Genomic DNA, 65,062 nt, shown 5'->3' on the forward strand with positions numbered 1-65,062 from the left:
TTTTAAAAGAATTTTTTAAAGGAAACAAAGTTTCCTTTTCATCAAACTTCTACGACTTACACATTCAAAATTTGTCTTTGCTAATCTTTCACATTCTGGCACAGTTTTTTACTTCAAGAGGAAATTGCTCTCTTTTTCCTTTGATAACAAAATTACACTCATAATCTTATTCTATATTCATATTTCTTTACTATTCCAGTTCTTAAGATAGTCTCAATGCCCCATATAAATTACAATGTTTTCTAGGTTTATACACTTATTTGAAGAGAATTGTCATTGTTACAGAGTAGATTTTTCTTCTTGAAAGATGACATGTTCATACATTTGATCATATCTTATTTTGTGTATCTTAAAAAAAGATTTTTCTAGTTTTCATCATATTGAATAAAATGAGATCCTAGCCATTTCTCTTTTTTTCCTGCCTTATTGAGATACAATTGACACTGAACATTGTGTTAAGTCTAAGGTGCCCAACATGTTGATATGATACATTTAAAAACTGCAAAATGGGGGCGCCTGGGTGGCGCAGTCGGTTAAGCGTCCGACTTCAGCCAGGTCACGATCTCGCGGTCCGTGAGTTCGAGCCCCGCGTCAGGCTCTGGGCTGATGGCTCGGAGCCTGGAGCCTGCTTCCGATTCTGTGTCTCCCTCTCTCTCTGCCCCTCGCCCGTTCATGCTCTGTCTCTCTCTGTCCCAAAAATAAATAAACGTTGAAAAAAAAAAATTAAAAAAAAAAAACAAACTGCAAAATGATTACCACCATCGTATCAGCTACCACTTCCATCTGGTCACATAGTTACCATTTCTTTTCTGTGGTGACAACACTGAGATCTTAGCACATAAATTACATCTTTTAAGTAATGTAAATACCTTCTATTTCCTCAAGTAAATCACTGCAGGCAGGTAACTGAGTATGGTTTGAAATATACAAACATTAAGTGGACCAGCAAAACAAACATTTAAAAACCTACGACCACACACATCCCATTTGCATTTCTTAAAATGGCAAAATTGAACGTATACATTCACGAACCCCAAAGGTTTATCTACTCTCAAACATGTAAAAATACAAGGCAAAGGTGAGTGTGTGTGTGTATACCATACTTAGTGATGAATGTTTTTGTGTTCTATCTTCCTTAGAAATTATCCAGACAGTAATTTAATATCACTCTAAATTCTTAAAGTGTAACGAAAACCTTGGAAATTATATTTAAGCTGATATATTATAGAGTAACCTAATCATTGATAATACAAATGATTCAGGAAATTCAGATTAACTACAGTCTCCATAATAAAACATAAAATGTGCTCCATCACTCTATTACATCAGCTCGTTTTATATTCTTCATGGTTTCACGGATTAATATCATTCTGATTATTTATTTGTTTGCTTATTTATGGTGAACATTTCCCCTCTAGATGCCAACAACTATAAAGAGACTTTGTCTTACGGTGCCTGGTACACTTATGAGACTTTCCATGAAGAGTTTTGAATAAACACATGAGTGAAATCTTTCCTCACAATCATTGTGACAGAAGGAATTGGTCTCATTTCACTGTTTTACAAGTGAGGAAACTGAGGCATTGATGATCATTTAGCTACTAAGTGACAGACTGAGAATTTTGGATTCCTGATTTCCAAACCAATATACCACATTATTTCCCAAAACTAAATAAATATATGTACTTGTACAAGTGAAAAACATATGAAAGAAGAAAATTCTTGTTTAAGTGCGATTCACAGAGAGGCATTCTGTGAGGCGTGTGAGCGCAGAGCCAGATGCGGGGCTCAAACTCATAAAACTGTGAGATCATGACCTGAGCCAAAATCCAGAGTCTGACACTTAATGCACTGAACCACCCAGGCGCTCCCCCCACCCCCCACCCCCCGGCCTGCTTTTTGAATTCTTGGTGGTTTTCCCTTTGGAGTACTTATAACTGAGGACCAAAGAAGTGAAATGTGAGTTTTCCCCTGATTTTTGCTGTAACAAAGCTTGCTACTGAAATTGGCTATCTTTTCCCTCCTACTACCCCAACACAGCAGCCCTTATTCTTCTCTTCCAAAGCCCCCTTGGCAAAATCAGCCCAGCTGAGACATCAGAGCTAATGCAGTATGTTTTCCATAGGGCATTCAATTTTCTCTTTCTGCTTGCTTTTTGGGGGCCAGGGAAGACCATTATGAAAGATAATGATAGAGATATTGATAGGGGTGCCTGGATGGCTCAGTCGGCTGAGCATCTGACACTTAAAAAAATTTTTTTTTTTTAATGTTTGTTTATTTTTGAAAGAGAGTGTGAGCCAAGGAGGAGCAGAGAGAGGGAGACACAGAATCTGACACAGGGTCCAGGCTCCGAGCTATCAGCACAGAGCCCGATGTGGGGCTCCAATTGACAAACAGTGAGACCATGATCTGAGCTGAAGTTGGACACTTAATGACTGAGCCACCCCGGTGCCCCCAGCAGCCTACTCTTGATTTCAGCTCAGGTCATGCTCCCAGGGTCGTGGGATCAAGCCCTGGGTTGGGCTCCACACCAAGAGCGGAGCCTGCTTAAGATTCTCTCTCTGTGTCTCTCTGTCCGCCTTTCTCCCCTGCTTGTGCACATGCTCTCCCCTCTCTAAAATAAAAAATAAAAAAATAAAAAATAAAAAGATACAGATAGAGTACTAACGGGAAAGTCAGACTGAGCCCGGCGAGTGCTCGCTTCAGTCCTGGGCTTCTGCACCCTCCAGACGCCAGTGCTCACACAGGGCACATGAAGTTACCAGGTGTCCACCCAAAAGAGTAGTCCCCTACCCCTTCCACTAACCAGAGAACATTTTGTGTTAAATTGAGATTGTCCTCCTTTAGCATTTTTGTTTGTTTTCTTTCCACTGAGAATTTTGTATTAAACTATTCAGAATTGTGTAGTACTTGTTTTGTGTTTGTTTGTTTTTGTTTTAAAGATTCCACACTTCTCTTTTGATTAAAACATGTTGTTGGCTGACAATTCCTGGGGTTTTTGGCACACCATTTCTCATGTCAACCCCCTTCATCCTCATTGTCTCCCCTCTAGACAACTGGCATCTGGTAGTGAGGATTTCGGTGTCATTTCTGCTGACCTCATCCCCGACCTACAGAAGACAGTCGGGGCTAAGTTCGGCACCCCCGCACCGTATCAGGTTCAGGCCTGAGGAAGGCAGAAGGGTTCTTACCATACCTATTGGGCAAAGGAAGAGACTGACCCACAACTGAGCTCCAAGACTCCTCGAGGTCACACTGATGGTCAAGGCCTGCGCTCCCGTGTTTCAGAGAGAGACGGAAGAGCGCTCGACTGCTGAATTTAAAGCCGGGTGCCAAGGTGGGACCGGGGTCCCTGTCCCTGGGTGCAGCACAAAGGCGGCGGGAGGTCGGAGAGCTGGCACTGTCCTGTGTGGAAGCTGGGCGGGGAGCTGGCAGGGCATGGAGTCCTCTCAGAGGCCATGAGCACCTTGGATGGGGCCGTTTCACTGTTGTCACAAAAATGACCAGGATGCTCAGAGGCGTGTCACAGCAGACAACCAACCAGCTCCACACCGGCGTCTAAGTCCGTCCTCACAGCAGGGCTGGGACGCAGGTGTTATTACCCCTCACTTGGCGAAGCCGCTTGTCACGGATCTAAAACTCCGCGCACCGCAGAGCAGGAGCTCTGAGTCCCCGCTCCTCCGTCCAAACCCATCGGCCAGAATTTCGCGTGGGTAGACTGCAGCGGGAAAGCATTCCAGAGGACGCGTTTCAGGTCGGCGCGACCCTCTCGGTTCACAGCAGGGAGAGCCGGGGCCCCGACGGGCGAGGCGATCGCGCCGGGCTGCGCGCCAGCGAGCGGCGGGGCTGGCGGGGAAGCAGCCTCCCCCGCGCCCCGTTTCTCCTCGGGCTCCGCGGGGGCGGGGCGGCGGCCGGGGGCCCGGGCTTTCCGGGGGCGGTCCCTGGCGGCCGTGCATTCCAGAGCCGCCGCGCGCAGCCCCGGGGCCCAGCCGCGCGTCCCGGCCGCTCCCGCGCGCTCCCGCCGCCGCGGGCTCCGAGGGCCCGGCACGTGCCGCGCCGAGACCCCGGGGCCCGGCCGCCGCCCCTGCGAGCCCGTCCCGGCCGCCCACCCTTCCGAAGACCCGGAGCGATCCGGCTGCGGCGGGGGCGGGGTGGGGGGGGGGGGTGGGCGCGGGCGTGCTCTCCAAGCAGCTCCGCGGATCCCGGGGTGAGTAGGGCCATCGGGTGTCGCGCGTGGGGCTCCCTTGTCGTGTGCTCCCTGCCCCAGCGCCCTCCCAACCGGCCTCCTTTCTTTGTGCCCTCTTTCCCCGCACTCCTCCCCCGTCATCACTTGTGCGTTCCCCTCTACTGCTTCTCTCGGCCCCTGAGTTCCAGCCACCGTGTCAGCGGATCGGGGGCCTCCGGGGGGGCCGCAGCTCGGGTGGGTGAGTCCGGCGGCGCGCCAGGCGGCTTCTCTCAAAGCCCCGCCTAGGAGGCGCCGGGAGATTGGAGTCGGGGGTGCTCCCCTGGTCCGTCACCAGCAATTTCACCATCCTGCCTCGAAGCCTTGCTTCTCCATCTGTGAAACGGAGAAAACATCCTTTGCGTACAGAAATCAAAGGAGAAAGGGGGGTGGGTGGGCAAAGTATCTGGGAGCGAAGCCTGCCTTCTAAGCTCCCTGCTCCTTCTCCTCCTGCCTCGGTCTTGGGACTTGGTTGTCCGGTTGTCCGCTCTCTTGCACCCCTTCTGTCCCCCCCCCCCCCGCCCCGCCCCAAATTCCTTGAGGGTAGAGACTGTCTCTCCATGCCTCATCTCTGAGGCATCCTCAGTACTTGGCCCAGGGCCTGGCAAATAGGCGCTCAAGCCTGTTTACTGAGTGGGAGAATGGGAGGTGTAAACCATAGAAACCTGTACAACTGTGGAAGATTGTGATTCTGAGTGACCAGGCTGGACTCCCGTTCCCGCAGCTCCACCGTTTCTTGGCTCCTGGGGCCTCAGGAGTCTCCCATTTCTCTATAGATTCCTCAGAGCTCTAGGCTGTAGTAGGGAAAGCTGCTCAGTCATTCAGGTGTCAGAGATTCCTTGAACACCCGTTATGGTCTGCGGTACCACCGCAGTGGGTAAATGGGAAGGCTTGCAAATGCCCGAATGGGGCGGGAGGGTGGGGGTGGGGGTGGGGGTAGGAAGGACAGTTCTCTGGAAGTCAGAAGACGCTCTGCCTTACTTGATGATGCATTCTCCCCATCTGAACCTCACCCTTCCCATCTGTAAAATGAAGAAGTGGGGCATGGAACAGATGGGCGCCTACGGTTGAGCGTGATACGCTCTTGGGGTTAGTTATGCAGGTCACCCGGCAGTCCCGTGAGCACGCGCAGGACGGCCCAGCTGAGATTCGGGACATCACGTACTTCTGCAGTAACAACCGAAAAAGTTGAGGAGAAGCACTTTTCCATGCTACCAGGGACCTCCTGTTTTCAGCTGCCCTGGGGTATGAGTCGTGCGGCTCTATCAAAGCTTCCCAAGAGTGACTTCTCAGGGCGTCAGAACCGTGGGCTCCACGGCAGGAAAGGTCTGGGGAGTCCCCGTCTCTTGCTAGCCTAAGAGTCACTGAGCTGCGGTGACGTGTTTGAGACATAAGCCAAATTAGAGACTTTGGGAGCCTAGTGTGGTTGGGTCACATATCAGGCCCAGGGGTGACAGACCAGGGGGATAGAGAGGCAGTCACAGTCGCAGTTGCTTTCCTAGCTGTATTCTGATCCTTCTATGAAAAAGTGTGCTTCTGTTTCCTCTTTGTGGTTTAAATTTTTTTTTTTTAACGTTTATTTATTTTTGGGACAGAGAGAGACAGAGCATGAACGGGGGAGGGGCAGAGAGAGAGGGAGACACAGAATCGGAAGCAGGCTCCAGGCTCTGAGCCATCAGCCCAGAGCCCGAGGCGGGCTTGAACTCACCGACCGCTAGGTCGTGACCTGAGTCGAAGTCGGATGCTTAACCGACTGAGCCACCCAGGCGCCCCTCCTCTTTGTGGTTTAAAATGTCCAGGGGCGCCTGGGTGGCTCAGCCGGTTAAGTGTCCCACTCGATTTCGGCTCGAGTCATGATCTTAAGGTTTGTGGGACTGACCCCTGCTCTGTCAGTGCAGAGTCTGCTTGGGGTTCTCTCTCTCCTCTGTGTCTCTGCCCCTCCCCCACTCACTCACACGCTCTCCCCCCCCTCAAAAATAAATAAGCGTTTAAAAAATATGTACAAATAAAGGAAATGTCTCGAAAGAGAGAGGATCTTTATCTTGATTGGTTTATCAAAGATAGACACACGTACTTGTGCTCACAGTTTATAGGAGTAAATGTTGGTATTACCACATCCTGCAGACATCCGCCCTGATGGGCCAGGCAAGCCGAATGATGTAATAATAATCATACTTGACATTTATTGAGTGCTGACTGTGAGCCAGGCGTTATTGTAAGCATTTTATTTGTGTTAATGCATTTAGTCTTTGACCATGATCCTATGAGGTAGGGACCACAATTATATTTGCTTTGTAGTTGAGACTGAGGTCCAGAGAGAATAAGCAACTCACCCAGGATCACAGAAGTAAGTGGTGCAGCTGTGGTTTGGACCCAGGCAGTTTGGTTCCGCGGTCTAAGCTTTGAACCTCATTGCAGTGGGGGTGGGAGGTGGGGATTTGCATTCAGATCTTGCTTCTGTCATTAACTTGCAGGGTGACCTCAGGGATGTTAAGGAAGAAGCTGACAGCCACTGCACCAGTCAGTCACCAGGGCCCCTAGTATCCTTCCATGTCATTTGGGAAACACGATGGTGTACGTCTAGGAGAAAAGGCCAAGAGGTAGCCAGGAGGCAGAACAGACCAGAACTATAACCGGCTAGCATACTGGACACCAGCAAACCAGATTCAGCAGCTACACTGTGTACTTTACATGGCTTCGTTGTAAATAGATCTAGTTTCCTTATTTTGTTGATTTGGCCTCCGACTGGCAGATTGGGCATGTGAATTGCTGGTGACCGACTACATAGGATCGGAGAACATAAGATGGAAGAGGAAGAAGGAAAGACAGGGAAAATGAAACTGGGATCCCCAAATTGGTTTCAAGCAGTGGTGGCACATATCTGGCATACCTGTCACTCCTCCGAATCCCCTGTCCCAGGCACACATTGAGAATCAAGACTTTGCACCAAATCCCTGTAGGGCTAGAGAATCCCCAGCTCAGTGCTGTGGACAGCTTCTACCAATTGATCGTGAAGCTTTCTTCTTGCTCTCCCAGATTTTCCGCTTCATTCCTCTGGGGGAACGGCCAAGGAAGTAACCAATGGCAAAACAAGATACTTTTTTTCTTGGAGATACTTTTTTTTTCTTTTAACTTTTTTAAAGATTCATCTTCCCCACCCTTTGCTCCTTTCTATTTTTCCTATTATGGTCTTCAACCCAAGAGCATCCTGGCTCTGTGGCAGAGCTCTGGAGGAGGTAGGATGTCAGGAGAGCGGAGTGAGACTTTGAGAGCTGGCCAGACCCTTGGCGATTACCTTGACCACCCTTTCCGGTTGACTGACAGGAAAAGGAGGCCCAGCTTGAAGGAGGAACTTAGGACCACACAATGAGTCCGTTTTCTAACACTGTAACAAATAACCACAAATTTAGTGGCTTTAAAAAATCGAATGTATTGTATTACAGTTCTACAGGTCAGAAGCTGGTATGGGTCTTTCTAGAAGAAAATCAAGGCATCATTAGGCTGCGTCTCTTTGTATTTAGGGGAGGATCGGTTCCCTGCTTATTTGAGTTATTGGCAGAATTCAGTTCCTGTGGGTGTAGGACCAAGGTCACTGTTGCCTTGCTGGCTGTCAGCTAGGGGCCATTCCTGCTTCCACAGGCCCCTGCACTCCTTGGCTCATAGCCTGTTTCCACGATCTTCAGAGTAAGCAATGGTGAGTCAAGTGCTTCTCATGCCATATTTCTCTGACCTTTCTACTTTCTTCTTCTCTTTTAAGGACTCAAGTGATTAGACTGGGCCCACCTGGGTGGTCCATGATACTCTGTCCACCTCAAAGCCTTTTAACCACGTCTGCAAAGTCCCTTTGCTTCTGTTTTCATGACTGCCCTCTGAGTCATGTTTCCTTTTTCATATTCACGGTTCCAGGGACCAGGACATGGGCATCTTCAAGGGGCCATCATTCTGCCTGCTGTACACAGGGAAGCCCATTTTAGGAGAGTGCCTTGTTCCCAGCCACATAGCTTGGCAGGGGATTCAGACCACTCTGGTGCCCTTGCTGCTCTGTCACTACTCCCCCCGCCCCGCCAGCCCACTCCATGGAGAGTTTCCTTTGTCAGCCCGGCACAGAGCAGGCACTTAGTCACTGGCAGATAACCATGATGGATGGTGGAGGCTTAAGCAGGATGCTGTGGATTTGGCCTGGGCTTCTCTGCTGGCTCCCTCTTGGTTTCTAAGACTGTGATTGGCTGGGTCAGTTGGGTACGTGCAGTCTTGAATAGCCCTGGCTGCTTTCTGATCTCTTTGAAATATCCTGGTGTTTTTCCATTTTTCCAGCCCCAGAAGAGCAGATAAAAACTAAGGCAGGGAACAGGTCTTTACACTGTTAAGAATTTTGATGGAGAAAGAAGCCAGCTGGGTTACAGTGAGAACAGAGCACTCCTCAGGGGACCTCGGATCATTGGAGAACGTCTCTGATTTAATTCATTTCACATTTGTGATAGTTATGTGTTCTGCCCGTTCCTTCTTCTGGCCCCTCTCTTTGGAACAAAAGATGGATTGGGTTGGTAAATGCTTGAGGCTATTACAGAAAGGGAGGAGAGCTGTCTCTAAGGGTGAATGTGAGTGAGGCTGGGATGGGCTCACTGGAGTAGGCATGGGAAATCCTTTCCCCTTATCAGCTCTCTGTCCTCTTCTGAGAACAGAGAAAGAAAGGTTCATACTGTGGACAGCCACTCCCCTACCCCCCACACTCACCTCAATGCCCAGCTTTGGAGTGCAGGGAACCTGATCTTGAGTTTGAGCTCCCCAGCGCAAGCAAGTCAGCAGGCGGGAATCCTAGAGAACGTTATTCTGAAAGGTCGGTCCTCCTCTCTCCTCTGTCCGGTATGAACAGGGAAGGCTGGGAAAGAAAGAGGCCCCCATTATCTTAAGTGTACAGAGAGCCCAGAAAATGATCAAGTCGGAGGATGCATTTTATTTTGCATTCCAGAGATGAGATTCTGACTTTTAAGGTCATTGGGGGTGAGAATCCTTTATGGACAGCTGAGTTCTAACTAAGCTCAAATCTGGAGTTCTCCAGTCTGTCCGTATTCAGTCCTTCACCGATCTTAGATTTACTGGGCACTTACTGTGTGCCAGGGCCGGTGACAGGTACTGACGGTACAGCCATGCACAAGAGACGAGGCTTCTGCTCTCCTTGTGCCCTCATCTGAGTGAGCAAGGATGGCCCATAAAAGCAAACAAGCAGACAAACAAGCTAATTTTCGATTGTGAAAAGTGTACGAAGACAGTAAAACAAGGTGTGAGAGAATGGCTGCTGGGCAAGGGTGGATCCGGAATGGCTTTTCCAGAGAGGGGACATTTAAGTTGAGATCACGGACACTGCTTTCTCTGTCTGGCCTAAGTGCTCCATTCTTCTTGGACATCACACCAGCTCCTCCTGAGGGGAGGGCCTTAGGAAGGAGTCTCCTAAGCCGAGTGATGCTGGTAAGCCCCGCGTCTACTCTCTGGGAACTGTCAGCCTCAGTGTTCACGTTCGGCGCGATGCCTGAAGAGACGGCTCCAGAGTCAGTGACTCAGAGCTGGGTCTCGCTGCCGGCTCTCTGGCCTCCGTGCTCAGAGCTCTGACAGTGCTGGCCTAACGCCACACCTGCAGGAAGCCACCTGCCTCTATCTGCTTTCTCTCCCACTTTGGGATAATTAAGCTTGCCTGCCAGCAGGAAGTCATTTCTTTTATTGCCTCCTTCCTCAGTGAACTCCTTGGTGGTAAAACCGGTTGGATGACCACTGGCAATCCCTCAAAAGTGAACTGCCAGCTGCAGCTCAGATGTGCAGGGCACGCTTTTCCTGTGGAAGATCAAAGCCAGGACAGACGATCAAAAGCCATTTGCATACGAAATTATCACCGTGGTTTCTTAGATCAGCCTCAGAGCAGTCATGGTGCCCAAAGTAATGGTGGGGCCTCCGAACTCTCTTTTTAATTTAGGAGCTAATGCGGTGGGCCTTGCTCGGTTTAACACGTATGAACCCCCTTACTGTTTACCAGGCTTTGTCCGAAATACGTGCGTTATGTGCATTAGCTCATTCAGATCCCACGGCATCCCAGTGAAGTAGCGGCTACCATTATTTACGACTATTTCCATTTTACAAATGAAACGGAAGCTTGTAAAGGTTAAGCCTCTTGCCAAAACCACTAGGACTACGTATGCACTCAACACACCATGGATCTTATCGCTTCCAGGCTTCGTTGATGTATGTGTTCATTTCTCTTTATTTCTTCCTTTTGAACACTACTTCTCTTCAGAGCCCACATCAAAGTCCCCATTCTTTGTAAAGTTTTCTCTTTTACTCAGACAAAAACAAAGGAATGAAGATGGACATTTTTTTCAGCATCATTCGTTTCAGGACCATATACACATTGTCTCGCTTTATCCTTGTGAAAGCAGGCTGCAATATAGTGCTTCCAATGTCCCTATTTAAGAGAGGAGAAGACCGAAGCTTAGAGGTTTGAAATAACTTGTCCAAAGTCACCCTCTAATAAGGATGGAAAGCAGGATTCAAATCAAGATTGTCTCAACTCTCTACTTGCCTTTCCACTTCCTTCTTCTTCTCCATGAGCATGTGGTTTGTACTTTCAGTGTAGCAAGCCCTGCTCTGCCTTGTATGGCAATTAGTAATGATAAGTAATGTCTTTTTCCTGCAGAAGACAGTAAGCTTCTTATGGGCAAACATCTCCGTCTCTGCACCCACTCCTCGATGCCCAGTGTTAATCACAGCGTCAGCAATGTTTATTGAATTGCTACACCACCAGTTTCAAAGTTGGACTGGAGGAATCCATCAGGTTAATCAACCATGTGACAGGTTAATCAATAATGTGACAGGGCTCCTGGGTGGCTCAGTCAGTTCGGCGTCGGACTTCGGCTCAGGTCATGAACTCGCCGTCTGTGGGTTCGAGCTCCGCGTCGGGCTCTGTGCTGACAGATCGGAGACTGGAGCCTCCTTTGGATTCTGTGTCTCCCTCTCTCTGCCCCTCCCCCACTCATGCTCTGTCTCTATCTCTCTCAAAAATAAACATTAAAAAAAATCAGTGTGGATTAAGCATCTACCATCTTTGTTGATAAAGTGAAGACACATGCCAAGTCACAGATGCTAACAAATCCTAATTGAAGAGGGGGAGGCTCTTTGCTTAGGTCAGTGAGTCCCTACAGCCAGGAATAATCAGTCACGGAATGAACATTCGTGGAGTGCTTGTTGTGTGTCAGAACACTGCCAAGTACTATGTGTGGTTCTCTCATGGAATTCTAACCCTACAAGGCTGATACTGTTATTTGCCCATTTTTGTTTTGTTTTCAGCTGAGTGAATGGAAGCATTAGGAAGTTCAACTGATCCAGCGTAGGTCAGCTAGAAAGTGGTAGAGCCAACCCAAGCCAACTGGCTCAGAGAGAGCCTGGGCTCTTAACACGGCAGCGGCAGCGTGAGTGTAAAGGAAAGAACTGCTGTTTCTAAGTATTCCCTCCCTTCTGATGCGCTCCCATTGCCCTAGCAGAATCCGGAAGCTTGAGGCCCTGTTGACTTAAGAAATGTGTATTCAGTACGCATACCGCAGGGTAGAGAAGGGAATGGAGGAGAATGAGCTGTGATGGGTGAAATCAGTGCTGGGGCAGAGCTGGGTCCAGACACGTTGTGCAGTCCTTCATCCTGTATGCACGGAGCTTTTTCCCACTTTGGTGGGATCTCCCACGACAAGATTCCAGTGCCTCTCCCTCTCTTCCCTGATGCTCTCATGGTGAGGAATACATACGTTACAGCCTTAGCCATTACCTTCTTCACTGGCTTTATTTGCCTCTGGGTCTTGAATCAAAGGGATGGAATGCAAAGGGTGGAACTGCATTCACTGATGATTCTGACCGGACTTGTTTTTGGTTGGGGCGTGTGTGTGTGTGTGTGTGTGTGTGTGTGTGTGTGTGCGCCCTTGAAAACCATCTCACCTGCCTCACCTACTGTGATGTTGCCTAGGGCTCTGGGCCTCAAGGCCCCCAGTGGCTTTAACACAGTGAAAAGTTAGAATCAAGAAGCCTGGCTGGCTGTCATTCTTCCTATCAGTTTGTTTCCTACCACCCCGTCTCCAGCCTGACTCCCCACTGTCTCCCAGCCCCCATCTCAAACAGGATAGTGATGGCATTGAAAAGAGCATGCGGGGGCACCTGGCTGGCCCAGTCGGTTGAGCGTCTGGCTCTTGATATGGGATCGAGTCTGGCATTGGACTCCAAGCTGAGTGTGGAGCCTGAGATTCTCTCTCTCTCTGTCCCCTCCCCTTCCCCCCAGATTCCGCTTTCTCTCTCTCTCTTAAAAAAAAAAAAAGAGCAGGCAGATCAGGAGGCCTGAGTTCTCCCTTCGGTCCTGCCCTTAACTTGGTAGATGACCTTGGGCAAGTCATTTCCTCCATCTGTAAAATGGAAGGTACACTATGTGGTTAAAGCTGGTTACTGTCTAAATTTTGTGTAGATTTCTAGAATACCATTACTTTGTAGAGGTTTTTTCTCCACAGAACAAACCCAGTAGGATATAGAACTGCAGTATTAGATTTCTATTGCTGCCTTAACAAATTACCACAACTTTAGTGGCTTGAAAATACATTCACGCTCTCATAGTTTTCGTGGGTCAGGAGTCCAAACACAACTTTGCTGGGTCCTTGTAAAACTTCAGTCAAGATGTCAGCCAAGTTGCATTTGCTTCTGAAGGATCTATTATGAAAGATTCATCTTGCAAGCTCATTCAGGTTGTTGGCAGATTTGTGTCTTGTAACTCAAGGTTGCACTCAGACCAGTGAGTGTCTTTGACCTCAGGGAAGCTTCAGCCCTTTTTTAAAAGGACGTTCACCTGATTAAGCCAGGCCCACCCAGGATGATCTTTTTGATTACTTTTAAGTCAGGGGATCTGGAACCTTAACTACATCTGCAAAATCCCTTCACCTTGTTATGTGACCTAACCTGTTCCCAGGGGTAGCACCAGGGACTAGAGATTATGGGGGCCATCTTAGAATTCTTCTTACCACAATTGCTTTATGGAAATATCCTCTTTACGGTTATGACTAAAACATACTAGAGCCAGCTTTCTGTTTTCTAAGTCAGGTCAAGTGACCTAATATATGAAATCAGTTCTAAAAGTTACCTATTCTTACACTAAAACTATGCTACTATGAACTTGTTTTTTAAACACAGTATATTGTGCTTCCCTTTATTCTCATGTAATTATCCTTAAAGTTATTTTCTTCCAATACCACTAAATGAATATATAGTATTATATAATTTGGAATTATATATAAAATATAGTATAATGTATTCCTCTTTTGTATTTATTCAATATTTATTATTATATTATATTAAATATATTAATATATGAAAATTATTCCCAGAGGAAATAATTTAAATGTTAACTTTTTATATTTAAAAAAAAATTTTTTTTTAATTTTTTTTTTTAACATTTATTTATTTTTGAGACAGGGAGAGACAGAGCATGAACAGGGGAGGGTCAGAGAGAGGGAGACACAGAATCTGAAACGGGCTCCAGGCTCTGAGCTGTCAGCACAGAGCCCGACGCGGGGCTCGAACTCACGGACCGCGAGATCATGACCTGAGCCGAAGTCGGCCGCTTAACCCACTGAGCCACCCAGGCGCCCCTAAAAATTTTTTTTTTTTTAACGTTTATTTATTTTTGAGACAGAGAGAGACAGAGCATGAACAGGGGAGGGTCAGAGAGAGAGGGAGACACAGAATCTGAAACAGGCTCCAGGCTCTGAGCGGTCAGCACAGAGCCCGATGCGGGGCTCGAACTCACGGACCGTGAGATCATGACCTGAGCCGAAGTCGGACGCTTAACCGACCAAGCCACCCAGGCGCCCCTAACTTTTTATATTCAATTAGTTTTGGTACTCTTTATTTGAAACCATATATTATAGAAAACTATTAGTTTAAGAAATCTTCTATATCCTCAGCTGATTTTAAAAAACTCTTTGTTCTACCAGTATTTGAGAGAATTGTGTTCAACTCCCCCTTATAATTGTGGCTTCATCTGTTTGACCTTATAATTCTGAAATAGGTACATAAAAATTAAAAATCTTTTTAACTTCTGGTGTCTCTAGTTCTACTTTTCGTCTAGAAGTCTACTTCCTCTGACAGTAAGATAGCTCTACTAGCTCACACAATTCATGAGTAGATAGTATTTCTTTTGTACCCTTTAACCTTTAACCTTTCTAAATCCCATGTGTCTCTTATGAAGAATATATATTTATATACATTTTTAATTTTTATGTATACTCCAGTAGTTTTTGTTGGTTTAAGTTTAAATCTACTATCTTTCTGTGTACTTTCTATATGTCCCACGTATTCTGTTTTTTTCCTCCTTCCCTCATGTTCTCTGGAAGTTATACACTCTTGCTACTTTTTTTTTTTTTTTTAACGTTTATTTATTTTTGGGACAGAGAGAGACAGAGCATGAATGGGGGAGGGGCAGAGAGAGAGGGAGACACAGAATCGGAAACAGGCTCCAGGCTCTGAGCCATCAGCCCAGAGCCCGACGCGGGGCTCGAACCCACGGACCGTGAGATCGTGACCTGGCTGAAGTCGGACGCTTAACCTACTGCGCCACCCAGGCGCCCCTCTTGCTACTTTTAAATGGCTGCCCTGGTCTCTCCAAGGGGCACCTGGGTGGCTCAGTCGGTTAAGCTTCTGACTTTGGCTCAGGTCATGATCTCACGGTTTGTGAGTTCAAGCTCCACGTCGGGCTCTGTGCTGACAGCTCAGAGCCTGAAGCCTGCTTTGGATTCTGTGTCTCATTCCTCTCTGCCTTCCCCCACTTGTGCTCTGTCTCTGTCTCTCAAAAATAAATAAATGTAAATGGCTGCGCTAGGGATTACAATATACATCCTTGACTTAAGTCTAATGTTATCTGGTTCTTTTGCCCTCTCCCAGGCTATGCAAGGAAGTCAGAATACTTTAATTTTATTGTTATATATTTGCTATTGTTTTTTATTTTTTAATTTAAAAAATTTTTTTAATGTTTATTTATTTTTGAGAGAGAGGGAGACAGAGTGCAAGCTGGGGGAGGGCAGAAAGCAGGATCCAGGCTGTGAGCTGTCAGCACAGAGCCAGATGCGGGGCTCGAACCCACGAGCTGTGAGATCATGACATGAGCTGAAGTTGGATGCTTAACTGACTGAGCCACCCAGGAACCCTTGTATATTTGCTATTGTTATTGCACATTTCAATTCTGTCTTTTTATTGGGTGAAAATATCTTCTTTCATCTTAATTCTTGTCAGTTATTTTTGCTTGGTGTTTTAAAGATATCATCCTGCTGTTTTCTAGATTCCATGGTTTCTGTTGAAAAGGTAGATGTCAGTCTGATTGGTTTTCATATGAAGATAATCTGTCTTTTTTCTCTTTACCTGTGGTTTTCAGCAGATTTACTGTAATGTGCTTAACTATGAGTTTCTCTATTTATCCTGCTAGGATTTCGTAAGGTTTCCACAGTTTGTGAATTGCTGTCGTTCATCAGCTTTGGGAAATTTTGTTATTACAGAAGCATTTTGGGTTTTTTTCTTTCTGATCTATTCTCTAGTTCACTAATATTTTTTTCACCTGTGTCTCATCTGCTGTTAAGCCTATTTGTTGAATTTTTATTTCTATTATTGTATTTTTCACTTCTAGTATTTCTGCTCGGCTCTTTAAAAAAAATCTGTTGTGTTTTTTCTTATAATTTCCAGATCTCTGTCAAAATTCTCAGTCTCCTTGAACATAGTAAGCAAGGTTATTTAAAGGTGTATCTGACAGACAACTCCACTATCTGTAGCCCTTGTAGATCTTTTTCTATTGTCTGTTGTTTCTGATTGCTCTGTTCTTGTCATCTTGTCTTTTTTCATTTCTGCTTACATTTGGTTATGCATTAGGCATTATATTTAATTAAAAATTTTTTTGAAGCTTGTTGTGATGTTTTCTCCTCTAGAGAGGATGTAGGTTTGCTTCTGCCCAGCACCTGGAGGTATTCGCAATGTGAAATAACCTTAATTCAATTTCAGGGACTGTGATGATTCAAACCTGGGTTGCAGTCTCTAGAATTGGCATACTTCTGGTTCACTCTTAGCACCAAGAATGCTTTTTGAGGTCCAACCTCAAAATGCAGGATTTTTGTTCTCCCTATCTGGGCAGTCTTGGATCCCTGAGTCTGTCAGAAACACTGCTTAGTCTCTATCCTCCACTAGGGGAAATGCTGTTTCAAATGCCAGGCTCGCCTCCCTGGATTTCTATCTGTTCCCAAATCTTAGGCTGGTTAATTCCCCATTATTTGTTACTTCTTAGTGCCTTGAGACAGGTTTTCTTGGGGGGGGGGGCCCAATTTTTCCAGTTGTCCTCAGTTAGAGGTCAAAGTGATCTAGTTTGCCATTACTGGAAATGGAAATCCTGATCTTTTATAGTTTGCGTATCTCTAAGTCCAGAATGCCTTTAGCTGAAAGTAATGAGTGTAGACTTAGGAGAGAGAGCTGTAGATCTGGCATATTCCATGTTCTTATTCCTGGGTCTGTGTGGAGGCTTTGAAAGTGAATACAGGGTCAGGAGGCCTGCGTTTGAATGCCATTTACTTTTCTTTATGAGTCACTAGCCAGTTAACCTCTCTTGGCTTTCATTTCCTCATCTGTAAAATAATATATCCTGCACAGGATTGTTGTGACGGTGAAATAAGTTAAATGTGTGGGACAAGTCCCAACACAGTACTTAGTTAGCAGTTCGTATTTGTTAAGCAAATGCTGGCTTGTGTGAGCGTGTATTTGAGGAAATAAGAGGAAAGGTACTTAACTTCTCTGTGCTTCTTGGAATTAAATTTGGTCTTCTGAGTAAATAACAGTAATTCCTAAGAGAATACCTTTAAAAAAAAATTTTTTTTAATGTTTATTTTTGAGAGAGAGACAGAGCATGAGTGGGGGAGGAACAGAGAGAGAGGGAGACACAGAATCCAAAGCAGGCCCCAGGCTCTGAGATGTCAGCACAGAGCCCAATGCAGGGCTTGAACCCACGAACCGTGAGATCATGACCTGAGCCAAAGTCGGATGCTTAACCGACTGAGCCACCCAGGCACCGCTAAGAGAATATCTTGTATATAGCAAGTACGTGATGAATGAATGAGTGAGTGAGTGAATGAATGAATGAACAAACGAACATCCTGGACACAGTTACTTGTCTTGATGGTGCTCAGCCAAAACCAATATTGCCTCATCAGAGAGGAGAGAGCTGTTTGCTGGGGAGTGAGTCTCATGATTGAAAGGATAGACACGGCATAGATTAGTCACCTTGAATTTAGTTGTTCTAAAACTATGGACTTGCAGGAAATTTTGATCTATGAAACTTATATACATCTTGTTGGAACTAGAAAATCTGCCCTGTGTTGGAATTGGCTGCAACAATGATTCTTTTTTTTTTTTTTTCTTTTTCCCAAAAGACTTTCAGTTGCCTGTGCAAACTGGCCTCTCACAGGGCTGGCGGGGTAGGGCCCAGATGGCATCAGTGGCTGGTGATACCTGTGACTTCCTTGCTTGTCAGCTCAGGGTGGTGTTAACGCAGTTTCTTAGACAAACTTATACTGAACATATGTCAAAGTTTATTTATTCCTTTAATGAGATAGAGAGCAGATAAGGTATGCCAGTTTGAAATGACAGGAGTGTAGGCTTGACTGCTGTTTTACCTCCCGTGGCCATAAAAACATCACATTTTTATCTGTGATAAGGTTAAATTGGTGACATGAATGGTTTGGGCCATAGTCCGATATAACCCATTGATAAGAAACAACGAGTAATATATCTGCAAAGTAAATGATAAGCAGATTGATCTACGGTTATTAATTAGACATACCAAAAAACAGGGTTTTAGGCACTCACAAGGAGCCATGCACCCGGATGCCAGATAGAGGTCAAACAGAAGTCAGCCAGCAGAAGCTTGGAGTCCTGCTTTTTCTCAAGCAAATTCTTCCAGCATGCCATTAAAGATGCTGAACATATGGTTTGTGTAGTTCTTATTTGGGGGACAAAGTTTTTCTTTCGCAGTGGGGAGAGGTAGAAGCCACCCAAACCCCTGTTCTATGGGAAGAAATAGCCCATCGGGGACACGTGTTTGAAGACTGAGAAGGTTGAAACAGGGAAAGAGAGCTCCCTGTGTCCTCTGATGCCTGGCCAAGTTCATGGCCAGACTTAGAGGCCTGGAACAGCAGCTCTGGGAAGGCCCTTGGAGAATATCACAACCTGTGGTTTCCAGATTGTGTTTTGTGGAGCCCAAAGGGTCAAGGGGAAGCTGAACAGCTGGGCTGTAGCAAGTGAACATGCTGTGCTACTTTTTTGGGATACCAAAAAAGTACCTGGGAAAATTAGTTTTATGTGTTATGGTTTAATGTTGCTTTTAGTTTGAGTTGTATGTGTGAAGGGGATGGGCACCCTAATCTCCAGTGCTTAGGGCCTCTAAGGATATTTATTCAGCCTCGCTATCTGGGTGGGACCCCAAAACCCTTGTCTCGTCCCTCCTTGGCATTCTGGAGCAGCTCTGCTTTTGTCTGTTTTTGTGATCAGGGTTTTAAATCATGTCACGTGTGGAAGAGTAATATGGGTACAGTCTTGAGTACAGGTTACAGAAAAAGTTTCCTTTGTTTATCTACTTGTTCTATCCTGTTTTTTTGTGTGTTGTGTCTTGATCAGATTTATATCTTTGAATGATTATTCTGGAAGAGGGTGGGGTTGAAGGTGGGGAAAGACCCGTGGACCTCAGTTTTGCCATCTGTGAAATACTGCTGGCTGTAGCTTCCATGGTTCGTGGTTGTGAATGAGCCCTGAAGCTTAGATTCCTGTAAATGACAGGTTTTCCTTATGAGAAACAGCCAGGGAGATTATTCCTGGCATTTGGAGTCACAGAAACTGTTTGATGTTAATGGGTTTACCAGAAAGGGCTTTCGTGGGGTTCCTTTGGCTCAGGGCAAGCTAGCTGTTGATGTAATCAGGAGACCACAAAGAATGATTTCTGCCGCCTCCGTCCTTCTTTAACAGTGTGCGTCTCCTGTGATTCATGCTTCTGAGCCTTGGACTTGGGAGAAAGTAACCACGTTTCCAAGGCTGAGGCAGGGCCAGGCTGTGCCTCTTCCTCCTTGGCAAGCCCCAGCCTGATAATCCTGGTGTCCTGGGGAGCCTTGCCAGAGCCTTCTCCTTCATCCTGGACCTTACCCAGGTCTGGTAAGACTGGCTACAGAGCACCTAGGGATCAGTTCCCACATCACAGTGCTGGAGAGCATCATAGCAGCCTTAGAGATCGGTGGGTTCAGGGTTCCCAAACCTGGGTGCATATTGGGGAAAAAAAGCCCCCTCCTGTCCCCTCTTGAGTCTGATTCAGTAAGTCTATAATGGGACCCAGAAATTAGTGTTTTTTTATACTGTCCTAAGGTGGTTCTCACTTAGCTTGGTATAGGGCATTTGGTAACCACTGATCTAGGCTCATCCTTGAATTTTGTTGGACTTGAAAATTTTTAATACAGAGAACTATAAAGAAAAAAGTCCATTTCCCCCTCAATCCAGCGGACTTCAGAAAATCAAATGTAAGACATGCTCATGTTTACAATATTCAAACAGCATGAAAACATGAAGAATGAAAAGCAAAAGCTTCTCCTACTCCTAGTCCAGCCCCTCTGGTAGTCACTATTAGCACTTTCTTTGGATTCTGCTCATAAATGATTTTGCTTTTATGTATCACCACCTATATATCTACTTAATTCTACAAAATCTGAGCCAGGGGAATAATCCTATACACATTATTCTGTACTTTACTTTTTTTTTTCTACGTAAACTATTCAGAACTCACCATAGATCATCATTCTTTGTAATAATAACTATTAAATAAGTTAATATTTGTAGCACACTTGGAACAACGCTTGGGGAGTAGCAAGGACTACGTATTTGTTAGATGAATGAAAACCACTGCATGGTATTCTAGTATATGGATATATTCTATTTTACTGTTTATGGACACTTGTTGCATTAGTTGCTATAACAAACAATGCGGAAATGAACATCCTTGTGTGTATATCTTGGGGACTCTGCCTCGGATATGGCAATCAGTACCTTTCCTAGAGGGGCAACAGTGGGCATGAATCCAAAGGCGTTGGAAAGGAAAAGTTACTGATTAGGAGAAAGCAGGAAATTGGACTGGAATTGGAAATTTTGCCTGGGACCTAGAATCACAGAAATAAAAGATCTCAGATCTAGAAGGAACCATAGGAGAGTGTTTGTTCCAGCCTGTGCCCTCTGGGCAGGGAATGTGTGATATATGTGGTTCCCAAGTTGTAAGTGAGCCCTGGGGAGCCACGGTGAACTCATTGGAAAAGTGTGGGGGGGGGGGGCGACTGTGGGATCTTATAATTAATTTCAGATAGGAATATTGATATTTGACATCTCTCAGACTCTGTGAAAATGACTAGCTCAAGATAGTTTACAGTTTCACGTTAACCTTACTGCATTCCTTTTGGCGATGTTGTATTTTGTGAAGCTGAGTTTTTGGCTGTTGCCACGATACAGCAAGTACTGCACACACATGAATGTGGAATGGGACTGGTCATGGCATTGTTGACTCTGGCTCCAGAGTCTGAAAAGTTGTGCGTCTAACCATTGCCCACCTCCCATGAGTAAGCAGCTGGCTAAGGATGAAATAAAACTATTTTTTCCTTTCCATTTGTGTGTACAATGTTTTTCAAACAGCTACTAATTTGTTAGGATATAAATGCTTACTGAAGTGTTTGGACCTGACTACTAAACGTACTAAATGCAACTGCTAGGTATTTCTTTTGGCCTGGAGAGCTGTGAAATAATTACGTAAGGGTGCTGTGAATTGAAAAAGTTTGGGAAGAACTGATTTACATCTTATCCATCAGAACTCTTTTAGCTGTGAGAGAAGCCAAACTGACTCCGGCTTAAAGCAGGGAATTATTCGCTTCTGTGTAGGGGTGGGGCTGGGAACGGGGAGAGGGGGGCGTGTCCAGGGTTGCACATGGAGTCAGAGTGTGCTGGGCTCAGGTCCTGAAAGTTCCATTTCTCCTTCCATCTCTAAGACAGGCTCTCTACACGTGGGTGACACAGCCCACCCCGTCCTTTCCAGACTCACAACCTTTTGGTGTAGCAATCCCCAGCAGAAAGAATCATCTTTCCCAATAGCTTGCACATGAAAGCCCTGGGAGCTGGGCTGGGCCACTTGTCCACTTGAGGCTATGATTTGTGATGGCCAAACCCAGATCACGTATCTGCCCCTGTGCTCACGCGAGCACCCTAACTAAACCACACTGCATAGGTAGGTTCTCCACAGAAAAGATCAGGTTTTGGTAAGAGGAGAACAGGAGAAGGCATTTTAACAGATGGGACAGACCAGCGGTGTGACAGTTTATTAGTTAAACATGACTCTGGGGGGCACCTTTTGGGATGAGCACTGGGTGTTGTATGGAAACCAATTTGACAATAAATTTCCTATAAAAAAAAAAAAAGAAAATCCAAAAAAATAAAATAAAATAAACATGACTCTGGAGTCCCACCCATCCAGCTTCACTTCCTTGGGCAAATTAACCACATTGACATCTGTAAAGGTTTTAGAGTCATCATCTGTAAAGCGGAAATAACTGGCGATCAAGTCCAAGAAATAAAGGATGACTGTAATAGTCCCCGTCTCATGGAGCTGGTGGTTGAAGGGAGGACTCAGTGGGTTAATACACATAAAGTGCCCAGTGCTGGGCCTGGCACATAGGAAGCACTTGGTAAATGAGGCCATTATTATTGATCAGATTACCTTAACGAGCACACAGCTGGTAAGTGACCCAAGCTTCGGACTCCTGGAGAGGGTACAAAATAGTGATTTCCTCTTTCCTGTCTGTTGCAGAGTGAAGCAGCATGGATGCCGTCAGCCAGGTCCCCATGGAGGCTGTGCTCCCCAAGCACATCCTGGATATCTGGGTCATTGTCCTCATCATCCTGGCCACCATTGTCATCATGACCTCTTTGTTACTGTGCCCGGCCACTGCGGTCATTATCTATCGCATGCGGACTCATCCTGTCCTCAATGGGGCTGTGTGAGAACCTCCCAAGAGGGGCAGTGAGGGATGGGGATGGTGTCCCCTCCCCCAGCCTCTTTCCTTCTCAGAAAAGCGACGGGACGGGCTTTGCTGTGTGGACTCAGGAGCTTGATATGAGAGAGGAGATCCGAGTTCTTGTTTGGATTTTGCCACTGGCCAGCTGTGTGAGTTCAGTCAAGGGACCTAATTCTGTGGGTTCCCGATTCCTTTTAAATGGGGGGTCATGATCCCTGCCCTTCCTACCTCATGGGGTTGTAAGAACCGATGACTTGGTGGAGGTTACGGCTGTTTGCGATAGTGAGCAGCAAAGCCACCATGGATGTACAGGTGTCACTGCTGAATGCTGAGAAGCTTTGAAGAACCAAACAACCTAATTACTGATGGTGGCCTTCAAGGTGGTGAGGGAGACACTGGGGGCAGAGCAGCCTTTGCCAGTGCCCCTCAGGTCAAACCAAGCAAAGGCACCCTATCCGCATTCCAAGGGGCCAGCAGCGGCACTTTGGTTCACAGCATTTTCTTTGCTGTGCCCCTCTCTCACGTTATGTAATTTGGAGGGAACTGAGCACGGCAGGGGAAGGGAGATGGGTCGAACTTCCCAGGATGTCTGTGCCAGAATGTCGACAGTCAGGAGGGCTCTGCCATTTCTTGGCAATGCCAAGGGACCTGGGGTGACAGGCTTCTTTTTGCATTGGAGTCTCAGCGCTGCGATAGTCGAGCACTGCGGGAAAACACAGGGTGGTCAAGTTCCCTGGCCAGCTTTCATGATCTCCAGCCCCCACCCCCTTGTGTGCCCACACTTGAGAAATGTCCCCCCACCCCAGCACCTGCTATCATCAGCTCCGTGGTATAAAGTGCATGCCCTTCCCTCCCTCCCACCAGCACTGCAACCAATCTAAGCTACAGATTTTAAGAGATGTTCCCGGGACTTTTGGAACTAACTTAAAACAACGGTGGTTATTTTAGATGCTATGATCTATATTTATATAGATTTCTGGACTGCTCAAGCTCTTTGACCAAAATCAACGACATCTTGGGATTTATTAAATTATGTAATAGCACAGACATCAGAATATTGTGTGGAAGTAATGCCTTTACTTTGGTCTGATTTCGTTGATGTACACAACCAATTTCCAATAAAGTGCTAGAATGAGCATGTCTGCGGTCTTTCTTTAGAGAACGCTTATTAAGCCCAGGAACTCAGGTAAAAGGGCTCCACTGAATTTATGGGCCTTAGAGACAATTTGAATGTAGGAACCGAAAAGGGAAAGAGAAGAATCCATTCGAATCCCAGGATTCTAGCTTTAGCAAGTGGGTAGTTGTACAGTTGACATAGACATCTAGGACGCAGGGGGAAGAACACATTTTTTAAGTGATGGATTTCATATTAGACATGTTGAGTTTGAGTTGCTTGTGCTTCAGTTGGCCACGTTCAGGATGCACCTGGAAACCTGGGTCTGTCCTTTGGGAAAGATTGTATGGCTGGAGTTATCCTTTGGGGGATTATCTGCACGTGGTGGTAGATATACACACAAGTGGACAGGACCACCGAGGCAGAGAACACAGACTGAGGGCAGTGAGGTGCTAAATGCAGAATTTGGCAATCACCACATAGGAGTGGAAGGGGGCTGGGAGGTGAGGGGGAGACAAAGCAAGGGGATTGGAAAGGTCATGTGCCGAGAGGCGATATGAGAGGGATGCAGTTGTAATGTAAGGAATGAGTGGGAGGTGAGGAAGTGGAAACAGAATAGACAACTCTTTCCAGGAATTCGACTGCAACATAGAGGTAAGAGAGGAGGGTTCGGCGGGGGGGGGGGGGGGGGGGGGATGGTCAAGGGGGATAGATATATAAGATTCTGATTGGTTTGCTCAGCATCTCTCCCAACTTTTGCTTTGCTTTTCTTTTCCCCTAAGATGCCTTCCGGGGTTGCAGAAGCTGGAAAGTGAGAAACATTGAACGCGAACACTACATCTCCCTCGTTAAACTGTGGCCAGAGATTCAGAAGTGATTTCGGTTTTGCTAATCAGATGCACACATGTGAGGTTTCTGTTTGGGACCTGGTTAGGTTGGAGAGATCCCGCAGGCTGTGAAACATCCACCGACCAACTGTCAGTCTACAGGTGTGCACATGAGATAGAGCCAAGAATTCTGCATTTTTAATGCAGTGCCCCATCCTTTGAGAGATATAGTACTAAAGTATCTGGAAACTTTGTTGCATCGTGACAGCTGTCTAAAACTTAAACCTTCTCCTAACTGCTTGCTGGAGGAAAAACTTGGAACATTTTGTGATTGATAAGCCTAGGATCAGTCTTGTGCAATTCAAGCCTACGGGAAGCAGTACACTGGGGATTGCTGGCTGGATATGGGGTGTAGGCTCTAGCCTTTCTGAGTCTGATTCCTGGTTTGTAAAGTGAAGGGCATCAGAATTAAAAAAAAAAAAAAATCATGCTATGGTTTTAGGATAAAGGAGTGCAAATAAAGACTTTTTAGGCAGTCCACCAGATGGCGATACAGCTATTTTTATCAAGTGGAGCCCTTAGCTCACAGAAGTTTCCAGCCAATCCTAGTTCCTAGCAGCTCAGCATTTTATTTTTACGGTTCTGGTTTCAGTGACTCTGAAGGTAACTTAGGGATCATCCAGTCCAACCTCCCCTATAATGAAGGAATCCCCTCTTTAATAGTAGGGTTGCCACGTGTTGCCTCTTCAGTATCCTAGTGTTGACCTCCTGGGACAGGTTCACCCAGGGTCCTGCTCCACACTTACTGAGAATCCCTGGAAAAAGGTCGTGAGTATCTGTTTTGTAAAAACAAGCTCCTGGGTGATCAGTGAGCAGGTTAAAAGTGGAGAACCACATGTCAGTGGAAAGGAGTCCACTTCTTGCTGAAACCACTCCTTGTCAGCTGTTGAGTTAAAATTCTTCCTTCAGTAAGAGGGAAGTCAGGCCTTGGGATGACAGCTCTGCCTTCTTGGGGCCACCCTGAAGAGATCAACTTCCTTTTCCTCAGGACAACTTCTGAGCATTGCAAAGATGGCTGTCATGACTTACCTCAGCCCACCATCTTTCCTGGGTGGGGAAATTCACACTTTGCATTACATGGTGGCCACTGTCCTCCCTCCCTCCTTTTCCAGGAGCAAGGGCCTGAAGAATCTTGGCTTCGCTATGCATTCGTTTTCCGACTGTGGCCAAGTTAACAAACTCTTTGAGTCTCAATTTCCTCATCTGTAAAATACAGGATTGAGTATTAAATGAGGTCACAATTGCAAGGCGACATGGTCAAATACACGAATGCTCAATACATGTGATCTATTACTAATGAGTCCCAGTTTCTTCATCTGAAAAATGGTGATGACAGCTACTTCTGAGTGTGGGAAGGATTCCATGAGATTAAAAAGTAATGAATTTGGCCAGTGCCTGATTCATGGGAGTCTCTCAATAATGGTAACTATAAGATGGCCAATAATGCAAAAATACCAAAGGCCTAATGGGGCTGGATTCTTAAATTGCCAGCTACCATAGTGAGATGAGCAGAAGACTTCCCCGCTGGCATCCTGTAGGATTGGCACTAAATTCATGGAGGGCCTCAAACAAGTATAAAAGTCCTACCTCTTCTATATTAACCTCCTTCAAAAATGATTTCATAAGTAATTCACCATTTTTTTAAATGTTTATTTATATTTGAGAGAGAGAGAGAGGACAGAGCAGGAGTGGGGAGGGGCAGAAAGAGAGGGAAACATGGAATCCAAAGCAGGCTCCAGGCTCTGAGCTGTCAGCACAGAGCCCAATGTGGGGCTCAAACTCAGAGTGTGAGATCATGACCTGAGCTGAAGTTGGATACTTAACTGAGCCACCTCGGCGCCCCTAATTCACATTTAATGAAACACAAAATTTTTTACTTTTAGGTTTTAATTCTTCACAGAAATCGCTTTCTATACTTTTAAGTTAAAAAAAAAAAAAAAATTGGGGCGCCTGGGTGGCTCAGTCGGTTAAGCGTCTGACTTCAGCTCAGGTCACAATCTCAAGGTCCATGAGTTCGAGCCCCGCGTCGGGCTCTGGGCTGATGGCTCAGAGCCTGGAGCCTGTTTTGGATTCTGTGTCTCCCTCTCTCTCTGCCCCTCCCCCGTTCATGCCGTCTCTCTGTTTCAAAAATAAATAAACGTTAAAAAAATTTTTTTTTTAAATTAAAAATCTTTCAATAAGATAAAACTTTCATCAGGTTTTTACATGATTCTTGCTAAAGAGAGAATGGAAAGAGGGTTATGAAATGAAATGATGATGATAAAATTTTGAAACCCTTAATTTCCAAAGTTGAAGTAACTTTTAAACTGTCCAAATCACACAAAGAATTTAATTGAGGTGTATGAGAGGCTCATCAGTTCCCATAGAGATTTACATGCTAGAAAACAGTTTCTGGGGGTGCCCTGAGTGGCTCAGCCGGTTGAGCATCTGACTCTTGATTTTGGCTCGTGTCATGATGTCACAGTTTGTGGCATCAAGCCCTGTGTTGGGCTCTGTGCTGAAGCCCAACGGAGCCTGCTTTAGGATTCTCTCTCTCTCCCCCTCTCTCTGCCCCTCCCCTGCTCACACTTGCACTCTCTCTCTCTCAAAATAAATAAACTTTAAAGAAAAAGAAAAAAGTTTCTGTGTTAGCAGGTTTCTAATAACATTACTTGTCAAAATCCAGAAAGTTAGCATATATATTTAAATTTGGACAGCTACCATTATACAGTGAATTGTTTGTATGTACAAACTTCCAGTCAAGCAGACTGAATTCCATCTGGCTCCACCAGCATGTTCTGTTTGTTGAAAAGAGCTGTCTCAGTGTCTTGCCACCCTCGTTTGTAAAAGGGGAGATCATACTTATCTCTGTGGTGCCGCTGGGATTAAGCAAGGCTCCACGTCTAAAATATTTACAGAGAGCCTGGCTCGCAGGAAGTACTCGATGTTGGTTTGTTACCTAAAAACGGAGGAGGGTCATTAGCTTTGTTAAAGAATACAGATATGGGTGGGGCAAGTCTGCTGCATTGGTCTTGCTAGAATGGTTTCACCCAAACACCTGAGAAATGTTCCCAGGGCCCCTGCGGGAGAGCAGAAAGAGTGAAAGGGTGTCTGACAGTTCAGTTCTGGCAGTGTTCACCCAGAGATAGCGTCAGATCCCACAAGTAAAAGGCTCAGTTACCTGTGCTTCTGACCTACGGCGACAAATTGGGAGGTTCCGGCAACCCCTCTCCAACTTAGGATGCCATTGTCAAGTCCAGGTTGTTACGGGTACTTCTAACTGGCCATAAATCAGAGGTTCCCATGACCTCCTCCTTGGGTTCCATTAATTTGCTAGAGCAGCTCATGGAACTCAGAAAAACCTGTTTACTCACTAGATTACTGATTAATTACAATGGATATCAAAGGATACGAATCAATAGCCAGACAGAGAGAAACATAGAGTAAGGCCCTGAACAAAGGAGCTCCTATCCTTGTAGAGTTTGGGGCCTGGCATCGTGGCACATGGAAACCCTATGGACCCCTTCTTTTTAGGTTTTTATGCAGGCTTCATTACATAGGCATAATTGAATAAATCATTGATCATTGGTGATTGGTTCAACCTCCAACCCTCCTTCCCTCCCTGGCAATCAGGAGGCTGGGGTGGGGTTGGTTTCCCTGGCAATCAGCCCCATCCTTACGTGTCCTCCAAGTCACCTCACTGACACAAATCCAGCTGTGGTGGAAAAGAGCTTGTTATGAATAATAAGACACCCATTTCACCTCTACGGCTCTGAAGCAATTTCAGGAACTGAGGCCAAGAGACCAAATATGATGACAAAAGATGCTCCCAGTGCTCTTATCACTCAGGAAATTCCAAGGAACCGTGAGCCAGGAACTGTGGACAATGAACACATATATATGAGGAAGAGATTTTGGTCATCTGAATGACCAATTATATTTTTATAAATTTCAATATCACAACAGCTAAACAGTCTAAGGAGGAATTAGAAAATAACACAAAAATCTAATTCAAATAACTATTATCCTCATATTCTTTTTATACATTTTTTTTTTAATTATTTTACTGCAATGATCAAGCCTTTCTTCTCAGATTTGTGTCTTTAGTGATGTTAACAACAACAATAATACCCGGGTGCCTGGGTGGCTCAGTTGGTAAGGTGCCTGACTTCAGCTCAGGTCATGATCTTTCAGTCTGTGAGTTCGAGCCCCACGTTGGGCTCTGTGCTAACAGCTCAGAGCCTGGAGCCTATTTCGGATTCTGTGCCTCCCTCTCTCTCTGCCCCTCCCCTGCTCACACTCTGTCTGTCTCTCTCTCTCAAAAATAAACATTAATTTTTTTAATCCAAATTATAATATGACTGTACAATAAAAGTTTAGTAATGGTTGGAACTCAGTGTTAATGACATGAAGACACATGACAAATGCAGAGAGAATAAAACATAGTTTTCACCAAAAAATAGTTTTCATAATTTTTCATTTCAACAAAAGATTTCATAACGAGGGATATATTCCTTATGAACTTTTTTTAAATGTTTGTTTATTTTTGAGAGAGACAGACAGACAGAGGGTGAGCAGGGGAGGGGCAGAGAGAGAGAAGGAGACACAGAATCTGAAGCAGGCTCCAGGCTCTGAGCTGTCAGCATAGCTGAGATCATGACCTGAGCTGAAGTCAGATGTTTAACTGACTGAGCCACCCAGGTGTCCCAATTCCTTATGAACGTCTGAATTGTTATTAGTGCCTCTACTGGGGTTTTATATACTTCTATTTGCCTTTCCTCAAGATTTGAACCTCAGAAGATATATTGTTGCTATTGTTAAAAAAGTCCAATATGAATGCTCTTGTCTCATTGTACCTGGCAAATGTTTGCATCATGTATAACAAAGAATTGACATTTACTTTTAAAATGAAGATATTTTGTGTTCTAGAAATCGAACAGCAATTGGCCAAAGAATCATTTATGGACTTGAAACGCCCAGAGTCTAAGAGACCCCCAAAAACAAACCACCAGAGTCCAGAGTCAAAGCTAAGCAGCAAGGGTCATTATTGCAGGTTCGAACCTGGACCTCTGCGCCCCCATTGCTGGTGACGCCAAGAGGCCCTGAGAGAGGTTTTTACACCCCTTTTATAGACAGGTACAAACAAGTCATGGGGAAATCAGGAATTTTCCACAGTTACAGAGCTGCGATTGGTTGGTGTTTAAAGTTGGACACTTAACAGTATTCGATTGGTTCCTGCCTTTAGGTCAGACCACAACCGGGGGTACGGGTATCACAATGATTGATCAGGAATACACGGATGTGCCAAGCAACAATGATTGATTGATCAGGAGTACACGGATGTGCCAAGTAACAATGGTTGATCAAGAATATACGGATGTGCCAGGCAATAATGATTGATCAGGAATACATGGGCGCGCCAAGCAATTGTACAGAAGCGGAACAAGCTGGTTAAGCTTGGTTAGGTTTCCGTTTCCCATAACTTAAGCTTTTAAGTTTCAATTTTCTCAGGCCTCTCAGACTGACTCTCTGGACATGAGGGCAGTAGATCACTCTTTTTTTTTTTTTTCATACTTAGTACTAAATTATTTTAAATGTATGGGAAGCTAAGCTAAATGAACCATAACTTTTCATTTTGTTGCAAGGAGCCTGACACTTACTGTTATGCCCAGAATTCATGATCCCCAAAGACCACTAGGGAGTTGAGTCCGATGCAAAAGCAAAGAGCCTTTATTCGAGCTAGCTCGAGCTCAATCCCCTACCTGCACCGACGCAGCGGTGGGATACCAGGGAAAGAGAGCGAGTTTCAAAAGGACAAAGGTTTTATTGGGGCCTAGGGGCAGTTGGTGAGGTAATGGCTATGACCTCAGCCGATTGGCTGGGGAAGGGTCCTGGGGAAGGGTCCGAGTCCTGTTAGGCAGGTAAGGGCGGGGGGGGGGGGGGGGGGGGGGGGGGGGGGGGGGGGTGTTACTCAAGGGGAGGAGGTGTGGTCAAGGTGAAGGACACAGAACAAGATGGAGTCGGCCGGCGTAGGCCCGCCCTTTCATTACAAGGGACTAATATTCACACTGTAATGAGTTGAACAGTGGTCCCCAAAAGATATGCCCACTTCCTAATTCCCATAACCTGTGAATGTGCCCTTATTTGAGGAAAAGGTGTTTATCGATATCATTAAGTTAGGGATTTTGAGATGAAAAGATCATCTTGGATTATCTGGACGGGCTCTAAATCCAGTGACAAGTGTCCTTATAAAACACACACATAGGAGAGACATACAGGGAGAAAAGGAAGAGGCAAAGTACCGTGGAGACAGAGATTGAAGTGGCCTTCAGCTAAGGAATTCTCAGAGCCACCAGAAGATGGAAAGAGCCATGCAGTGCACTGTCCCCCAGAGGCTTTGGAGGGAACAGGGCTCTGCCAACACCTGGATTTCAGACTTCTGATCTCCCAAACTGTGAGGAAATCATTCTTGTTTTAAGCCATTGAATTTGTGGTTATTTGCTATGGCAGCCTAGGAAACGAATACACTTGGTAAGCTGACGTGGGATGACAGTTTTCCCACAACTGCGTGAATGGACTAAGAATTTAGAGTTAACATTATCAAATGAGGGGAGATAGCATCATCCACATTAGAAAGGGAAAGAAAAAGGGAAAGGGGGGTGGGGGAGAGAAGATGAAGGTTGGTAGCCAGAATGTGAGCTGTGGGGGAGGGAACACTGAGGCTTTGCCAGGCGGCCAAGAGGAGTATGAACTAAAGAGAAAGAAAAACAATCACATCCTTTTTTTTTTTTTTTTCAATTTTAAGGAGTTACTTTGTCTTCTCATGTTCTACTGATATACCTTTGTGTTTATGTAATTAAATAAATATTTTATCTCGGAAACAGCTTTTCAGAGAAAGTTCTCGGATGAGATACAATCTTTTGATAATATTCCCATTGGAAATAGTTAAGTTAGAAAGATGTGAAGAGGAACAGAATATGTGACCCCAAAATATATCACTTTGGCATAAGGATTATTTTGACCTGAAGGCAATCAAAACCCAGCAGATTGAAGAAAAACTTTTTACCTCTCCCTTAACTACCTAAAGGAATTTAGCTAGGGGGCCTGGTCTAGAAACAGAGCTATTACCACAGATTATGTTTATCTGAATGACCTTCCCCTGTGGCAGGGCAAACATCTAATTACCAAACATCTATTCTTCTACAGTCCTGTGAATTACCCTCCTCCCCTTTGAAGCCCCAGTCCTTGGCTCAGGATGGCATAGAAGCCTCAACTGCCCGACTTGCCCTTGGATCTGTATTTTTATGGGGCTCCTGTACATATGAAATTAAAGTTTTGTTTGTTAATCTGTTTTATGCCAGTTTAATTCTCAGACCAGCCAAAAAAACCTAGAAGTGTACAGGGAAAATGTTCCTCCCATGCAGATGGAAAAGTCTAAATGAAAACTAGTATCTTAAGTATGGAGACATGCAGAAGTCAGTCAGCATATTGGGAAGATAATGAGATGATGGCAAAGAACAAGGAGTCGCCTAGGAAAAAAGCCTTAGACAAGTTCTAGGAGTTGGGGTTGTGGAATTGTATAAAACTCCTGGACACGGAGTCCATTTTGAGATAAAGTTCCATTTTCCTTTCTAAAACAAACGCTAATGAACTCCTTGAACCGGGCAAAAAGACCCTTGAATGGTCTAGAAGGGTCACTTGTTTCACAAGCAATTGTTTGTAAAGTCAGTGGGGCATCCTGATGATCCGACTGCTGACTGTGGGCTTTCTGAAGACTGAACAGTTAAGAAATGCCTACCAGGCACGGTTTTGTTTGTTAACACCAATAGAATAGTCTATCAATGCGTAGCCAAAAGCAACTTAGCTTGTTAGTACCAGCCGACATTTTTTTCTCTTCTTTTACGCAAGTCATGTAATTGCCCCCCTTCCTCTTTTTCAGAAAAACTCTTTGCTTTCACCCCAAAAGTGGGGTACTGTGGCTGCTGGAACCTCTGCTCCCGGAATTGCAAACCTGAGACCTCAAATAAAGACCTTTGTTCTTTTTGAGTTTTGAAAATTCTGAAAATGGAAGACGTTCACTTACAGTTCCGCAGCACAGATACCAAACTCGTAGAGGAAATAGGCGATCCATTGTGAAAAAAGGCAGGTTTTTTGGCAAAGGCTATGAATTCCTGTAAATCCAAAGCGATCTCTACACTTTGTGGGAAAGGGTAGGAGGTGGCTCTGCCCTTTGAGATGGTCTGGTTTTATTCTGTTGCAGGATGAATGTGACAAAAACAGATGTTAATAATCAGAGAGAGCTGAAGTATCCAAAGTTACATGTAAAATAGAAGCTTAGGACACCTAAGAAAAGAGACAAGAATTAAGTTAAGTGTTCTTACCACAATCATAATAATAATATTCAAAAAATAAAACTTGAAATGCTGTACTTATTTCGAAAGGGTTTTAATTTCTGATAGTAATTTGCAGAGTACTTGCAAAAATTTTTAATAAAAACTTAACTATAATTCAAATAATAGTTATAATGCATTAGATAGAACATAACTGATATACTAAAGAGAGAAAGATGAGAATTAACAAAGTGGCAAACATTGTACAGTCTCCCTGGTCCTCATGCAATTGTTAGAATTTTAAACTTATTTGATTTGAATATTCTATTAAAAAATTCTTCAAGAAGGGGTGCCCGGGTGGCTCAGTCAGTTAAGCATCAGACTTCGGCTCAGGTCATGATCTCACAGTTTGTGGGGCGGGTCCCACATTAGGCAGTGCATTAGGCTCTGCCCTGGTGGGGAGCCTGCTTGGGATTCTCTCTCCCTCTCTCTCTCTCTCTCTCTCTCTGCCCCTCCCCCATGTGCGAGCATGTTCTCTCTCTCTCTCTCTCTCTCTCTGTCTCTCAAAATAAAATAAATTAAAAAGCAAAACAAAACAAAAAAACAAAACAAAATTTCTTTAAGGATATCTATTATTCTTCATAATTAGTTGGAAGGCTGTTTAAGGTACTGGTCCTCACTGAAATACCTCAAATATAGTTGTTAAAAGTCTCTGCATACAAAGTTTCAGTAAACTTAAAAATAAGTTTTGTAAAATGGTTATTTTACACCTAAGATCTGAGGATGAAATTAAGTCCTTATTTAAAGGAAAGAGAAATATGTTCCAGAAATATTTTGAAACTTCCATTTCAAAATTAATTCAAAAAATAGTATTTCAGGTTGGGAGAAGAATAAAATGATAGGTAGAGGTAACATTCCTGAAATCTGTTGTGGTCTTTGAGCATTCTTTTTACAAGAACTTCAACAAAGAAAACTGGAGAGGTTGGGAATTCCTGCCAGGAAAAACAACCATAGGAAAAAATAGAATCTCTAATTTAAAATTCTTCTGGTCCCAATTAATCACATATTATAATTGTAGATATCAGTTCTAAGAGTTGGTTATATTTTCTGCCACGCTTTTTTTTCAAGAAAAGAAGTGGAATATAGATTTAACGATTTTGTGTTAAATTCTATCAAATCACTCCACTCTCTAATTAATAGCTTTGGGGAAGAAGTGATGATTTTTCCAGGACTCTCTTAAGAAAAACAGTGGAGGTGAGTCCTTAGCTTGGTCAGGATGGGGGCGGGAAGGTGGGGCTGGGAGTGAGGCTCAGCCCCGCCCCTTTGGTCTCATCTAATCAGCTCGGAAAGTATTGTGTGGCCCCACCCCTGTTTGAGAAACATTTGGCAGATTTAAGAGAATTATACAGTAAGCTTACTAAAGTAACATTACTTTTAATGAAATCATTTACATGGATTCTGATATGAAGTATGGTGAGGGGCATAGATTTCTGTCCAGTAAGGGATCTCCTGAACCATAGCCATTATAATGAGTGAGATAATTAGCTCTGTCTTCAATTTAGGCTAATTCTGAAAAGGCTCAGAATGTACGGAACAGTTCCATCCATGTTGCTGCAAAACTCCGTATTTCATAGTGTTATGCTAAGTGAAATAAATCATACAGAGAAAGACAGATACCATATGTTTTCACACTTATGTGGATCCTGAGAAACTTAACAGAAAACCATGGGGGAGGAGAAGGAAAAAAAAAAGTTAGAGAGGGAGGGAGCCAAACCATAAGAGACTTAAAAACTGAGAACAAACTGAGGGTTGATGGGGGGTGGGAGGGAGGGGACAGTGGGTTATGGGCATTGAGGAGGGCACTTGTTGGGATGAGCACTGGGTGTTGTATGGAAACCAATTTGATAAATTTCATATTTAAAAAAAGTAAAAAAAAAAGAAAAAAAAAAAAGAATGTACAAAACAGCCAATTTAATGACCAGAGGTCTCCAGCTACCCAGCTACAGGTAACAGAATTTAAAATTCTCTCCCTAATAAAAGAAAAATAAATATTAAATTCTATATTTGAATGAATGAATGAATGAATGAATGAATGAAATACTCCCTTGTCTTTTATTCAGAGTTTAGAAGTTTAAGAGGTTTCACATAAATATTTTACTTAAAAATTTTTTTCCTGTTCAGTAAAATCTGCTGTTGTTAGAAAATTATTTTGATCAATTTTTCCCTCATCAAAATATTTTCTAAACATTTACTGCAAGTTTCTTCTTAAATATTTCTGGTGACTCAATGTTTAGGCACCAAAGCAGTTTTCTACCTGACATTGGGGAGTAAAAATTAGGTTGAAAAAGTTGAAGTTTAAAAAATAGGGGCGCCTGGGTGGCTCATTCAGTCAAGCATCCGACTTCTGCTCAGGTCATGATCTTGAGGTTCGAGGGTTCAAGCCCCATGTTGGGCTCTCTGCTGTCAAGCACACAGCCTGCTTCAGAGCCTCCACCCCCGTCACTATCTGCCCCTCCACCCCTCTCTCGAAAATAAAAATACATTAAAAAATAAAATATTAAAATAAGAAGAAAAAAATGAAAACACCTCAAAATATATTTTAAAACTTCTACTTCAAACTTACTCAAGAACACAACTTCTTGGTCATCAAATCATGAAAGAAAGTCTCATTTTTTTAAATATGTGAAGGTATTTGAAAAGTCTCTTCACTGCTTCTCAGGGTCCTCAGTACCCGCAAAACCCAATAATTTTGTTTATGTATTTTTACAAAAATAGTCTCTATTAGAGCCATGTGAAAAAAATTTTTTTTTCTTCTGATAGAAAACCAGAAAGGTCGGTAATTTCTGTCCTGAGAAATGACTGGGGCAATGTTCCTCCTCACAGGAATCCTCAGAAACCCAACTGAAAACATTCCAGAAATGTGTCAGTCCCAGGAGGGTGGGCCACTGAGGCTGGAAGCACAAGGTGTGGAGCCAAGGCTTTGTGCAAAGGCCTTGAAAGGCACCTAAGAAAATCACAGGAATGCAGCCTTTAACACGACTTCCTTGTAAAGACAAATTTCACCGTCTATGTCAGAAAACAGCGTTTCTTGGGATATTTCCTCTCATGTGTTGAACGAAGAAGTTTCTCTGCCTTCGCTGTCCTGGGTAAGCCACCCGGTGTCTCCTGACAAAAGTAACTGCGTACTTAATCTGTCAAGATAAGGTTGAGGAAAGTGATAAAAACAATTTTTGTAATGTTCCTTACCAAAATTCTTTCAAGAAAAAAATGGTTGTGATCAAGATGTTTTTGTGGAATGTCACCAGTCCACTGGGACCGGCAAGAGCAGGAGGGCTATAGGACACCAGAGTACTGCCTTATTTTCTGATTTTCGTCCCCCGACCCTGCAGGTGCTCCCCATGTTCTACTCTGTCCATTGCAGTGAAAAAAAAAAGTGGGAGATCCTTTAGTGCCTCTGTTAGTAACAATTCCAATTTATTGATGGAGACCGTGATTTTGATATAATTCTTCTCTTTGATTTACCTCCAAAATCGTTGCATGTCTTAGGCGTCTGCAGGGACACGTATACATTTCTTGGGCAAATGGGTCACATTAGTATAAAATAAACATAGGAGACCTTTAAATATATTACCTCAGACCAGATCATTTTTAGTTTAATTTTCTAATTATCCTGAAATGTTTCTCCTTTTACTCCTTTAAGCCTTACTTAGGGGCGGTGGGGGGGGGGGGCACCTGGGTGGCTCAGTTGGTTAAGCCTCGGACTTCAGCTCAGGGCATTATCTTGCAGTCTACGGGTTCAAGCCCCACGTTAGGCTCTGTGCTGACAGCTCGGAGCCTGGAGCCCGCTTTGGATTCTGTGTCTCCCTCTCTCTCTGCCCCTCCCCCTCTCTCTCTCTCTCTTTCAAAAATAAAAATAAACACATTTTTAACTTACTTGGTTCTTAGAGTTCTTCTTTTGTCTCCCTCTGTTCCTTTTTTTTTTTTTTTTTTTAATTGATGATAACAATGTCTCTCCTCTTCAAGAGAAGATGTTTATTTTAAACTTTTGGAAAGTTTTAATGTAATTCTTGTAAAACGTTTTAATTTATCAAAGGCCGTAAGATGTTTATTTTAAACTTTTGGAAAGTTTTAATGTAATTCTTGTAAAACGTTTTAATTTATCAAAGGCCGTTGCCACTAAATGATGAGCAGAACTGGCTTAGTTTGAAAGTGTCAGGCATACTTTTGAGGGTTGACTGCCCAGGAGTTCCCACACTTCACTCAAGCATTAAAAGGAAATCATTGTTCTGGATCCTGCTAATGATTAGAGCCTGTTAACCAAGCCACCCCTATGTTTCATGGCACAAGTGACTCTATACCCCCGGCCTCACAAAGAGCAGTTTCTAATTCTTTAGTCATCATGAGCAAAGCTGGCTGGCCAGAGACACACTAAACTATTTTTCTAAAATAACCTCTCATGTTCTTCACTGAGGGGAGGGAAATTTTGCCTGGTGATGGGAAGAGATTTAAAGCACTCCTGCGTTATGATTCATCGTAACAGTAAACCCGGTCATTCGAAACCTAGAAGGTATACATTTCTAAAACGATCCCTGTTATGATCTTCTAAGAAAATTTTGAGCTTTTAAAATGTATTGTGTCTGTTTCGTTTGATATCATCCCTTTACTATGTGACCGGTCTGACATACCTTTTCCTTCCTTCAGAGTGGATTTAGTGTTTTCCTCCTTCATTTGTTAACTTTCCATTTGCTTATTTATTTAGAGACAATGTCAAACATGCAGAAAGTTGCAATAGTAAAAAAGCATATTTTTTCCTGAAATTTTTTGAGTTAAATTGCCGATATGACTCCCTCACTACCTGAGTACTTAGTGTGTACTTTCTACAAACCAGAACATTCTCATCCGTAACCATGACGTCACTATCCAGGTAAGTAAATTGACACTGCTGCGTGACTGTCATCTAACTCTCCAACTCTTCCAAGTGTCACCCATTTTCCCAATATTGTCCTTCACAGCAAAACAACCTGGCTTAGTGTCCCATGCTTCATTTCATTGTCTTATCTCTTTAGTTTTCTTCACTGTGGAGCACTTCTTGAGTCTTGACTTTCATGACCTTAGCGTTTTGAAGATTGTAGGCCAGTTATTTGGTAGACTAGCCCTCATTGTGAGTTGTTAGTCTGATGTTTTCTTATGCTTAGGTTTAGGTTTGCACCTTTGACACGAATATCAGATACGTGTCTGAATATCTGATATTCGTGTATCACGAATACAGAAGTGATGCTGTATTCTCATGGCATTCTATCAGATGGTTCACAATTTCAATGTGTCCCATTAGTTGGCAGTGTTAGTTTTGGTCACTTATTCCTGTCTGTCAGGCTTCTCCACTGTAAAGTTACACTTTGTAATTTTGTATTCCCACTGTAATTAATAAGTATTTTTGTAAGGAAGTATTTTGAGACTATGTAAATATCCTGTTTCTCATCAAGCCTTTAATATCTCCATTCATTTATTTATTTCAGTCTGGACTCATGGATTCCTACTTTTATTCAGTGGTCACAACCTGTTACTATCACCTTTTGTTTTGATGCTCAAATGGTTCCAGATTTGGCCAGTCAAAAGAGTCCTTTTGACATGTCTCCATACTTCATTGTGCATTTCTTTACTTCCTGGCACTAGATGTCCCAGGCTCATCTTATACTTTCCTTGCCTTAGACTTGGTGTCAGCCATTTCTCCAAGGAACCTTGGTTCCTTTTAGGGGAGTGTGATCTTTTCTTTAGAAAAGATCTTGGAGCTACATGTGCTGAATGTTATCGGAGTTTTGCTGCTTCCTGTCTTCAGTGGACAGAGCTAGTGAATATATTACAATTGTATTAAAATATATGTATTACATATACACATGTATTTACATCTATATTTCTGTATCTATTTATGTTGAAAACTATGGGTTCATGCTAATATCCCCAATTCCAGTCTAATACCATAGGGTTCCTTCAAGTTTTCTCCTTTTCCATATTCGAAACTGTCTTCTCAGGAATGAGAAACTTTAATGTATTTATTTGATCAACTCTTCTGGATGTCACTTATCTCTTGTTACCATTGAATCCCACACTCCCTATGCGATGCCCTCCTCGCTGGCTTGGGCTCCAACACTCCTAACTATTCCATTGTGCTTAGCTTGGTTGGGCCTTCACACCCTGCTCTGGGCCACCATAGGAGTCCGCTTAACCCCACTGTGGTCATCTATCTTGCTTTAGCTTCACCTAATGGTTTTTGTATTGATCTGATCAAGGAAACAAGAAAAGAAGAGTACCACTTTATTTTCAAGCATTTGCTAAATACTATTTACCAAGCTCTATATTATTTCATTTTAGTGACATTATGACCCTGAGAAGTAGATATAATTACTTTCTACACATTGGCACTGTGAAGATGAAAGAAATTATGTCATTTGCCAGCATCCATAGCCAATAAGTGGCAGATATGAGGCTGGTCCTATCTCTCTGACTATAACCAATATTCAAATTGGAAGCTGTGGTATATGTTATATATTTCATATCTTTTCAAATGTGTAGAAAAAATGGTTCATTTTTAAGGTCAATAATCATTATAGAATTTCTAGTATATAAATCTTTTGGGGATATGAATTCTCAAATGTCTCAATTATAAGCTGAGAAGAGCTCTCTCCATGTAGTATTAATTTGCTAATTAGGCACTTTGAAAAGATTGTACATAAAGAAAATGTTCCCTCATTAATGATGGCATTAAGGATTTCAAAAGGTATTTTATAATTTATACTATTTCATTTCACAATCTTACTTCTCTACTCTGCTTTGTGGCATATTTTAGTGGTTAAGCTTTTATGTACTGAATCATTCAAAATGCCTCTCCATAATTTAGGAAAAAAAAAGATATGAGAGAATGTTTCTCAGGCTGTTTGTCTCCTGTTAAATAATGGTGAACAATTGTAGGAACTTTTCTGAAATAAAAACATGGATTATTTGGAAGAGGCTGGATTTTCAAGCTCCGTTAAAAATCCATTATGATTTCATGGTCAATTTTACAGAAATTTGGCAAGTTTCCTGCCTAATCTAAATATTCTAAATTTCAAGGGAAAAACCTACTCTTTCCCTCTACCCCTGGGTTTTCACACATTTTCTCAAAGACGCATGGAGGCCTTTGACATTCCTGTGCTATTGTCTAGCTTATGTAATGCCTACTGTATGCTGGGCACTGTGTTAGGTAATTTACTCACATTATATCATTTAATCCTCTGCATCTGTTAGATGAATATCTTCTACAGATGAGAAAGTTGAAGTGTAATAATAAGCATGTATCAAGAGGCACCTGGCTGGCTCAGTCAGTAGAGCATAAGACTCTTGATCTCAGGATCCCGAGTTGAAGCCCCATGTTGGTTAAAAAAAAAAAAAAAAGGATAGCAGCACTCTCAACAATAGCCAAATTATGGAAAGAGCCTAAATGTCCAACAACTGATGAATGGATAAAGAAATTGTGGTTTATATACACAATGGAATACTACGTGGCAATGAGAAAGAGTGAAATATGGCCCTTTGTAGCAACGTGGATGGAACTGGAGAGTGTTATGCTAAGTGAAATAAGCCATACAGAGAAAGACAGATACCAAATGTTTTCACTCTTATGTGGATCCTGAGAAATTTAACAGAAACCCATGGGGGAGGGGAAGGGGAAAAAAAAAAAAAAGAGGTTAGAGAGGGAGAGCCAAAGCATAAGAGACTCTTAAAAACTGAGAACAGGGGCACCTGGGTGGCTCAGTCGGTTAAGCGTCCGACTTCAGCCAGGTCACGATCTCGCGGTCAGTGGGTTCGAGCCCCGCGTCGGGCTCTGGGCTGATGGCTCAAAGCCTGGAGCCTGCTTCCGATTCTGTGTCTCCCTTTCTCTCTGTCCTTCCCCCATTCATGCTCTGTCTCTCTCTGTCTCAAAAATAAATAAACGTTAAAAAAAATTTTTTTTTTAAATAAAAAAAAACAAAACTGAGAACAAACTGAGGGTTGATGGGGGGTGGGAGGGAGGGGACGGTGGGTGATGGGTATTGAGAAGGGCACCTTTTGGGATGAGCACTGGGTGTTGTATGGAAACCAATTTGACAATAAATTTCATATATTGAAAAAATAAATTAAAAAAAAGGATGTATCGAGCATTTCTTATATGTGAAGTGTCATACTATTGCTTTGTGCAAACTATCTCATTGAATTCTCACAACTATTTGTATATGTTGAATCTCTATAATTATTCCAACCCATGCTTCTGGACATCACCAATCCCTCCTTACCGTGGCATCCCACACTGTCTATGCAAATGCCCCCCTCACTGGCTTGGGGTACAGTATATCTAGACAAGCCACGAGATAAGGCTGACCAGAGTGGAAAGGAGGAGGAGTCTGATTAATTTCTCAGAATGGGAATGGTGAGAGTGATTCCTAAGTACTGACAAAACCTCATCAATACCCTGTTGTCTCTGTCATTACCTTCATCCTGGCACAGGGCCTGACCCATGTCATTTGTGTTTCTCCAGTTGTGATCAACAGATCAGTTTCTGGGCAGTGGCAGACCAGTGCCGGGAGACATTCTCCTCTGAAGAATTTTCCATAGGAAGGTGACTACCTATTTAACTCACTCCTCTCCCTCCTGCTCTGGCTGCAAAGGGCAGGACAGAATTGGAAACTTCCCTGATGCTCCCTCCACTCTTCTCCCCAGTTCCTCTCAGAGAGGGTGGGATGGGTAAGCCCCTCTGTTTCTAGCAACCAAATGCTGGATTCGACAGAGATGGAGACCTGGTGATTGGGAGCTTTTCTTTTATGTGTCATTGAGAGCAGTTTCACTGAACGAAAATTGTTTAGGCAACATCCCTACCAGGCCTGTAATGTTTATAAGTAAGTAAATGTCTCTGGCATTTTGTTTGAATGGGCTGGTTTTCTTCATCGTGCTCATAGAAAACCCAGAATAAACATGTTGCTCCCTACCTTGTTATCTCAAAGTGTCCTTAAACTTCCATGCATCAGGGGCGCCTGGGTGGCACAGTCGGTTAAGCGTCCGACTTCAGCCAGGTCACGATCTCGTGGTCCATGAGTTCGAGCCCCGCGTCCGGCTCTGGGCTGATGGCTCAGAGCCTGGAGCCTGTTTCCGATTCTGTGTCTCCCTCTCTCTCTGCCCCTCCCCCGTTCATGCTCTGTCTCTCTCTGTCCCAAAAATAAATAAACGTTGGAAATAAATAAATAAATAAATAAATAAATAAATAAATAAAAACAAAAAACTTCCATGCATCAAATTGAACCCCCAAACTGAAGATGCAAACCATCCCATTCCCCTTGCTCCTTTCCCAGGGCCTTCCCCTTGCAGTTTGGTACCCTCCCAGGAGGCCTGGAGCAGGGCAATATCATGAGAGCATTTGTGAGTACCTGAGCCCAGCACTGGAACTGCCCTGAAGTGTCTGGGCCTCAGTTTGGAATAGAAGCTGCTGGAGGTTGTCTGTTCTATGCACCTAAGTCCAAGCCACTCCTCATTCTTCCTGGGATGTGGAGGTGGGATGACTCACTTCTCTTTTTGAATTTCTTGCTGGGTGTGTTTAGCCACTTTCGGTCCAGACAGGTTGCCAGGAGTGGCTGGTTGTTGAGTTATCTGAGTCTGTGAGCCAAGTTCAGCAACCTGAATGCCTCATTTTTCAGAGCCTAGGAACATCTCTCAGCAGAGGATCAATGTTATCCTTGTTTGAGGACAGAATAAGCTCAGTGATTTCTGTATGATGACCTGGGAAAAGCGGTCTTCTTCACAAATTCCCCGAATGTACGGAGATACTGTTACTGAAATTTCTGAATATATTATAAATTTGTCAGTTTCTTCTTGCAGATCCATCAGGTTTTTTTTGTTTTTTGTTTTTTGTTTTTTTGGTTTTCTTGCTTCCAGTATTTTTAAGCTCTGTTATTTGGTGCACAAATAATTAGGATTGCTTTATCTTCTTGATACCTTCTTGACCCTTTATCATTATTAAGTGGCCCTCTTTCCCTGATAATATTCTACACTCTGGTGTCTAATTTGGTTGATATTAACATAACCACTTCCACTTTCTTTTGGTTAGTATTAGCATGGTATATTATTTGCCATCTTTTTACTTTTCAGCAATGTTTATTTATATTTATTGGGTGTTTTATAGACAGCATATAGTTGTGTCTTGTTTGTTTTTTATCCAATCTGGCAATCTCTGACATTTAATTGGGTCTTTTGGGCCATTTATGTTTGTTGCTGTTACTGATGTTTGTGTTTAACACCTTTCTTCCTCTTTTCTATTTGCTTATCTGTTGTTTGCATTCTTTTTCCTCTGATTATACTTTATGTTTAATTAACTATGCTTGTAATTGTGTTTTAGATCCTGATGGATTCTTAGCCAAACATTTACAATACACATCTTTAACATACTACAGTTATTATTATATTACAGTCATGGCAGTTTAAGAACTATATAAAAATACACTTCCATGTATAAAAATATCCCATCCATGCCTTGGTGCTGGTCTTGTCACCCGTTTTACTTTGACATAGGTTATAAAACCCACAAATATGTCCTTATTTTCACTCTAAGTTGTCAATTATCTCCTGCAGATATTTAAATATTAAGGGATAAAAGTCTTATATTTGTCTCTGTATTTACCATTTTCCAGATGTCCATCTGCTATAGTTTCCTCATGGTTATGGGACCTCTTTTAACATTTGCAGCGCAGCTCCATTGGTAATGAACTCCTTCCCCTTTTGTGGGCGAAAGTAATAAGAGAGTAAGGTGAATATGTATTTCACTTTTGCTTTTGAAATTTATTTCTGATGGGTAAATTGTAGATTGGCACTTAAAAAAATTTGTTTTAATGCTTTAAAGAAGTTACTTTCTTCTGTTGTGTTTTTTCCCTCTGACACGTCTGTTGTAATTCTTGTGACAGAATGAGAATAATGTATCCTTTTTCTTTCTGCTTATGATATTTTCCCTTTATCACTGGATTTAAGCAATTTGATAATGGTGGGACTTTGTATAGTTTTCTTCACGATTCTTATGCCTTGGGTTCACTGAGCTGCTTTAGATCTGTGAGTGTTATACCATTCACCAAATTGTGAAATTATCAGCTAGAATTTTTTCACAAAAAAATTTTGCACTATCTCAAAACCATGCACAGTAATTAATCTACAATAAAGTCAAAGATGGATAGGTAATGCTCGTGAGTACAATGCATTTAATTTGTGTACTTAAGACATATCACTCAGACTGATGCAACAATGGGTGATTTATTACTATGAACTGTAAATTGTGATTACGAACATCAGGGCTCAGGGGTGAAACAGTGGCAATGGCTAAAGAAGGAAGGTAATCTATACTGTATTCATTTTACATTAAAAATAATGGTTTTTTTCATACCTATTTTTGAGGGTTGCTATATCAGTTTAGAGTTTTCCTCCAACTTTCTGAAACCATTACAGAAAACAGAGTTTTTGTGTCATGAAAGGGGTGTCTGGGAAACATAACTTTCATTACTTAAACCAGCTTAGTTCAAGACAAACTCAGATGGTTTATGACCCTAGTGCCAACATGGTAGAAACTCATGGTACTGAAATGTCTGTAATTTTCCTTTAGTTAAAAAAAAAAAAAAAAAAAAAACACATTACACAGATTGATGAAGGATAAGATAACGGAGTTACTGATTTTCAAACCAGGTCAACTGTGATGAAAACAGTTTTAGTAAAGACCGGGAACTTTAGAAGATATACAGAAGGAAGATATAGGAAAAATTTTGGCACACAAGTATGAATAATCACTATATATGTGCCACTATAATTAGCAAAGAAAATGAAGCATATTCTGTGAATTCCAGGAAGGGGTCCCAGTAAGTTCCATGGGGAAATTTATTTTGACCACATCTTCAGTTATGAGACTGTGAATACAGGTCAAAATGGTGACACTGTTCATGAGGAATAGATGATTTTGTCATAAACTGTATGTGATGAGTATCTAACTGAGTATGAAGTTGGCTTTTTCATATTGACCCAGGCTGTGATACCAGAGCTGGCTATAGATGAGAGCAGGTGAGAGGTGGAAAGACAAGGAAGGCTCTAGGGAGGGACAATTGTTTACTTGTTTAAAAACTGTTCAGTATGATTTACATGAGATAGACTATGAAAAATAATCTAAAATATGGAGAAGTGTAGAGAAAAAAATGGAAGCCAAGACACTTTCTAAGTATTGATTCTGAAATCACTGATAGCAAAAAAGTTTGGAAAATTTTGCAGATGTGTTGGACAAAAGGAGAGAATTAGAGAGGGTGGGGAAAATGATGCTCTAACCCAACTGGAGCTCTCTGAACACAGCTTTGGGGTCAGGCAAACCTACTCCATGGAAGATGTTCATGTCCTCCAAAATTGAAAAAAAAGGAACATGAGAAACTTCCCAGAAATTGAACTTTAGAAAGATGCAACAGAAACTATGCCTTGAGTAAAAGAATCAATCCTAGAACAAATATTACATCATTCAAAGAGTTTTGAGCCTTGGGTGCCTGGGTGGCTCAGTTAAGTGTCTGACTCTTGGTTTCAGCTCAGGTCATGAACTCACTCTTTGTGGGATTGAGCGCTGCATCAGGCTCATGCTGACAGCACGGAGCCTGCTTGGGATTCTCTCTCTCCCTCTCTTTCTCTGCTCCCCCCAACTCATGTTCTCTCTCTCTCTCTCTCTCTCTCTCTCTCTCTCAAAATAAATAAATAAACTTACAAAAAAAGTTTTGAGCCTTTCACTTTGTGATAGAACTTTTTCTCCCTGTAAAAATAGATGTGATCAAGAAACTGGGGCGCCTGGGTGGCTCAGTTGGTTGAGCGTCTGACTCCGGCTCAGATCATGATCTCGCGGTCTGTGAGTTCAAGCCCCGCATTGGGCTCTGGGCTGACAGCTCAGAGCCTGGAGCCTGCTTCATATTCTGGGTCTCCCTCTCTCTCTGCCCTCTCCCGCTCATGCTGTCTCTCTCTGTCTCTCAAAAATAAATAAACACTAAAAAAAAATTTTTAAAAAAAGAGAAAAAAGAAACTGTATCACCATTTATCCCTTCAGTATAATATGTAATAAGTTTTGCTTAATATGAGTTATTTAGCTACATTTGATAAATTAAGTATAGGCATACTTCATTGTATTGTGCCTCACAGATACTGAGTTTCTTACAAATTGAAAGTTCGTGGCAACCCTGTTTACCAGCACCATTTATCACAGCATCTGCTCACTTCATATCTCTGTGTCACGTCTTGGTAATTCCTGCAATATTTTTAAACTTTTCATTATTTTTACACTTGTTATAGTAATCTGTGATCAGTGATCTTTGATGCTACTATTGCCCTTGTTTGGGGGAGCCACAAACCATGCCCATGTAAGAGCATAAAGTTAATCAATAAATGCTATGTATGTTCTGATTGCTCCAGCCACTGGCTGTTCCCCTGTCTCTCTCCCTCTCCTGGGGCCTCCCTATTCCCTGAGACACAACAATATTGAAATTAAGCCAATTAATAAGCCTACAATGGCTTCTAAGCATTCAAGTGAAAGGAAGAGCCCCATCCCACATCTCTCCCTTTAAATCAAAAGCTAGCAATGGTTAAGCTTGGGAAGACATGTTGAAAGCTGAGATAGGCCAAAAGGTAAGCCTCTTGCATCAAACAGTCAAGTTGTGAATGCAAAGGGAAGGTTCTTAAAGGAAACTAAAATTGCTCCTCCCGTGAACACATGAATGATAAGAAAGTGAAAGAGCTTTATTGCTGAGATGGAGAAAGTTTGAGTGGTCTGAACAAAAGGTCAAACCAGCCATTCCCTTAAGCCAAAACCTAATCCAGAGTCACCGAGGCCCTAACTCTCTTCAATTCCATGAAGGCTGAAAGAGGTGAGGATGCTGGCAGAAGAAAAGTTTGAAGCTAGCAGAGGTTAACTCATGAGGTTTCGGGAAAGAAGACGTTTCCGTAACATCAAAGTGCAAGGTGAAGCAGCAAGTGCTGATGTAGAAGCTACAGCAAGCCATCCAGAAAGTCTAGCTAAGGTAGTTAGTGAAGGTGGCTACACTAAACAACAGATTTTCAATGTGGATGAAACCACCTTTTCTTGGAAAAAGATGCTAAGACTTTCATAGCTAGAGAGAAGTCAATGCCTGGCCTCAAAGCTTCAAAGAACAGACTAACTTTCTTGTTAGAGGTAATGCAACTAGTGACTTTAAGTTGAAGCCAATGCTCATTTACCATTTTGAAAATCCTAAGGCCCTTAAGAATTATGCCAATATACTCCTGCCTCTGCTCTATAAATAGAACAACAAATCCTGAATGAAAGTATGTCTGTTTACAACATGCTTTACTGAATATTTTAAGCCCACTGTTGAGGCCTCCTGTTCAGAAAGAAGACTCCTTTCAAAATGTTACTGTTCAGTGATGATACACCCATCACCCGAGAACTCGGATGGAGTACAACAAATTTAATGTTTTCATCAGTGGGTGTCATCCATTCTGTATCTTGTGGATTAAGAAGTCATTTCAACTTGGGGCACCTGGGTGGCTCAGTCAGTTAAGTGTCTGACTTCAGCTTAGGTCATGATCTCATGGCTTGTGTGCTGGAGCCCCACCTCAGGCTCTGTGCTGACAGCTCAGAGCCTGGAGCCTGCTTCAGATTCTGTGTCCCTCTCTGGCTCTGCCCCTCCCCCACTCATGCGCTTGCGTGTTCTCTCTCTCTCTCTCTCTCAAGAATAAATAAAACATTTGAAAAATTTAAAAAAAGAAGTCATTTCAACTTTCAAGTCTTATTATTTAAGAAATACATTCCATAAGGCTATAGCTGCAATAGAGAGTGATTCCTCTAATGGGTCTGGGCAAAGTCAATGGAAAAACCTTCTGGAAAAGATTCACCATTCTACAAAAATGAACTACTGGGACCTCATCAAAATAAAAAGCTTCCACACAGCAAAGGAAACAATCAGCAAAATTAAAAGGCAACCGACAGAATGGGAGAAGACATTTGCAAATGACATATCAGATAAAGGGTTAGCATCCAAAATCTATAAAGAACTTCTCAAACTCAACACCCAAAAACCAAATAATCCAGTGAAGAAATGGGCAAAAGACATGAATAGACACTTCTCCAAGGAAGACATCCAGGTGGTCAACCGACATATGAAAAAACGCTCAACATCACTCATCATCAGGAAAATACAAATCAAAACCACAATGAGATACCACCTCACACCTGTCAGAATGGCTAACATGAACAACTGAGGCAACAACAGATGTTGGCAAGGATGTGGAGAAAGAGGATCTGTTTTGCATTGTTGGTGGGAATGCAAGCTGGTGCAGCCACTCTGGAAAACAGTATGGAGGTTCCTCAAAAAACTAAAAAGAGAACTACCCTACGACCCAGCAATTGCACTACTAGGCATTTATTCACGGGATACAGGTGTGCTGTTTCGAAGGGACACGCGCACCCCTCTGTTTATAGCAACACTATCAATAATAGTCAAAGTATGGAAAGGGCCCAAATGTCCATCGATGGATGAATGGATAAAGAAGATGTGGTATACACACACACACACACACACACACACACACACACACACACACAATGCAGTATTACTCGGCAATCAAAAAGAATGAAATCTTGCCATTTGCAACTACATGGCTGGACCTGGAGGGTATGATGCTAAGTGAAATTAGTCAGTCAGAGAGAGACCAAAATCATATGACTTCACTCATATGAGGACTTTAAGAGACAAAACAGATGAACATAAGGGAAGGGAAACAAAAATAATATAAAAACAGGGAGGGGGACAAAACAGAAGAGACTCATAAATATGGAGAACAAACAGAGGATTACTGGAGGGATTGTGGGAGAGAGGATGGGCTAAGTGGGTAAGGGGTATTAAGGAATCTACTCCTGAAATCATTGTTTCACTATATGCTAACTAATTTGGATGTAAATTTTAAAAAATAAAAAATAAAATTAAAAAAAAAGATTCACCATTCTAGATCCCATTAAGAACGTTGTGATTCATGGGAAGAGGTCAAAATATCAATGTGAAAAGGAGTTTAGAAGTTGATTCTAGCCCTCGTGGATGACTTTGAGGGGTTCAAGCCTTCAGTGGAGGCAGTCACTGCAGGTGTGGTGGAGATAGCAAGAGAACTAGAATTAGAACTGGAGCCTGAAGATGTGACTGAATTGCTACAGTTGAATGGATGAGAAGAAGAAGCAGCTTAAGGATGAGCAAAGAAAGTGGTTTCTTGGAATGTAATGTACTCCTGGTGAAATGCTGTGAAGATTGTTGAAATGACAACAAAAGATTTAGAATATTACATAAACTTAAGTTGATAAGGCAGCAGCAGGGTTTGAAACAGTTGATTCCAATTTTTAAAAAAAACTTGTGGGTAAAATGATATTAAGCAACATTGCATACTACAAAGAAACTGTTCATGAAAGAATCAATCAATGTGACAAACTTCATTTTTGTCTTATTTTAAGAAATTGCCACCACCACTCCAACCTTCAGTAACCACCACCCTGATCAGTCAGCAGCTATCAACAGTGAGGCAAGACCCTACACCAGCAAGATTATAACTCACTGAATGCTCAGATGATGGTTAGCATTTTTTAGCAATAAAGTATTTTAAAATTAAGGTATATACATTTTTTAGACATAATGTTATGATTTAGTTACACTACAGTATAAACTAAGTTTTACATGCACTGGAAAACCAAAAAACTCATTTGACTTGCTTTATTGCAATATTTTCTTTATTGTTGTGGTTTGGAACTGAACCTGCAATACCTCTAAGGTATGCTTGTAACTCCACTTTTTATTTTCTATAGGATTTAAGAGACAAATGGATAAAACATAATAAATCTATGTTAATAGGTTCACAATATATAAAGTTTAATTTATAGCATCGATAACAAAGGAGAGGTAGAGCTGTAAGGAAATAGAGTTTTTGTATATGACTGAAAGTAAATTGGTATCAATTCAAAATAGATTGTTATAACTTTAGGATGTTATATGTAATCCCCAGGGTAACCACAAAAAAGTACCTATAAAATATACACCAAAGGAAATGAGAAGGGAATAAAAACATGTAAATACAAAAAAATTAACTAAACATAAAGAAAAATAGTAATGAAACAAGGAACAAAAAACTGTAAGACATAGAAAAAACAAATGACAAGATGGCAGAAGTATGTGCTATCTTACCAGCAATTACTTTAAATGTAAATGGATTAAACTCCCCAATCAAAAGGTAGAGATTGACAAAATGGATTAAAAAATGATACAAGTATATGCAGTCCACAAGACACAAGAATGTGTAAGTGAAAGGATGGGAAAAAGATATCCATGCAAATAGTAACTAAAAGAGAGTGGGGTGGCTATACTAATATCAGATAAAATAGACTTTAAGTCAAAAACTGTCATTAGAGACAAAGAAAGGGGCACCTGGGTGGCTCAGTCAGTTGAGCCTCCGACTGGCTCATGCCATTATCTCACAGTTCATGAGTTCTGTGCTGTCAGCACAGAGCCCGCTTCAGATCCTCTGTCCCCCTCTCTCTCTGCCCCTCCTCTGCTTGCTCCCATATGCTCTCTCTCAAAAATAAGTAAACATATTTTTAAAAAAAGAATGTCAAAGGACATTATATATTGATAAAAGGATCAATTTACCAAGAAGATATGATAATTACACACATATATGCACCAAACATACCTCCAAACTATATGAAGCAAACATTGTTAGAATCAGAGACAGAAATAGATCTGCAACAATAGTAGGGAACTTCAATACCTCAATAATGTATAAAACAACCAGACAGAATATCAATGGGAAATAGAGGACTTGAACACCACCAAAGCGTCAAATACATCTAACAGACACATCGAACATTTCAACAACAACAGAAAATACTTTTCTTAAGTGCACATGGGTTGTTTTTCAGGACAGACCATATGTTTGACCACAAAACAATGGTTAAGAAGTATTAAAAAACTAATATTGCACAAAGTGTCTTTCTAATTACAATGAAACGAAACAAAAAACTAATAGCAGAAGGAAAACCAAAAATTCACAAGTATGTAGAAATTAAACACCCCACTTTAAGCAACTAATGGGTCATAGAAGAAATTGCAAAGGATATTAGAAAATATTTTGAGACAAATGAAAACAAAACACACGTTAAAACTTACAGAATACAATAAAAGACAATACTAAAAAGACAATTTATAGCTGTAAATGCTTATGTTAAAAAACAAAGATTTCAATTCAGCAACCTAAATTTACACTTTAAAGGGCTAGAAAAAGAACAATGTAAACTCAAAGCTAGCAGAAAGAATACAATGATAAAGATCAGAGAAGAGAATGATGTAGTTATTTTGGTAAGTGTTCATTTGGTTCTAAAAAGTACAGTATAGGAACTCAGTTATCATTTTCCTTTCTGTTAGAAACTCAACAATATGCATTCAATTTTAAAGCACTTCTCCAGGCAATGAGATATAATTATAGACAAACTAACCTGAAACAGAAATCGTTGTCCACTTTTTCTGGTTGAGCCTGGAGTTGAGAATGGAACAGAGCACAATTTTTGAGTTCAATTACCAGGACTGAAGTTTCACTAGAGAATAGGCCTTTCCCATTTGTTCTGTCATTTTCAGAGGGTGGCTTTAAATTATGTCCTTGGAGGTTTCCAGCTTGCCTCAGGCTCTGGGTACCACTCTGCAGCTTTACACACCAGATGGACCGAATTGGCATCACTGTTCTTGGTGAGAACATGTGAGGAACTTTCCATTCCTGTGAAATGAGAAGGGAACAAGCAGTTCAATTAAGAAATCAAATGTTTTGATTTTAGTTTGAGTATTTTGAATATGATGCACCAAACAGAAGGACTGCCTAACTCCTAACTCCTGTATAACTTAGGAAGAAAACAATGATTTTATGAATAATTTTATCAAAATTAATGATTACCCCAAGGAATCAAAATTAGTAGAGGGGCACCTGGATGGTTCAGTTGGTTGAGTGTCTGACTTCAGCTCAGGTCATGGTCTCACAGTTCCTGAGTTCAAGCCCCACATTGGGCTCGCTGCTATCAGCATAGAGCCCACCTTGGATCCTCTGTTCCCCTCTCTCTCTGTCCCTCCCCCTGCTCATTCTCTCTCTCTCAAAAATGAATAAACGTTTATTTTTTTAAAGTAGTAGAAAAAGACAAGAACAAGAAAATTTAAAGACCCGAGATAATTGAAATTTTGGAGAAAATAAGATAATAATGAGAAACTGAGCATAAGAATTCATAGCAATTTCAGAAGCACACCAAAAGCCAGTTGAATGGAAGAGCTCCGATCAAAAGTCCTTACACTACCCACAGAAGTCAAATTGTCAAAGTAGATCCTTAGAAATTATACACTTTACTTAATAGCGTGTCAGCCTTGCCCAGGGGCCATGCTGATCTTCTCTGCATTATTCCAGTTTTAGTACATATGCTGCCGAAGTGAGCACTGCTGTGTACTTAATAGCAAATTTTACTAATAATTAGTGAAGGATACAAGCAAAAAGCAGGCACAAAGATAGCGATATCTATCTCTGGAGGAGTCCAAACTATCATCTGTGCCTCCAAAAAATAGATTTTTGCACTGGGATATATTTTGTTTTCAGAATAAGAGATGAATATTCACTGTGTTGTACAGTTTGCCTGAGGAAGCTGTTTAAGTTCAGAGCCTCTTAGTTTTTACATTCCATCAGTTATACAGGGAACCTATGTGACTAACTTCTGTTCTCTGAGTTATGACCCCTAATCCATAAATTCCAGGTTAGTTTATAATAAGCAATGCAAAAATGCTCCTAAAAACATTCTTAGATGAGAACTTCTTTGGTTATCTTCCTACTTGTAAATTCCATCAGAGTGGAGGAGAGAGTTACAGAGCTATTTTTAATTCTTTATTATTGATTGATTGATTGATTGATTGATTTGCAGGGACCTGCATGAATTGCAGTAATGACAGTGGCAGGGAGAGTGAATTCACTGAGAGTGAATTAGAATATGTCAGAACATCCAGAGCTCCCCAGACACCATACTGTGCAGTGTGGAATGTGGCTTCTCTTAAGGTACTTGGGGAAAGACAATGACACATTTCTGAGCATGTATGAAAGGAACACTGGGCTCCAGTGAGAATGTTTCTGACCCTCACCTCTCTTAACCATCCTCTGGGCTCATAGTTCTTCATAATCTAGAACTTCTTTTAATATATCTTCCAGCTGTCATCTCTGTCTACACTGAGGATCAGTGGGGCACGCAATGCAAAGCAGGGAGCAAAGAAAGCTAAAGGCAGCAGGCATGACAGATGGGATGAATATACTTAGACTAAATTATAAATACAAATGATATATTGATCAGTTTGCATCTGATCAAATTGAAGCATGTTTCAATATATGCAGTACATCGGACTTGAGTGAGGCAGAAAATTATAAACAATGGGGGTAAATTAGAGGAAGCATTCATAGACACACAGATGTTCCAATGGCTCTTGATATTCACATTTCCAAACTTGGATTTTATATACTATCTTCTCAAAAGAACAAAACAATAAGCTCAATCACATACAAAAATATCATATATCATAAAGTTGATGCTTCATACCAGCCTAGGAAAGATGAAATGTTCAATAATTAGACTTGAGACTTGAGACTACTGGATAGCCCTAGGGAGGAACATTTCACTCATATTGCGTAGTTTACTGTAGAATAACTTCAAATAGATAAACGATTTAAGAGTTAAGGTTAAAATGTACTAAAGAAAATTAAAAGTTAAAAAAAAAGTTTTTTTTGAGAGAGAGAGAACATGCAAGCAGGGGAGAGGCAGAGGGAGAGAGAGAGAGAATCACAGAGCCCCCACATGGGGCTCGATCTCACGAACCATGAGATCATGACCTGAGCCTCAGACACTTAGCCAACTGAGCCACCCAAGTGCCCCAAGAGTTATTTAAAAATCTTTGTGTGAGAAATGTATTTAAAAGTCTGATTAAAAATGCACCCACAAAAAATACAGTTATCAAAAATTTATAATTAGCAATGTTAAAAAAACATAAAAAATAAAAATTGTAACTTATAGCTCTTACATATTGATGAAAAGATCGACATTATATATGGAACTATTACTTTCCCTCCAAAACTTGTTTCACCAATAGTTATCCCAGAATCTATGAATGGCAATACCATAACTCGAGTTAGACTGGGCCGAAAATCATCAAGTAATTATGAGCCTTCTATTTCTCTTCTGTTCATTTAAGGAAATTCTATTTACTCAACACTCAAGTCTGAATAGCATATGTACATACTATTCTCAGTCTCTGCATGGTGTTCTAACTGAGCCTGGGAAAGAAAGAGTCAAAACTCTTGATACTTGTTGAATCCAGTATAATAGGAAAGAGTATCAACTTGATATTTCTAGAAAATGTTTCCACATTACCATATGTCAAGCTTCTTTTCCATTAGCTAGAACTTAGGAAACATTTTCTGGTTTTGAATCCATGTTTACACAGCTCTAAACACTTAACTGGACTGGAATGAACCTAGTAATTATAACGAACACTAAACCTTGAGAATTATATGTCTAAATGATACTCTCAACTTCACAATAACTAGAAAACAAAAATTACCCCATATTATGACTAATTTGGTTCTTGTCTATGAACTAGATATTTTATCATGGAGCCCATGATAGTAGGCTAAATTTTCCATGGAGATCTAACTTAGGCATCAAATATCCTGTGATATTGTTCAGGTTTTGAATTTAAAAATCTAAGGGGATTCAGTTAACTAACTTGAATCCAAAAATAAAAAATTCTGGGGTGCCTGGGTGGTTCAGTGGGTTGAACATCCAACTTTGGCTCAGGTCACGATCTCATGGTTCATGAGCTTAAACCCCACATCTGGCTCTCTGCTGTCAGCATGAAGCCTGCTTAGGATCCTCTGTCCCCCTCTCTCTCTGCTCCTCTTCCACTCCCTCTCTCTCTCTCTCTCTCTCAAAAATAAACAAACATTAAAAAAATAAAAAATAAATCTAAGGGTATTCAGCATTAGAAAGAAAAATATTTGGGATAAGGAGAATAATACAATTAGAATAAATCATTCATATCTATATATGCTACACATAATTACAGTGGGTTTGTAAACACTTTAGAGAAATGCATTAAAATTTTTATCCTATATAAATATTTTAAAAATAATATGAAGCAACACATATTCAGAAAATTAATTCAAATGTACAGGAGTTGTCAAATAGGTCATTTATATGGTTAAATTTTTTCTGCCAGTCTTTAATCTTAAATCACATGATTTAAGTGGATTTTGAGAGCTATGATGTTTGTGATGTTTTTCAAAACATTCAGCACAGTTTCTTAATTATGGCAATAGCAACTTGAGAACTTATCTGGACTTTTCTCTACAGACTCTGTCACTTAAATCAGATGCCAAATAAATATGACTTCTAATGTCACGAGAGCCACCATGCTAAGGCTAGAGACAGCAGGTCTGATTCACGGACCTTTCTGGTCAATAAGGGGTTTGGGTGCCATGAACACAAAGAAGTCATCATACATGAAGTATGAAGTAACCTGTCATACTTATTGGGTGATTTAGTTATCACCCAGTTGCTGCTAGCTTATCATAGAATCTACCTCATTTCTCTTGATCTCAACTAATGCTCACTAACTCTTACATTACCTCTCTAAGCTTCCAGGCCAACTTTTCCTCCAACAACCAGCTTTTTAGCTATAGACAAGCCTAAGGCATATGTTCTCTGCCCCTACAAAATATATATTAAATAACACTTACTAAACTGAAAGGCTGCAGCTACCTAAGTCTCTATTTTCCCATGAACAGAATCAAGAAATTTTTATTTAATTCATTTGGCAAATATTTATGGGATACCTACTCTGTGACAGGCATTGTTCTTTTTATTTATTTATTTATTTATTTATTTATTTATTTTATTTTATTTTTTTATATATGAAATTTATTATCAAATTGGTTTCCATACAACACCCAGTGCTCATCCCAAAACGTGCCCTCCTCAGTACCCATCACCCACCCTCTCCTCCCTCCCACCCCCCATCAACCCTTAGTTTGTTCTCAGTTCTCAACAGTCTCTTATGCTTTGGCTCTCTCCCACTCTAACCTCTTTTTTTTTTTTTTTTTTTTGTTCCCCTCCCCCATGGCAGGCATTGTTCTTTTAAAAAAAATTTTTTTTAATGTTTTATTTATTTTTAAGACAGAGAGAGACAGAGCATGAGTGGGGATGGGGCAGAGAGAGAGGGAGACACAGAATCTGAAGCAGGCTCCAGGCTCTGAGCTGTCAACCCAGAGCCCGACGCGGGGCTCGAACTCACAAACTGTGAGATCATGACGTGGGTCAAAGTCGGACGCTCAACCGACTGAGCCACCGGGCACCCCTGACAGGCATTGTTCTAAGCTTTTGGGACATTTCCAGGAACAGCAATGAGGCCAGAGTACCTTTATCAAACGGCATCGTCTCTGGCCTCCAAAGTACTGCGGCTGGAGCCCCGGCCCTGACTTCTCTTCCGGTGGCAGCATTTGTGAATCGTCCCGGGAGAAGCCACATTCATTTTCAATCTGCTCAGCTTGGGAGGTAGATTCTCATCTGTGTCAGACCCATTGTCAGATTCCCTTTCCTCAAAGGCCTGGCTGAAGACAGAGCACTCTTCCTCGATGTTAGGTGGTAGTAGTCACCTGTGGCTTCCAGCATAAAACCACTTGTGTTGAGAACAAGGGTTTCTTGTCCTCCTCCTCCTCATCTTCCTCTTCTTCCACCCTGAACAGACACTTCTGCCCACGGGTTGTGGGTTTCAAGCTTATTAGTCTCAGCATGGAGACAGCACTTGTCCAGTCCAGACAACTCGGGGAGGTCTGAAATTCTGAAGACAGGATACAACCATAGACCCCGCCCCTTTTGTTTTGGGTTTATTTTGTAATCCTATGTGATCCCAGAAACCCTTGATACAAGCCAATGGAAAGGAGCCTAAGATTATATACCTAAGTGGAAATGCTAAAAAGGAGGAAATATGGAAGTAGCCAACAAATACAGATATTCAAGCAGGTTATTCCAAATAATCTCATTGCTTTATAACCATAATAATATGAAGATCCTTTTCCAAAAGACCTGAACCTCAGAACACTACCAACTACTGTTAAAAAATACAAAGTAGATGGGGTGCTTGGGTGGTGCAGTCGGTTAAGCATCTGGCTCTTGATCTCAGCTCAGGTCATGATCTCACAGTTTGTGAGTTTGAACCCCTCATTGGGCTCTGCGCTGATGGCATGGAGCCTGCTTGGGATTCTCTCTCTCTTTCTCGCTGCCCTTCCCCCTCTTGTGCTCTTTCTCTCTTAAAATAAATAAATAAATAAATAAACAAACAAACAAACATTAAAAAAATATATAAAGTAGGTTGCACCTTCATATTCTGTTCTCTCACTGAAATACTTTTCATTTATAATGCTACAAATTTTGTGTTTTTTTCATCTACAATGTGATTTTTTGTTGTCTTGTTTCATTGTATATAAGTACCACACAGTGAAGTGCAAACAATTTAAGTGAATTGCTTGATGAGTTTTAAGAAATACATACCCAAATACAGAAAATTTTCATCAATTCCTTTATGTGTCTTCCAGTTAACCCACTCACTGAGACAACTACTGCTCTGACTTTTTTAAAACTTTAATTCCAGTATAGGTAACATACAGTGTTATGTTAGTTTTGGGTGTACAAATCTGATTTCTTATACCAGAGATTAATTTAGCCTACTTCAGGACATCATATAAATGGAGTCATATATATCTTACTTTAAGCTGGTATCACACTCTCTTGATACTGTAGCTTTAACAGAAAGTATTGAAATTGAGTAGGAAGCTCTCCAAATTAATGTTTCCTTTTCAAGAATGTTTTGACTTGTTTACGTTTTTTGTATTTCCATATGAATTTTAGAATCAGCTTGCCAAATTCTACAAAAGTGAACAAACAAAAATTGCCTGCTGAGATTTAGATAGGGATTATGTCAAATGTATAGACCAGTTTGGGGAAACTTGGGATCTTGAGTCTTCTGTTCAACCAACCAGATACAGTTTTCCATTTATTTGGGTTCTTTTTATTTCTCTCAGCAGTGTTCTATAGTGTTCAGTGTATAGGTTTTGCATATATTTTATTAGGTATATTTATATTGCATATTTTAATGCTATTACTGGTGCTGTTTTTTTTGTTTTGTTTTGTTTTTTAAGTAAGCTTCATGCCCAATACCGAGCTCAACGCAGAGGTTGAACTCACGACCCTGAGATCAAGACCTGAGCTGAGATCAAGAGTTGGATGCTTAGCCAACTGAGCCACCCAGATGACCCTAGCACTGTTTTTAAATTTGGTTTCTGTTTGTTGTTACTATGTAGATATACATTGACTTTTGTATTTTGATCTTTCACGGGAATTGTCCCTTTCATCCAAGCTATCAGGTTTACTGGCATTAAGATGTTCATAGTATTTTCTTATTATTTGGATGTCTGCAGAATCTGTAGTTATGTCACTTCTGTCACTTCTGATTCCAATCGTTTTCTCTCTTTTATCCTGATGAGACTGTGACTCACATCAATCTTCTCAAAAAGCCAACTTTTGCTTTCTTTTACAGTTGATCCTCCAACAACACAGGTTTGAATTGCATGGGTCTCCTTATACACATATTTTTTCCATTAAATGCAGTACAGCACTAAGATGTTATTTTCTCTTCTTTAGGATATTCTTAATATTATCTTTTCCCTAGCTTATTTTATTGTAAGAATACAGTGTATAACACATACAACACACAAAATATGTGTTAATCAACTGTTTATACGTTATCAGTAAATCTTTCAGAGAACAGTAGGCATACTAGTAAAGTTTTGGGGGAATCAAAAGTTATATGCAGATTTTCAAATTGCATGGGGGACTGGCACCCCTAACCCCCACATCGTTCAAGGGTCAACTGTATTTGCTCTATTTTTTTCCCATTTGATTTGTTCTCTGAACTTCATTATTTCCTTTCTTCTCTTTACCATGGGTTTCATTCTTCCCTTTTACTAGCTTCTTAAGGTGGAAAGTGAGAGGCCATAGCCTTTCATCTTTTCCAATAAAGGTATTTAGTGCTTTACATTTCCCTTCAAGTACTGCTTTAAGAGGCATCCACAACTTTAGATATGTTATGTTTTCATTTTCATTCAGCTCACAATACTTTATTTCCCTTTTAATTTTTTCTTTAACCAGTGGATTATTCAGAAAGATGTATTTAGTTTCCAAATATTGGGAGATACTTTTGTTACTGATTCCTAACTTAATGCTGTTGTGCTCAGAAAATACACTTTACCTTTTAAATTTATTGAGACTTGTTTTATGACCCCTTAATATGATCTACCTTAGGGGGCGCCTGGGTGGCGCAATCGGTTAAGCGTCCGACTTCAGCCAGGTCAGGATCTTGCGGTCCGTGAGTTCGAGCCCCGCGTCAGGCTCTGGGCTGATGGCTCAGAGCCTGGAGCCTGTTTCGGATTCTGTGTCTCCCTCTCTCTCTGCCCCTCCCCTGTTCATGCTCTGTCTCTCTCTGTCCCAAAAATAAATAAAAACGTTGAAAAAAAAATTTAAAAAAAAAATATGATCTACCTTAGTAAATGTTCTGCATGCACTTAAAAGCAATGTGTATTCTGTTGTTGTTAGATGGAATGTTCTTACAAATGCTAATTAGGTCAAGTTGGTTGGTAGTGAGGATGTTCAAGTCTATCTCTATCCTTGCTGATCGCTTATCTCCATGTTCAATTAATTATTAAGAGAGGGGACTGAAATTTCCAACTACAGTTTTGAACTTGTCTAGTTTTCCATATAGTTTTATCAGTTTTTGCTTCATGTATTTTGAAATTCAGCTATTGGGTGTGTAAACTTTTAGGATTACATCCTCTTAATAAACTGACCCCTTTATCATTAGGAAATGTTTTTCTTTATCCCTTGTAATTATTCTTAGTTCTGAAATATATTTTGTCTAATATTAATACAGTTCCTTCTATAATTTTAATTTGAGTTAGCCTGGTATATCTTTTTTCATTCTTTTAACCTATTTGTGTCTTTATATTTAAAGTGTGCTTCTTACAGGCAGCATAAATTTGGGCTATGCCTTTTTATCCAATATGACAACCTACTCTTTTAATTGGTGTTTAGATCATTTATATTTAATATGAAAATATATATTTGTTAGATCAAGTGTATCATCTCAATTTTGATTTCTATTTGTCCTATCTTTTGCTATCTTTTCCCTTTTTCTGCCTTCTGTTGGATTAGTTGTATATTTGTTATTCTTTTTTATCCTTTTTTGGATTATTAGCTATGAATGTTTAGTTATTTTAGTTTATTTAGCATTTCTACCATATACTTCCAGCTTGTCCCAATCTACCTGCAAGGAATGTACCACTTCATGTATATAGTATGAGACTCTTACAATATGTTCATGATCATGTTTTGCCATTACGTGACCATAATGCCCCTCTAATGGCTGGTTTGGCCTACCTTTCATAGATATACTTATGGATACTGTGACCTTCTTCAGACAGCCATATCCAGGAGCTCACCAAGGGTTTCCTTAGATAAGGAATCCTAAAGCAATATGAGACATCTGATCAGGCTTTCTCTTGATCATCTCAACAAAATCCAGAGCCAGTGTCTGCTGGTAATTTTTTGGCACCACCTGCAACAAAAAGAGAGTATTATTAATCACAACATACCTCCCAAGGTACTATATTTCTAGATGGTCCAATCTTAGAAGGACAAAGCTTAGGGGGGTTCACTGAATATGTAGCATCAATGGTCTCTCCAATGTTCTTTATGCACCGGTTTTCTTAGCTTATTTAAAAATCCAGCCTGATTTTCATGTTTATGTGTTTCCAGAACAATTTTTTAAATGTGTGTTTGTTTCTTTATTTTGAGGGAGCATGAGTGGGGGAGAGGCAGAGAGAGAGGGAGAGAGAGAATCCTAAGCAGGCTTCACACTGTCAGCACAGAGCCAGATGCAGGACTCAATCCCACAAACCATGAGATCATGACCTGAGAGGAAACCAAGAGTCGGATGCTTAACTGACTAAGCCACCCAGGTGCCCCCATGTTTATGTGTTTCCAACCAATTCTCACTGCCAGGATGTAGAATTGGTCCTTTTTGAACACCAAAGCTTTAGGATTAAGATAAAATTTTGAATAGAGATATAAAAAGTTTTTTTAAGTGCAGATCTTTTTTGGTGAAAATGAAGGTTGCTGAATAGAAAGCAACTATATGCTGCCTTTGTGCAGGCATCACAAAGCATGAACTAGCTCAAAGCACAGTTTAGAACGGAGAGCAAAGCAGGAGGGGCAGCACAACACAGTGGTTATAAGTGTGGACTCTGAAATCAGAATACCTGGGTTTGAATTATGACTTCTGAAAAATGAAAACTAAGTAGCTCTTTTGTTTGTCGGATATTTTGATTTTTCTGTTAGGTATAAAGGAAAGGTGTTAAAAACAGTTTTCTGTTTTGTTTTGATGATACAAAACTGTGTGCTCTCAAAACAGCTTTCCTGCTTTAAAATATTGCTACAGCCTTTGTGTGAAGATGCTATCTTGTTTAATCTGGTGAAAAGATTCCAAGAGGTTGTGGTCACATGGCATGCATTGTATGGTAAAGAGGTAAGTCATGATGGGTGTGTAGTCTATTACCATCAGAGTTATGAAGCTCCTGGTAGTGTGAAAGTATAGTCGTTCAGGAGACTGGAGAAGTTTCCAGATAACCATCTCAGGGATTACTTGAGATCTCTCACAAATCCAGGTTTGCATGAGTAAGTGCTAGGCAGTAACTGAATGCATTCCTAGAGAATTCTGTGATCTTTCAGTCTCACCAACTCAGAAATACATTATTTCCCCGTGGCAGGAATTTTTCAAAACCTCTAATCCACTTAAAGCATAAGCCATTAGAATGTATAATCCTCAGTTCATATCACAATACGATGTACCACAGGAGGTCCTCATTAAGATGACTGACTGGGTTCTTCTGGAGCTATTACAGATAAGGACTCAAACATCAAGTCTTTCATTGGCACAAAAGGAAGATGAAATTCCTAGTTGTAATAATATGAATAGAAATGATGTTGACATGGCTATGCCTGGTGGGTAAGCACGATATAGAGCTGGTAATGAGAAAACAAAAAAGACATCTAGAATATGAAATTAAGAATCAACGTGGGGAAGTATGTAAATGATTCATCTGCAAAGATGACTTAAAAAGAGAATTTTATGGGTAGTAAGAAGGGAGAATTTGAGCTTTCATAGACCATCTAATACATGACTATGTTTCCTTAGATACTTATCAGTTTGCAATTTTAGCTTGTTAATATAATTATTTTTAACTTGGTTGAATTTTTATAGCCATTGAACTGGAAAAATATTATGAATAAGGTTATCAACATAAGAATATTTTGTTCATCTGAATTTTTGTTCATTTATTGTTATAGTAATATTAGTGTTGAATATTTGATATTTGTTTAAGCATACTATAAGAGAAAATAATTACATAATTCTGCTAATGTGCTTAGGAATCATTATTTTCAGTGTAAGATGAAAGAAATACTAGTAAAATATCAGGGTTTTATGAAAAATATGAATGTAACAGTATAAACTCATAATTTAAAACAGTATGTTCTGATTTGTTGCCATGTCCACTGAAAGTGGTCAAGACTCAATGACACCCCATTGGATATGAGTACCTGTGGGAGACAGACTGGGGTTTTCAAATACCATTGCCCACTAAAGGAAACCAGTGCTGTTTGGAGGAATGACTGACACCAGGTCTGGCAGAGGCAATATGCAGGATGAATCTGAAGTATTGTAACTATGGCAATTTCTTTTTTTTTTTTTTTAATTTTTTTTTTCAACGTTTATTTATTTTTGGGACAGAGAGAGACAGAGCATGAACGGGGGAGGGGCAGAGAGAGAGGGAGACACAGAATCGGAAACAGGCTCCAGGCTCTGAGCCATCAGCCCAGAGCCTGACGTGGGGCTCGAACTCCCGGACCGCGAGATCGTGACCTGGCTGAAGTCCGACGCTTAACCGACTGCGCCACCCAGGCGACCCTAACTATGGCAATTTCTTAACAGTGCATTTCAAATAACATAAGTTATCATTACAATGAACTCTAATTTATCAATTCTTAATTTCATGCCATGGGGTTTTTTTATTTCTTGCTTGAAAAACCGTTGAATAACGAAAGTCAGTTATCTTCTGTTTGCTTCTAGAACTTTATAGTTTCTACTTTTACATGTATATCCATGACCTATTTCAAGTTGATTTTTGTAAATGGTGTGTAACTATGGATCAAAATTCTTTTTGGTTGTTTTTGCAAATGGATTTCTAATTGTTCCAACATTATTTGTTGAAAAGACTACCTTTTGTCCATTGAGTTACTTTGATGACCTTGTTAAAAATCTGTTGTCCATATATGTATGGTTTGGTTTCTAGACTCTATCCTGTTCCATTGGCCTGTCTATTCTTACACCCATACCACAGACTTGATTATTCTAACTTTACAAACCTTGAAATCAGGTAATATGACTCTTCTTACCGCACCCCCCCTCCCCCCCACCGACCAAAAGGTATTTTGTTTATGCTAGGTCTTTTGCATTTCCATATAGAAATTTTTAAGTTTATTTATTTATTTTGAGAGAGACAGAGAGAGCACAAGTGGGGAAGGGGCAGAGAGAGAGAATCCCAAGCAAGCTCCACACTGCCAGCACAGAGCCCAATGTGGGGCTTGAACCAACAAAGCCACGAGATCATGACCTGAGCTGAAAACAAGAGTCGGACACTTAAGCAACTGAGCCATCCACATGCACCTCCATATAAATTTTTGGATCAGCTTGTCAATTTTTACAAAAATGCCTGCTGGAATATTTTTGTGGGTGATTCAACATACACATCAATTTAAGGGGAACTGATATCTTAACACTGACTCTTTCCATCTGTAAGCACACTATCTCTCCATTTATTTTTTTCAAGAGTCACTTTTTTTTTAAACTTTTTATTTAAATTCCAGTTAGTTAACATATAGTTCAATATTAGTTTCAGGTGTACAATATAGTGATTTGACACTTCCATACAATACCTGGTGCTCAGTTCAAGTGCATTCCTTAATCCCCATCACCTATTTAATGTTTATTTATTTTTGAGAGACAGAGCAAGAAAGCACAAGCAGGGGAGGGGCAGAGAGAGAGGGAGACACAGAATTTGAAGCAGGCTCCAGGCTCTGAGCTGTCAGCACAGAGACAAATGTGGGGCTTGAACTCACAAACAGTAAGATCACGACCTGAGCCGAAGTCAAGTCGGAGGCTTAACCAACTGAGCCACCCAGGCGCCCCTCCCCATCACCTATGTAACCCATCCCCCCATTCACCTCCCCTTTGGTAATCACCAGTTTGTTCTCTATAGTTATGAGTCTGTTTCTTAGTTTGCTTTTTTCCCCCTTTGCTCATTTGTTTCTTAAAATTCCACACAAGAGCCACTTATTAAGTCTATTAGTTTTGTGGTTGTTGTTGTAGTTTTTGAAATATTCTATGTGGAAGACCAGGTTGTCTGCAATAGAGACAATTTTATTTCTTCCTTCCCCAAAGGTATGCTGCACCACCACAACCACCTTCCCTTTCTTGCTTTCCTTACTGCACTAAGATCACCAGCACAATGTTCACTAGGGAGAGCAAAGCAAACATCTTTGACCATTTGCCAAATGAAAAAAATGCTTGGGGGCAAGCATTTAGTCTTTCACAATTAAATATGATGACTAGATTTTTTTTTTTATAGATGCTCTTTAACACTATGAAGTAGCTACCCTTTGTTTCTAGTTCACTGAGGTTTTGCTCTAAAAAGATGTGGAATTTTTGTCAAATAATCTTCTGCATCATTGAATGATCATATGGTTATTTTTTTTTTTTTTTAGGCTGCTGATATGATGAATGACACCAATTGATTTCATATATTGGACCAACCTTGCATTTTTAAGTTAAACACTACTTGGCCGTGATGTACTTTCCTTTTAAACTATTGCTAAATCTGATTTGCAAATATTCTGTTAAGGATGGCTATGGTCTATGTCCAGGAAAAACATTGACCACCAAATGTTTTTTTCTTATAATGTCTCTGTCTGGCTTTAGCATCATGATTAGTGCTAGCCTCATAAAATATGTTAGAAATCCTTGCTCCTCTCTTTTCTGGAATATATGTATGAATCGGCATTTTTTATTTAGTTGTATTCAAATCTTTTTAAGATCCTTTAATTA

At 41.5% G+C, this 65,062-nt stretch overlaps 1 protein-coding gene, 1 long non-coding RNA gene and 1 other non-coding gene across 8 annotated transcripts; 1 reads left to right on the forward strand and 2 right to left on the reverse strand.

The window, feature by feature from the left end:
• The first annotated feature begins 3,202 nt into the window (after positions 1-3,202).
• On the forward strand, positions 3,203-23,488 carry SMIM3 (small integral membrane protein 3). 5 transcript variants are annotated; one of them, XM_025924684.2, is made up of 2 exons: positions 3,203-3,337; positions 22,143-23,488. In XM_025924684.2, the coding sequence occupies exon 2, from the start codon at positions 22,154-22,156 to the stop codon at positions 22,334-22,336; it is 183 nt and encodes a 60-aa protein (XP_025780469.1). In that variant the 5' UTR covers positions 3,203-3,337; positions 22,143-22,153; the 3' UTR covers positions 22,337-23,488. The 5 variants fall into 5 exon arrangements, with proteins under 5 accessions (XP_025780469.1, XP_086545888.1, XP_086543378.1 ...); XM_086689762.1 differs by lacking the exon at positions 3,203-3,337 and adding an exon at positions 3,634-3,754; XM_086687252.1 differs by lacking the exon at positions 3,203-3,337 and adding an exon at positions 4,074-4,207.
• A 1,348-nt stretch (positions 23,489-24,836) lies between these two features.
• On the reverse strand, positions 24,837-60,457 carry LOC147584133 (uncharacterized). 2 transcript variants are annotated; one of them, XR_015245106.1, is made up of 6 exons: positions 60,280-60,457; positions 51,220-51,494; positions 43,339-43,433; positions 32,414-32,581; positions 28,093-28,207; positions 24,837-25,554 (listed from the first exon to the last, which is right to left on the reverse strand). It is a non-coding gene; the product is annotated as an uncharacterized LOC147584133 (long non-coding RNA). The 2 variants fall into 2 exon arrangements; XR_015245179.1 differs by lacking the exon at positions 24,837-25,554 and adding an exon at positions 26,554-27,289.
• On the reverse strand, positions 52,090-52,196 carry LOC112861788 (U6 spliceosomal RNA). Its single transcript, XR_003223686.1, has one exon. It is a non-coding gene; the product is annotated as a U6 spliceosomal RNA (small nuclear RNA).
• Positions 60,458-65,062: the final 4,605 nt, after the last annotated feature.

This window comes from Puma concolor, chromosome A1, assembly GCF_028749965.1.
Source record: "Puma concolor isolate L17-30 chromosome A1, mPumCon1.1.hap2, whole genome shotgun sequence".
Lineage (NCBI taxonomy): Eukaryota > Metazoa > Chordata > Mammalia > Carnivora > Felidae > Puma > Puma concolor.

Coding starts and splice junctions, on each gene's coding strand:
- SMIM3 (XM_025924684.2), top strand. CDS start 22,154: ATGGATGCCGTCAGCCAGGTCCCCATGGAGGCTGTGCTCCCCAAGCAC.